Here is a 72,089-nt window from a genome sequence, read left to right as displayed (position 1 = left end):
TATTGCAAATATGGAAAATTATAATAATAATAAAGTATTGAAAATCTGTGCATGCCCTTGAATAGGTTTACCCACTCCCATTCTATAAAAGCACAAAAGCCATATAAAGGAAATAACGAGAGTTGACAAATTAAAAAACTACATTTTTAAAATTTATTATTAAAATAAAATTATAATCCACACTGGAAATGTGGGTGCCTGTGTGTTTTGAGGGCGCCTAGAAAATACTGAGCATAACTAAAACTGCCTGCTGACGCACACAGTTAATGTTGAATAATAAAATAAAGATAAATAATAAAAGCAATGTATCAGAGACCCTTAAAAAACATGTTTAACTCAACAATAAAACATGAAACGTAGCTAACAGCTTTTACATTGTCAATCAAATGAACTTAAACAATTAAAAAATGCAACAAATATTTGTTTGGGCAGAGCTACAAAAATAAATGTAAAAAAAAGTTGCTTAAGTTGCACACTAGTTTGATCATGTATAAATATCATTATATAAAACATATTGTATAAATATTAGTCACTATAAGCCTAAATCATGCTGACGATCAAAAACACTGTCATGATATCTCATGCGATTGTCTTCTGACCGAGTGCATCTTATACATGAATGACATTCCTCAGAAATTGAGAAGCAGACATTCTTTATAATTTGTAAAATAAAGACTTGCAGGTTCAGGAAACAGCAGGAGGAAGTTGCCGCGGCCGTGGTGCAGATTAAAAGTAAAAAAAAAAGTATATGTATAAGGACAGATAGGTAACTAGATAGAATAGACAGGAATATATTGATCTGTGCCCCGCTGATAATCTCCCGCGGGGCAGGGCGGACCCGCGCGTGACAAACAGGCGTGACTCTTGCATATTTTGACGAATACACACCTAAGTTACACAGAGCCCAATATGGAAGATTGTGATTGGGTCAGCCCAATGTCAATAAAGAAAAGAACCAATGGGCTGCAGATTATATCACACAGGCGCTCTGTCCGGAAAAGAAACATCCTACTTTCAGAGTGTGACAGCTCGCAGAACCGTCAATCATTGAGGCAGAAAGATATGACAGTCTGCTGAGTGTTTTATGGGCCGATCAGATCATAAGAAGATGATCAGCCCGGCCCAAAAAGTACGTCGAAACAGCGGGAAACTTGCGGGCGTCTGCCCTGGCCACAACAGAAAAAAAAAAAAACTGCGTTAATTACGTAAATTTTTTTAACGCGTTAATTATTTCAAGTTAATCGCATGCGTTAACGCGTTAATTTTGACAATGCTAATATATATACATACACACACATATACATATATATACATACACATATACATATATACATACATACTATATATATATATATATATATATATATATATATATATATATATATATATATATATATATATACACACACACTCATACACATACATATATATGTATGTATATATTTCAATGTTTAGGTAAAAAAAAAAAAAAAACATAAACATTGAAATGTTTTTACATCAGCTGCATTTACAAATATAGCCTATGAATAGCCTAATAATAAACTATGCTTATTAAGGAATAATAAAAAAACAACTTAATTTTACATTGAAAGATGATCTTAAAGTGTATAGGAAAAACATGGTTAACTCCCAAAACACTGTTAACTCATGTGAAAGTGTTAATAAAAAATCATAAACATTCCCATTAACTATTTAAAAGTTTTGGTTTCAGTTTGCATCAATTTAAATGTTCAGTCTGAGCTGATTTTCATTTTTCTGTTTTTGTGTAAAAGCAGGCGAGTCAGCCGACCCAATTTATGAGCAGGTTGAACAGAATTCTTGCGATGACCACCAGCGCAATTATGAGCCGCAGTTTCAGTGTAAACTTAGTAAAGGCGAGCTTCTTTGGCGATGATATGTACAGTATTAATTTAACGTTTAGCGGACCATTGCGCTGAACATGCAGTGAATGCAAGGCATCGAGATTCGGGTGCCTTCTCCAAAAAGCACGTACTCGATTGATCTCAGCTGGCAGATCAATATTTACCACGTGTCATGATTGCTCTCATCTGTGCCTCAACTTTAGGTGGGGTTTGCAAACCTGTGTGCTTTCAGTTATCACTCTTCAGCCGTTTGCATTTCCCATGGTCATAAAAGCTCCTTCCCTGTCATCTGACAGCAGAATACTTTGAGTGATTGACAGCTAATATGAACCAATATAGCGGCAGGGAAGAGCGATTCAGCACGTTTTTAGAAAAAATCAAAACAGGTCGCACTACAACCATTATCTGCAGTCGCACTATTGCTCCAAAATATATTACGAGGTCGCATAAGCTAATTTTCGGCCGCATAAGCAACCAAAATGGTCATAATTTCAAGCCCTGTTTACATTTACATTTAGTCATGTAGCAGACGCTTTTAACCAAAGCGACTTGAAAATGAGGACAAAGAAGCAAGTTACACAACTATAAGAGCAACAATGAATAAGTGCTGTAGGCAAGATTCAGTTGTGTAAAGTCTAAGAAGCAAAGCATTAGTAATGAAAGTTTTTTCTTTCTTTTGAGAACAGTTAGTGGTATAGCCAGAGAGGCAATTGCAGATCAGGAAGGAAAGTGGAGACTAAATAGTTGAGTTTTTAGTTGTTTCTTGAAGACAGCGAGTGACTGCTGTTCTGATGCAGTTAGGGAGTTCATTCCAACTGGGTAGATTGAATGCGAGAGTTCGGGAAAGTGATTTCTTCATTCTTTGGGGTTGGAACCACGAGGCGACGATTATTCACTGAACGCAAGTTTCTGGAGGGCACATACATTTGCAGAAAGGAGAGCAGATAAGGATCAAAGCCAGAGGTTGCATTATAAGCAAACAGAGCTTTGAATTTGATGCGAGCAGCAACAGGCAGCCAGTGCAAACGGATGAGTAGCGAAGCGACATGTGCTCTTTTAGGTTAATTTAAGACCACTCATGCTGCTGCATTCTGAAGCAGCTGAGGAGGTTTGATAGAGTTAGCTGGGAGCCCGGCTAGTAGAGAGTTGCAATAGTCCAGTCTGGAGAGAACAAGAGCTTGAACAAGGAGTTGAGCTGCATGTTCAGATAGGAAGGGTCGGATCTTTCTGATGTTGTAGAGTGCGAATCTGCACGATCGAGCAGTTCTAGAAATGTGCTCAGAGAAGTTTAGTTGGTCATCAATCATTACTCCAAGGCTTTTCACCATTTTGGATGCAGTAATGGTTTCCCAATCCATCTGGATTGAAAAATTATGGTGTAGAGTCGGGTTGGCAGAAACTTCAAGCACTTCTTTTTTCATGAGGTTAAGCTGAAAATGATGATCTTTCATCCAGCGTGAAAAGTCCAACAGGCAGGCTGAGATGCAAGCGGGAACTGCGGGATCATCAGGGTGAAAAGAGAGGTATAGCTGGGTATCATCAGCATAGCAGTGGTAGGAGAATCCATGTTTCTGGATGACTGATCCTAAAGATGTTGTGTTGATGGAGAAGAGAAGTGGCCCAAGAACAGAGCCCTAAGGTACCCCAGTGTTTAGATGCTGTAGGTTGGACACCTCTCCCCTCTAAGACACCATGAATGACCTGTCAGAGAGGTAAGATCTAAACCATTGAATAACAGTGCCTGCAACGCCCAGTGACTCAAGCATAGATAGCAGGATCTGGTGGTTTATAGTGTCAAAAGCAGCTGATAAATCCAGCAAGATGAGGACTAATGATTTAGAGTCTGCTTTAGCCAGTCTGAGATCCTCCACCACAGAGAGCAGGGCAGTCTCAATTGAGTGGCCTTTCTTAAAGCCAGATTGCTTGTTGTCCATGAGGTTGTTTTAAGTAAAGCCTGGGTCAAGTAATCGTGCCATTCGCACGGCTTTTGGTCCCGCCCAGACTCGTCAGCGCTACCAAGCCGACCAATCACAAAGCTTTCACTACGCGGTTGCGACGTGTAGTTACATTTTTTTGAGAAAGCACGTCAGTGACACCGACAGCCACGGCGAAGGGCTATGTGTCAATGCCGTAGCATACGCGTGCGATTGACACAGAAGTATAAATCAGCCTTTAGAAAGTCCAGGACTTGATTGAACACTACTTTCTCCAATGTCTTGGCCCTAAATGGAAGCAGGAATACCAGTCTGTGGTTTTCAAGTAGCGTTTGATCCAGGTTGGGTTTCTTTAGCAGTGGGGTTACCCTTGCCTGCTTAAATGAAGTGGGGAATAAACCAGAGTCAAGAGATGTGTAGATTATGCCAGTCAGTGTTGGTATGACTGCAAGGGAGATGGCTTGCAATAGATGAGTGGGATTGGGATCAAGCGGACAGGTGGTTGCATGGCTAGATAGCACGAGTTTGGTCACCTCCGACTAAGAGAGCTGAGAAAAAAAGGTTAGTGTGTGTAGTGATAGTGGTATATCTTGCCTTTTTGTTACTGATTTTTACCGTTTTGGTGCAAAAGAATGTAGCAAAGTCATCAGTAGTAAGTGTGGAGGATTCGGGTGGAGGAGGAGGATAGAGGAGGGAGGAAAATGTTTTAAAAAGTAAGCGAGAATTGGTGGCATTGTTGATTTTCTGACGGAAGTATGTCTGTTTTGCAAAAGTAACATCAGCTGAGAAAGAGGACAGAAGAGTTTTGTATGTTTTGAGCTGTGCAGGATGTTTAGTTTTCCGCCAAATTCTCTCTGCAGCGCTAAGTTTTGAGCGAAGCTCATGGAGAACAGAAAGCCAGGGTGCAGGAGGACTGGAACGGGCTGGCCTGGATGTAACAGGACATAGTCTGTCTAGACATGATGCTAGTGTGGAGCAGTGTGTATCAGTGGCACTGTTCGTATCAAGTGTAGAGTTTGCAAGATGGAGGAAGAGAGTCTGAAACAATGGTGAATAGTCTATTGGGTGAGAGAGAGCATAGGTTTCTGCGAAGGGCAACTAGTGTTGGAGTGTGTGGCGGCTCAGGAGTAATGTGGATGTTGAGAGACAATAGGAAATGATCTGTAGGGATAGTTTACAGTTTAACCCAAAAAATGACCAGTCTGGTAGATGAAGAAGAGCCGGAGTCAGAGATTTTAAAAAAATTAATCAAGTTTACTGAAGATAGTTTGCAGTTTCATTCGCAGAAGCCAGCTTCAACACTCGCAATGAGTTCCTAGGCCGCTCTGCTTACAGTTTCAACAATCGAACAATTAAACTCTTTACATAAGTCCAGAAAGGGTGGGATCCAGGTAAACAGTTCTCATTGGTTACAACAGAAATAGACAATTCTAAATACATGCGTCAAAGAAACATAGTATCTACTTCCAGATATGGATGGCCTTAATGCATGCGTCAAAGAAAGCATTGTATCTGTCTCCAGATATGGATGGCGACCTGTTGCCTAGAGGTGAGGTCGCCCTAAGTTATTAGGAGCTGATCTCCGACCTGTAAAAAGCTAAACCAGGAACACAATAGACACAAAAGACCATCTGTGTTAAAGACTCAAGGATGTTTCTTGTACGTTCAGCTGTGTTATCAGGCTGGTTCAAGACTGTTTCCATCAACAGTCTGCTGCAATATCTTTACTACACACAGTCTATCTCCACACAAAAAGGAGTTACATTAAAATTAATTATACTCAAAAACAGATCAATCAAACAGCTATAATATTATAGGCAATATCAGGACAACTAGAACAGGTGTCTTCTTCCCTGTATTGGGAGAGAGAGAGAGAGAGATCTCCATGACCTATGACCTGGTTTGTGTGTCTCCTGAAAACAAAGTTAAAATAGACAGGCAAAAAGAGAAACAAGGACATAGAACATTCTTGCAGTAAGCAGTTTTAACTTATTCATTAGTTAAAATCAATTCACAGTTAAATACTGAGAAACAGAATGATGAAAAGGATAAACGTTGGTCCATGATGAGACGGATTGGAAAGCAGAAATCCGAATCCTTCAGATCTGATGTGTATAGAGGAGTTACTAGTGTTTGATCAGCGATGCTGATTTGTGAGTAGCAGAAGTGCTCTTTTGAGGTCAAGAGGCAAGCAGAGTCCTGAAGTCAGCAGCTTCAGGTCTTTTAATGTGAATGTTCAAATCACCTAGCACCAACAAGGGAGTGTCATAATCAGAAAAAGATGAGAGAAGAACATCCAGTTCATCTAAGAAGGACCCTACTGTACCCGGTGGGCGGTAGATGACAACCACATTTATGTAGAAGGGGTGGATAATGGATACTGCATGGAATTCAAAGGAGCTGATTGTTGGCAGGGACGGTCTCAATGAATTTCCATTGGAAATCAGTAGTCCAGTCCCACCCCCTCTCCCTGTCTGACAAGGAGTATGGGAAAAAGAGAAATTAGCAAAAGGAGCTGCATGTGTAGCAGTGTCCTCCGGTCTCAAACCAGGTCTCAGAGCCAAGAAATTATAGTCAGAATGCGAAGCTATGGAGGTAATAAAATCTGCTTTGTTAGAAGCAGATTGACAATTCCAGAGGCCCACGGAGAGAGAGTTCTGAAATAGCAAATACATGTATTGAACGAAGGTTGTGAGGATTACACTTGCAGCGTACCTCCTGTGCTTTGCAAATGTTAGTAACAACAGGAATTAGTAAACATAATAAAAGTGCAATGAAAACAATAATAAGTGCAAAAATAACGCAAAATAAGTAAGTACTCAGGTGCTTTGTCGGTGTCTTTGCTTGGTGGAGTCGCGCAGGTAGCGTCGATGGCGAAGGTAGAGTCGATGGTCTTTACACTCAGTCTTCACACAAGCCTGCCGCAACTGCTGCCGCGGTGAGACTAGCTGCTTATACACTCCTGAGCGCTTTGATGATTGGATTCAGCGTGACACACACCGAGAGTAAAAACACCTGAAACTGCGGTGGGGGGCGCGAAACAGTCCGCACTCGACACACAAGCTCTTACAGTAACCAAGGAAACAGTGGGAAAACTTTACTAATACCATACACAGAGCTGAAAACAATTTTAAATGTCCTACAACCTTACACAAACTGCTGAAAACAACTCTAAGTGTCCTCAAACCATACACAACAACTGAAAACAAGTATAAATGTACTTACACGATGTTGGTCTCGTTGCTAATGTGCTTCTCCAATTCATTACAATTTATTTTAAAAATTTCTTTTTATTTTAAAAATTGTATGCAAAGAATGTCCACAGAAAAAAGACACTTATACAGGTTTTAAAAACTTGGTGTCAATAATCTTCACTTTAGGGTAAACTTGCCTTTAAAAATCGCTGATTAAACTCCAACTCATTTTGCCATCATGTGAAAACAGTTGGGCCTCCTACAGTAGCTTGAGTCTTCTCCTTTGTTATTTAAAGCATACACATTACATGATGGTTGCTGTGAAGAGTCAGTTACAACAATAAAAATATTGTAAGCTATTGAAAAAAAAAAAAAAAAAAAAATATATATATATATATATATATATATATATATATATATATATATATATACACATACATATATATATATATATATATATATATATATATATATATATATATATATATATATATATATATACGCACAAATATAAATATATATCTTTTTATATTTTCTTCGATTATTTGTCGGTTAGCGCAAATTTAAGATTTGCATTATGAGATAACATTAGCTTACTAGTAACCTGTTGGGGGCGGGCAGGGGCTGCATACTTTTAGAAGCACATTTTAACATATACATGTCAAAATACTTAAACAATTGTTCGATGTCATTTGTTTTCTTGCATCAGTCTGCTGTCTTCATAAACAAGATAATTAAATAACTTAAACTCAAAATAATCTTCCATGTTCGTTTATTGGACAAGTTGTACTGGTGTAGGAGAACACATTTCTAACATTCACGTACATCAAGGCACATTGTTGCACCTGTTCACTTTAACAGACAGGCCTACTGCTGTGGTCAATTTATTTTGCCCTCCCATTGCTTTACAATCATGTTTCTGAAAATTTTTACAGTGTTTCCTAAAAAAACAATGATTCTGGAGTCATAATAAGTTCTATTTATTGTTTATTTCATGAATAAAAGCTGCTTTTAATTTAAATAAAAATAAGGTCAGTATTATTAGCCTCCTTAAGAACATTTACTGTATATTTTTGATTTCCACAACAAATCTGTTACAAAATCAATTGACTATTTATTTCAACTTCCGTAGTTAACTGATTAAGTCTAAACTTTAACCTGACTAAAAGACTATAAAATACTTGAAGGGGCTTTGTCTGAATACAACGGTCATGCAAAATAACTAGTAAAATGTTCTGCACTGACTGTCAGCATGGGGAAGACAAAACAGTAGATAGTAGAAACGAGTTGGTTAAACTATTATGTTTAAAAATGTGTTGTAAATAAATCATGTGTTGTAGACGCCAATCAGAAATGAATGAAGGCGAAACTAAACCAGTTGAATATGACTGACATGAGCTGACTGAAAACTACATTTGATCAATGTCTTACATCTGTTCATTGGTACTTGCTGACTATTTGTAAATTCAAGACTTCATTTCCTAACGTAAAACTATGTGCACTAGATTTCTGATTAAAAATGGTCTCTGCATAGTTGAGCGCTAACTATATATAAAAAGTGTTAAAACCGCTATTTGAAAACGGAAGTCTAATATCATCAACAGTGGACATTTTGATAGTGTTTCACAACATGAACATGACTGAAGTTTAATCTTTTATTTACGTGTCAATTTGGGTGTCAAATTCTGACGAATGTGGGGAACTGATGCGTGCAGCACTGTCAGAAAGAAAAGTGCCACGAAAGCAGAGGAAGTGCCCGAGGGAGCGATTGCTCGTGACACCTAGAGCACGAGAGAGAGGCATTCCTCTGCCTTTGAGCCGTCAAATGTGTCACTCTTCATTCAGGTCAACACGCTTGATCGCGTTTATCCAATTTGCTTAAACTAAGCATTCTAAAGTGTATTTTACAAGCAAGGATTCTTACACAGCAACTGTCTTTACAAAAGTTGCATGTAATGCCGAGTTCAGACTGCATGATTTTCGTCGCTGCTTTGTTCACACTGCAAGATGGATCGGCGACAGGGACATTCACATTTCATGACTACTATAGGAAGAATCACCGATAACTTCGTCCAACTACGTCTCACAGCCAAAAACACGTAGTATGTCTTTTTTTATTAACAACATAACGAGAAAGAAGCCTTTATTGGGGTAGAACATGTACATGTTTGCTCACCTGGGTTTAAAGGGAATTAGCCATTTCTCCTCAACGTTGATAATAAACTAATTTCTTTCTGTATGAAACGTCAAACAGACACGGTTGCTCCTGAGTCCTGTCAAACCTCCACTAGTTTTTCCTCCGTTTCGTGGGTCCAAATAAACCGAAAAAGAGCGCTTTACCTTCTCCCCCAGCCTCCCGCTGGCCTGCAGCAGGTATACTCACACGCAAGTGAATGCTGCTCTCCTATTGGCTGTAGGAGATCGCTGATGTTATTTTCAGTCATAACTCAATTCACACGGCATGATTTGAATCGCTGACAGCTCTAGATATTTAGCATGCCAAATATCTCGCGGGCATCGGCGACTCATCTGCGATTCTCTCAGATCGCGCCTTTGATTGTTCAAACTGTGTGATTGTCACTCACGTGCACGAGCAGCGATTTGCCTGTGATTTCAGGCATTTGTCAGCGATTTCTCAAAACCTGTCGGCGAGCCAAAATCGGGGCTAAAATCACGCAGTCTAAACTCGGCATAAGGGGGAAACATGTCAAACTTAATGACACATTTGACGGCTCGGTTAGGAAATGAAGTCTTGAATTTACAAATAGTCAGCAAGTACCAATGAACAGATGTAAGACATTGATCAAATGTAGTTTTCAGTCAGCTCATGTCAGTCATATTCAACTGGTTTAGTTTCGCCTTCATTCATTTCTGATTGGCGTCTACAACACATGATTTATTTACAACACATTTTTAAACATAATAGTTTAACCAACTCGTTTCTACTATCTACTGTTTTGTCTTCCCCATGCTGACAGTCAGTGCAGAACATTTTACTAGTTATTTTGCATGACCGTTGTATTCAGACAAAGCCCCTTCAAGTATTTTATAGTCTTTTAGTCAGGTTAAAGTTTAGACTTAATCAGTTAACTACGGAAGTTGAAATAAATAGTCAATTGATTTTGTAACAGATTTGTTGTGGAAATCAAAAATATACAGTAAATGTTCTTAAGGAGGCTAATAATACTGACCTTATTTTTATTTAAATTAAAAGCAGCTTTTATTCATGAAATAAACAATAAATAGAACTTATTATGACTCCAGAATCATTGTTTTTTTAGGAAACACTGTAAAAATTTTCAGAAACATGATTGTAAAGCAATGGGAGGGCAAAATAAATTGACCACAGCAGTAGGCCTGTCTGTTAAAGTGAACAGGTGCAACAATGTGCCTTGATGTACGTGAATGTTAGAAATGTGTTCTCCTACACCAGTACAACTTGTCCAATAAACGAACATGGAAGATTATTTTGAGTGTTTTGTCACCGGTATCGTTTTAAAAGAATCGATTTAGCACTGGTATAAAAAAAAAAAAAAACACAAATGATACCCAACCCTACTTTGCAGTTACCGTGTCACTAACAGCTAGAGCAAGAAACAGCGCACTGGAAATACCAGCGGATGATTAGAATGCTGACAACGGTAAACAAACATTAATAGAAAAATTAGACTGTGTTTTTAAAAGAAGAAAAAGATCGACAGTACGAAGCGCGCACAGAGTTTGACCGGATTACAAAAGAAAGCAGCGTTTCCAAGGTGGACTACATTGTTGGGCTCGAACGTCGATACAACAGGCTACTAAAGTTCAAAATTGAGCTCCTAGATGCTGTACTAGATTTGAAATTACTCGATACTGCCAGTCTTATTGTTAAAGAGAAACAATTGGCGCTAACAGCTTGACCCACTATTTCTTTCACCAACATAAAATCAACCTTAAAAAGATTTAATGGAAATAGCATTAATTCACCACAAGAGGGCACCAGTACTTTGCAGAACGCAGATGATGCTTACTACATAAGATAGTCAGGCAAACGGGGAACTAAGCTCAATACTACACACCAATTCTAAACTGTGGCTCAAGGTACAAATCCCCTTAATAAATATGACAGAAGAACAAAATATGCTACTGTTGAAAATACACAGGAAATTTAGACATGCTTCAGCCGATAGACTAAAAACATTACTGGCCTGCTCAGCTGATCATGCTGATGAAAGCAACACTATTCTCAAGAACATTGTAAAGAACTGTGATACATGCAGTAGATACAGTAAGCCAAAACATAAACCTGTTGCAGGTTTGCCTATGGCATCAACATATGAGACTGGCAGTGGACTTGCATCAGCTTGGGCCTGGAATATGGTATTTGCATTCTATTGACCACTTCACACGCTTCAGTGCAGGGAGTATCGTCACCTCAAAAAACCCAAGAGAGATAGAGAAGCACTTGATTCACTGTTGGATAAGTGTTCATGGTCCTTGATGCAGACTGTTTAGTGACAACGGAGGTGAATAATGAAGAAATCAGGTATTTGGCTGAGCATTTTAACATTGAAGTAAAAAAAAACTGCAGCCTACATGCCCATGGAGCAATGGCTTTTTAGAAAAGCATAATCAGACCCTCAATGAAATTTTGCTGAAGGTGAAAAAGGACAACTGTTACTGGAAAACAGCCCCTGACTGGGCATTGATGGCTAAGAACGCTATGCATAATGTGCACTGTTTCAGCCCTAACAAGCTAGTGCTTGGACAAAACCTGAATTTACCTTCAGTGCTCATTAGTAAGCCACCAACTCTGGAAACAAGTACAAGTAGCATTAACAGAAGCCAAATGCTCAGAAAGATTCAGAAGAGCACTTCGTAAGCAACTGCGACCTGTTCATGACATAGAGGAGACGGGGGACAAAGTATATTACAAGAGAATAGACTGCTGTGAGCGGAAAGGTCCAGGTGTGGTGTTAGGCCAAGATGGTGTGGTTGTATTTGTCAGGCATGGTGGAATCTATGTGCAGGTGCATCATAATAGACTAAGAAAGGTGGATGAACAACTAGCAGAACTGGAGGAGACAGAAATGCAAACAAAAGAAACTTCCAGAGGAAGACCAGCAGCAGATCTCAATAGCCGTGTTTCCACTATCGCGCCTAAAGAGAGCGAGCCAAGGCCAGACACGTTTCCACTGTCACTTCCGGGGCTTTCTTGGGGTCAGCGGCCGGCCTTTTTCAACCCGCCAAATACCTTGGGCTAAAGAGTGCCAGCTGGGGCTTGGGAGCAGAGTAAAAGGAGAGGCGGGCACAGTTTTCTGATCGCACACAAGTACATGCGCCAAACAAATAAATAAATAAATAAGGGAAAGAAAACATCTAGCCTTATGGGGTATTTTTGCGTATGATCACCCTTATGTTTCCCTTTTAAATGCAAGGGTGTTGCATAAAATAAAGTATTTTTAATTTATAGTGACATTTCTGCGTCCTCATTGATGTTTCAATAACGCATAACAATCTTTACACCGTATTAAAAACACAGCAGACACTAAAGGTTTTCGAGACCTTTTGTCAAGTTTAGAAGGTGTATTTGTGCACGTTTGAATGCCTGTATGTGTGTGTGAGACCGAGAAAAAGAGCGCTCCCTTTACAGCTGTGTTGATGCTGCGCGGCTTTTTACATTTCTTTTATTTTGGAGATAATACTACACAACATGAATACAACAGAAAGACATAAAACTGAACAAATTACGTGCCCACTTTCGTAGCCTTTAAACAATATAGTGTCATACCTTGATAAAATAGCCTAAACTGTTTTGAAATAAAATTTAAAGAATTACAAATATCGTATATAGTAATATTGCATTAAATAAATAAACCAATAGAAAATAAACAAAAGCTAGCTAGAACAATGTAGGTAGCCTATATACAATACATAAATCAAACCGTTAGTTTTAAAGCCACAAAACTTTCATTTTACAAAGGCTTTAGACATTTTTCCTATTTAGGGATTTTAGATATTTTCTAACAACAATAAACACCGGAGAGGTTTGAAATATTATTTATTAAGTATTTGGATACGATGATATTAATCAAATCGTGCAAACAGAGCATTTTTGGGGTGAGTGAAAGCAGAATCTAGCCTACTTTTTTTTCTGTCACCCAGTCCTGCGCAACGCGGCTTTAAACGCATCGGGGAAAACTGCAAGTACAAAATGAGTTCCATATCCTCACACAAGTGTTTATGTTTTTATATGATATGGGCTAATTAATAAATGAAACTTTAAATGTTGAGCTTTAGTGAATACCTGCTGAGCGCAACAAATATGGCTATATTTTTTTAGGCTACTTGCTCTTATGTGCTGAAACACTTAACACGACGTCTATCAAAACAAGGATGTCATAAAATACATTTCATACCTAGTTAAAACTGAGAATTTCTGTGGCTTTATATTATGGAAGGTGCGCTCACTGTGCTGGGTCCCTCCGTTAGTGGCGAGAGCACTCGATGCACAATGCCAACAGTCAGTCGGTGAGTAAAACAAATGTAATGAATGGAAATACACAGGTCTGTGCGTATAGACAATGTACTGCTGTACAGTAACGGGTCATTTGTTTGTTTCGGTTGTCTTCATTTTAATGGTTTCGTTTCGTGATGATTCCATGGTGTGCTTTATCTGGCTGATTCCCGCTAAAGTGGGCGGGTTGTGTGACGTTTTATTCGGGGGTCATTCTGGGGGCGATGTTTGCGTGACGCGCTGCGAGCTACTAGCCCGACAGTGGAAACTCAACATAATTTTGGCCTCATTACTCATCTTCCGGGCGATTGGCACGGCCCGATAAAAGCCCTGGCTCGCACTGGCCCGATAGTGGAAATGCGGCTTATGACACAAAGTGAAGATGAGCAAACATCAAACAGTGCTGAAGATGGCAGTGTATCTCCTGCATCAGAGCTGCCCAGAGGGGATAATCTTGCTCAGGCACAGATGCCAAAGTATGCTCTCAGTCTGAGAGACTCAGAGAGAGACTGTATGGATATATACATTAAAAGCAACCAGAGACTCAGAGAGAGACTTTTTGGATATATACATTTAAAGCAACCAGATTTCCAGGTTTGAATGGTGAATTAGATTTCTCTTCTTTTTTGCAAAACAGTTTTTCTATAGTTTCCCAGAGATGGGTTGCAGCTGGAGGGGCATCCGCTGCGTGGGAAGTTGCTGGATGGGTTGGCGGTTCATTCCGCTGTGGTGACCCCGGATTAATAAAGGGACTAAGCCGATAAGAAAATGAATGAATAAATGAGTTTTTCTATAGATGCTTTACAGATTGTCATTATACATTGATGTATGTGTTTGTGTGTATATATATATATATATATATATATATATATATATATATATATATATATATATATATATATATATATATATATAATGTATTTACCATATATATATTAATTTTCTCTCTCTTTTCCCATATATGCAAGTGGGTGTTTGTGTATCTATGCCGAATTTATGATGGTAGTAGAGTTTGTTTGTTAAATTATTTGAATGCCATTGTAGATGTTTAAATGAGTCATGTGACCGTAGTACTCAAAAGAGACTCTAGACGCATTTGATCACTGTTACCCTGATGAAGGCAGACTTCTGCCGAAACGCGTAGGTTTTTAGAGATTTAGCCATGTGAATAAAGGCTTTTTAATTTTTTCACTTTATTCGAGTGCCTTGGACTGATTCTTGTTGCTAATATGACGTATTGTTGATATTTTATTTAATTATTTTATATAAATATCTTTTTTTATTTTTTTTTTCTACAATTATTTTCTGTGTACTGCTTTTTTATATTATATGTATGTTACTTTGTTAACTTTATAACTGCTTTGGCAATACATTTGTAACAATTGTCATGCCAATAAAGCAATTATTGAATTGAATTGAGAGAGAGAGAGACGTGCACCAACTGACCAGCAGTTTGCCAGTATTTCCGGTTTTGACCGGACGAGAAGGGAGACGTGGGAAATACAATCTAGAGGTCTACATTCTTGCTGCCGTATTGCGAGAGCCGACCAGATTTCTTGCGGTGCATGAATGAATTTCCGAAAAAAACGCAGCAGCGGTCGGTAACTGGTGCAATTTGAAAGGGATCGGGCTCACAGTCAAACAATATCACTCCCGAGCCAACAAGCATGCGCACATCCACATGGATGCTGCTTTTGTGTGTTTTAATAAGAAAGAGAGCATAGTGCTGTGCGTCTCTCTCTGTGTGTGTGTGTGTGTAAGAATAAGAGAGAAAGAGAGAGAGCTTAAGTGCTGTCTCTCTCTGTGTGTGTGTGTGTGTGTGTGTGTGTGTGTGTGTGTGTGTGTGTGAAAGAGAGAGTGTAAGTGCTGTGTCTCTCTCTGTGTGTGTGTGTGTGTGAAAGAGAAAGCGAGAGTGTAAGTGCTGTGTGTCTCTCTGTCTGTGTGTGTGTGTGTGAATCTGAACATATCAGGGCTCGAAAGTGTGTGTGAATCTGAACATATCAGGGCTCGAAATTGCGACCATAAAATTGCGACCAGTTTTTACTGTAAAATGTTCACCACATGCCCAGATTTGGGAGACATTTACGCAGAATGCATCTCTGCACTTGAAACGTGAAACGCAGCGCTCAGGAATGGGTTAAAACAGTTGTCGTGTCAACTTACTGAAGTAAACAAAGCCAAGTTCACAATGCTTGCCCCACCTACACGCTCTTCTTATTGGCCCACTGCTCTAGCACTGAAATATCAGCTGTCAATCACTCAGTCAATGCCTTCTGGCTTGGGATGACAGAAAGCTACTACCGCGAAACATTGTAAAGCGCTGAAGATGAGAATGAAGATAACACTGACAGATTTTGTTTTAGAAACCATGACATCTACAGTTACAAATAATGACACATCTTACTAGTGATCATGTGCTGAATGTTAATCCACCATCTACACTTTTCCAGGAGTGGATAAAAGACTTCCGTTGGCTTCAACTCTGCTATGAAAAGTCTGTGGGATGGAGTTTTCAGGTAACTGTTTGCCACATCTAACACGAGAGCTTCTGTTTAATCCTTCATATAATCGCCAGATGCTGTCCGCCGTGCAACTGGCAGCTATATGTCAAATGTAACACCACGTACACCATCGCAAACGGCCTTACACTGACTAAACTAACATCGCTACTCATGAAAACTATTGCTATTAACATATATGCATATAATAAGGTACAGTACATGTCAAAAACATCAGTGCAATATCAGACAGCACCCGTGAGAACAGCACAGTTATATCCTTAACAGATTTAGTCATGTCCAGCAGTGTGTGCAGGGCCGGTGAGCGCTCTGTGTACCTTTTGGTCACTCAGTTATGTTAAAAAAAATCATTTTCTTATGATAAAGGGATTTCGTTGAGACATATTTTCTTCACGCTTGCATAAATATTTTTTGGCTTGTTAGTTTGATTACTGCTGATTTCAAACGCAATACATGTTTGTATAACACTTGTAGTAAACGGTGCTTATAAGAGCAACTAAATTTTGGCTGATGCGCCTAAATTTTTAAAGTAAACCACATAACCAAGCAAAAAGGTTAATTTCAAGCCCTGCATATATTATGAAGGAATAATGTTTGACATTGACACAGGAGCAGATGTTACGGTGGTAAATCAGCAGAAACTGCGTTTGATGTTAAAGGCTTCAGAGGTAATGTGGAAAGACATACAGTTTATGATTTAATAATTTGTAAATTTAATCAAGATTCTAATAACTTAATCACAACAAAATATGCAGGCACAAGGCACAATATTGTAAAGCTGAGAAATAGACTGGTTAAAACGAGTAAGCTTTGAGCAGGAAATAAAGAGACTGAAACCAGTAGAGCAGAGCCTATTAAAGTCACTAAGATATGAGCAAAATATCAAATGAATGCTGCTAGAAGTAAAAATGATTGAAAATAAACAGATAAATGGCAGTGTGAAATCAAAGGTGGTAATCCAGCACAGCAGAGACAATACCCTATTAATAAAAGAGTTCTGTCAGAAATATTATTTCAATAGAGGAATTACAGCAAAAAGGTATAATAGAAGTTGTTAATGCACAAAAATATTCCCCTACACAAGCGGTTTACAAAACCAGATGGAGGGTGGAGGTTAGAAACACATTATAAGGCATTAAACAAACAATTACAGAGAAGATATCTCTTAAATGCACGAGATGCTACAGGAGCAGCCCCGGAGTAAAAATGTTAAAAAAAGATGTTGCAAATGAATTTTGGTCTGTGCCGTTAGGGCCTGAGAGCAGAGCTCTCACAGCATTTACCTTTGATAATGAACTGTGTACATCAGGGTTCAACGCTAGGAATATTTACTACTGGCCCAATCGGGCCAGTGGTTCAGATTTTTGCTTGCTCTGACAAAATTTTCTCTAGCCCCACCAAAAAAAGTTATCCATTTAGTTATTCAGCATAACTTTTCTTTGACAATTTAAAAATGATTTAATTTAAACACAATACTGATTAAGTCAAGTGAATGGTTTAGTTGAAAACTACAACAATTTTATGTTTTTGGTTTGTTTAACCCACCAAAATGCCTAATTTTAGAAAACGGCTCATTACATCAGTCTATAATACTGTCTACATTTTTATTTTTCATTTTCTTGTAAACCTAGATTTAAAATGCTTTTCACTTCTTGTTCTTGCTTGATCAGTCATCATAATAATCATATTAGCCTATGTTTTAATCAATTATGGTCTGAGTTTTTTTTTTTTTTTAAATGTAGACTAAGAATGCTAAAGAAAGGGGGTCCGTGCAGGGGTGCATTTCTCGTCACAACACCGGGGCCGCAGTCGAAATGAACAAAACAAATGAACAAAACAATTGGCCTAATACAAAATATATGACTAAAATACAAACATTATCAGATGGTAATTGAGCAATTATTTTCAGTCAACAGATAAACAGCACGTGGTAATATTTCAGCATGCTTTCACTTTCAATTAAACATGAATTGCACATTTGATGAAAGAAATGACATGCTGCCCAACCGATCATTCTGTCTTCATTTAGCCGTATATAGGGCCATTACACAACCATAATCCACTGTGATATAGCCTGCTTCCTTTGATTGTTTTATTTCACTACAATCGATCTGCTTAATCGAGAAAAGACCAGCTCATTCTGGCGATCTCAGACCCATTGATTTGACACGGACTTAAGCACGATGGCGGGATTCACATATGCCATGAACTGCTCTTACTGGGAAAACTAGACCTGTTACAAAATAAATGTATGGGCATAAATTATTAAGACCCCCTTTTATTTCTTTTTTAAATATTTGCAAATGATGTTTGGCAGAGCAAGGAAATGTTCACAGCATGTCTGATAATATTTTTTCTTCTGGGGAAAGTCTTATTTGTTTTAATTTGGCTAGAATAAAAGCAGTTTTTAATTTTAAAAAAACATTAAGGTAAAAATTATTAGCCCCTTTAAGCTGAATTTTTTTCTCGATAATCTACAGAACAAATTGTTATACAAGAACTTGAAATAACCCTCACCTGCCTAATTACCCTAGTGAAGCCTTTAAATGTCATTTTAAGCTGCATAGAAGTGTCTTGAAAAATATCTAGTAAATTATTATTAACTGTCATCAAGGCAAAGACAAATTAAATCAGTTATTAGAGACGAGTTATCTATTATGATTAGAGATGTGTTGAAAAATCTTCTCTCCGTTAAACAGAAATTGGGGAAAAAAATAAATGGGGGCTAATAATTCAGGGGGGCTAATAATTCTGACTTCAACTGTTTATACACTATATAAAACTGTTAAACAAGTCCGTGAGAGCGTTACAGTGGTAGAGTTAAACGTAAATCTGTTTCTCTGATTAACATTGAGTATCACTAAAGATTGATGAAACTCCACCACGACCAGTCTGAGAAACCTGAGGCACATATAAGAATCCTGGAGGAGTAGCTTCATTTAAACTAATATAGTCATTCTGTTAAAGCCAGGTTTTAGTGGGACAGAGTGCATTAAGGTTATTGGGTTCTTATTTTATTTACAAAAGAGCTTTAGGTGCGAGTGGCCTGATGTTTAGGAGATCAAGCTTTAAAAACGTTTTTTCTGATTTGATTCTTAATAGATTTTTTTCCAGAGCACATAGTGAATTTACTTCTTGATCTAATAATACGAGGAACAGACACAGTCTCTAGAAAAGCTTCTGTTCTTTAAATCATGTTATTAGCCATTTATTCAGAGCAAAAAGTCTACTGAACCTTTCATTTCTTCGGCAGCAAGTAGGAAGCGGTCCACAAACACTGATCTGCGTGTCGGTTGAGGTGCATCGAACAGTCTCAATCAGGCTCTTGGTATCTCTTTTCAGGATCTCCGCCTGCCACAGCCCGGTGTCTTTTGCCCCCGTGTGGAGGACGACAGTTTCGATGCTCTTGCTAGCGCTCAGGATAGAGAGTCCCTTAAAACAAATCAATGGAAAAAGCAGTGAGTGCATACATTGTTAGCTTTTAGCTATTTTAGCTATGTCGATTTGAAATACTCACTGTGTGCCGTCACCTCTGCATAAAACAGGCTGTTGCGTTGGTATCACAACGCAAATGCAGTAAGTGCTTTTTTTCGTCGTGCATGTTCACAGCTGGGATTCACAACAGGAGAAGAACAGCGCATCAGGGTCTAGCAGGAGGGGTGTGTGAGGAGTACGGCTATGGTTTTTTGCGCACATACAGAGATGCGTCAGTTTGCTTTTTAATTAAACATTGCTTTCATCAGCGTTGGTTTGGTTGCAGATAAAGAATAACGTCTTTATTCTGGGATTACCACTGTTGAATAATACACTTGCATAAAGTAAATCATCTCAAAGCATTTACTGGGGCACTGGCGATTTTTACTGCTGCTCGTGCCCCAGTAAATTGGGTCTAGCGACACCCCTGGGCATGACGAATGACAGAATCAGCAATGATTGCAACTTCGCGTTCCATCTGGCAGAGGGGTAAAAACGGTTCTCCACGTGTAGGAAAACCACCAGTTTAACCCAAAGACACCAGTCTGCCAGATGAACAAGAGCCGGAGTCAGAAACTCAAGAGAAAGTTTACTGAAGAGTTTGTGGTTTTTCAGCACTCACTCTGCTCTGCTTACCATCTCAAAACAACAATACTACTGTCACATAGCATTAACTGAGTCATACAGAGTGTTTTAACCGGAGTGGCTAAAAAAATTATACAATTTGTAAGTGTGTGTGTGTGTGTGTGCTCATTTCAATTGACCTATTTTTGTATAGCACTTTTACAATATAGATTGCATCAAAGCAGATTCACATAGAAGATTTAAGTAAATTGAAAGTGTCAGATCAGTTTACTGTGATTTAGGGTGCTTTCACACTTGGTTCATTTGCCTGGACCGTACCCCAGACCACCTCCTTCAGGTAGACTCTGGTACGGTTCACGGGTGCGCACCAGAGTTCAGAAGATAAGTTCACACTAGCTAAACGTACCATACAGTGACATCAAGCGAACCCGGATGCGGACCAAAAGTACTAGTGTGAAAGCACCTTTTATAATCACTACTGAGAGTCCAAACATTTTTAAAAACCTTGAGAGAAGCCAGGCTCAGTTGGGCACAACCATTTCTCCTCTGGCCAAACATCTTGTGCAAACCTGCTGTCTAGGCGTCGAAGGCTGGAGAATGCTGGATGTCAGCCAAGACTTATCTGTCCCTGGAGTCTCATAGGAATCAGTCACATGCTCTCCACTCCTCCAAGAACACCACAGCAGGTGCTCAGTATACGGCCTGGTCCAGGATTATGGAAACCTTAGGATCATCTCTTCGCTGGTGTTGGATTGAATCAGTGGCGGTGCATAGTCTAAGGGCCTGGGGATGAGTATACCCAGGTGGAAATAGAGAATAAAGAGAATAATTAGCGTAGCTGCAGTTCATAGTGTATATAAATGAGATGCAGAAACCTGTGTGGAGCACATTCCTGTATCATACCGCAAAGTGATGCACTAAGTGTATGCTTTATAAAAACAGATAGGTCTTTACTTCAGTTTTAAATTGAGTGTGTCTGAGCCTCAGACATTAACAGGAAGGTTATTCTAGAGTTTAGAAGCCCTGAGTAATGAGATCTTAACGGACACGGGCTGCTGTTTTGAAAGCGCGAGTATGACTATTATACCTTGGTGTAGTTTTATTCGCTCTAGCCTTTTTTAATTTGATGGGTGCCACAGAATTTAGTGTGCTAGGAAAGATGGCATCCATACTGCTGGTTACTACATCAAGATCATTTGCATTTGCAGATGCATTTCGAAATAAAGTTCATAACTTCATTTTGCACAAACCTAACAGGCATACAGTAACGTCAGCCAATCACAGGGTGAACACTGGAGTCGCGCTGCTACCGGAGCTCATAATTATTATTTCAAGTTAGTAATCCTGCTATATATCCATTACAAAGCATGCATAACACTTCCTTCAAGCATATTTCTTACCTGTTGTCCAGTTGTGTTTGTGTTGAAGGCCGCAGAGGCCAAATTGCCTATTGTGGTCATTTTATGTACAAACGTGCACTGCACATGTGCAGAAGGGTCGGCCAGCAGGAGATCCTATTTGTTGTATGTGAGGGGTGAAAAGTGAGATTTCTAACCTGATCGACTTATTTTTTAAATGTTTGTCTATGCTTACCTTCGCCACGATTTAAGCCATAGTGGGCGGAGTCACTTACTATAAATAGTGACTAGTGATCCGTTCAGTGTGGGAGTTTGAAGTGTGAGTAGTGGCGTAAAGGTTAGTTGAGGTATTAAGTCTGAATAGTGAATATTTTGTATATATGCATTTTGTAACCTAATTGTCCTTATTTTTTTTATTCGATGCACAAATATATATATATATATATATATATATATATATATATATATATATATATAGAGAGAGAGAGAGAGAGAGAGAGAGAGAGAGGGAGAGAGAGAGAGAGAGAGAGAGAGAGAGAGAGAGAGTCTATATTTTTGGGATTTTGGGATTTAACACTGTAAATAAACGCACTTTTGCACCATGGTGCTACAACGGCTGGGGCGTCTAAATAGTACATAGGCCCTAAGGGAATTAGTCAATTTACTCTTTTTCTCCAGAATGATTCACGATTTTGTGTCTAGACATGGCCAAAAACTTACAAAACTTTGCACATGACCAGAAATGGCTAAAGTTTACGTTTGTTATGCGTTTATGAAGCGAGTTTGGCAAAATGACTCGACAGCACCACCTATGCACATTTGACAGACTGGCCCCCAAGCTACGATTTATGCACACATCAAACATGCCAAAACCTACAAAAAAAAGTTTTTTGAAGCATATTTTCAAACCCAACAGAAAGTCCGATATTTTGAACTTGTGCTGAAAAAGTGCCATTTTTTTTTTCGCCATTTCCAGGCATTTTATTTTAACAAACTCCTCCTAGGGATTTTAGCCAATCAATGCCAAACTTGGGTTTTGTCAATTAAAGACTTTGTTAAATTGCTAAGATCTAGAGATTTTGTTAAAAGGTGTGTCCATGGCGGCCTCTCCAACTTTGACAATTCGCCACGAAACAGGAAGTTGTTAAAACTCAGGCATGCCATTGTCTGATTTCCCTCAATTCACATTTGATCAAAGCCCTGACCTGAACACGTTTACTTGCCAATATCCAGTTAGTTATAGTGCCACCTGCTGGCAAAAGGAAATTACATTTTACAGTATAACCAACTTTTCCCAGAAATTTTATGTGTAAGAATTGAAATATTACCAATATTTTTGATGTCTTTGACAATTCAAAACATGAGCTGAAAACAGGGCCAATGGACTCCACAACCCACCAGGGGGGTATGCGGGAAAAACCAGTTCCTGCTGCATTTGCATCTGAGTATGCTGAAACTCAGCTTCATCCCCCCAACTCACGCATATGGTCATTTCAATGTTTGAACGTTCTAGATTAACCAAACTGACTTTAACTATCATGTTTGATATCATTTGAAATGTCTCAGTGCGATTGGTACAATGGTCTCATTCTCTCAGAAACAGACATAATCAACACAATAAATATATAACTTCAGGCATCTTTTGAACCACTGTGAAGGGTGTGACTTTTTCCTTTTGTTATACATTCACACCCCCTTCCTTGAAGGAATTCTTGGATTATTTAAGGTAAGGGTTGAGAAAAACTTTCAGGCTCCCAGTTATGTAAAATTTACACGTTATGTAAAAGTCAGGAATGCATCTTTTAATCTTGGATTTATCTTTGATAATTTGATGTTTTGTATTGATCGTTTATGAATTGACTGATTGAATTTGGCATAATACATTTACCTGACTAATAAATTATGTTTTGAATTATTCAAACCTCGTGTTATTATCACTGATAAATGTTGTTGTCCATAGCACTACAAGCCACTGTACAGGTTAGTAACGGACTAAAACATGTTAGACGGAGCAGCGTGGTACGCTATACAATGTTGGTAGAGATCCGACTAACAAATTGGCATTTATTCATGTATACTTGGACTGTAAAAGGCCAACTATTTAGAACAACAAAATATTGTTGAAACTACTTTTAATGTGGATATTTAGGCCTTCATCTACAATAGTATAATCCTGCGCGATTATTATTAAAATACTTTGTCTTGATTAAGTAGATAACAGATCCATGGGGACCACATAAAAATCTCCTAAATTGAGTAAGTAGGGTTCTGCCTTTTTAGGAGAGTGGTTAATCGCCTCTGTTTAATGACCAAGACTGACAAGCTTGTATTAAGAGATTGTATACCCGGCCGGTGCAAGACTCGAGATGCTATCGGAATCTGAGTAAATGAGAATAAGGTATAATAACAAATCAAAAGAATATTCAATCATAATCTAAAATAATGTGAAAGGAAACAAAATAATCTTATCAATGTTTTATAATTGGAGTCAGATAAAACGAGGATAAATATATTAATATTCTAAACCCCCTCATACTAAAATTGGAGTCAGATATGAGTTAAGTTTAATATAAATCAACATTGTGCACTGGAAAGACCGAACATGCAGTGAACCTTCATCCACCATTGGATACCGTCATTGGACCAACTGGCTGGACCCTACATATGCTATAAACACAAAATTTGGGTGGCGTTATCTGAAAGCTCTAGCGATGATGTATTGTGAACATCTTAAATTTTTGCCTTAGGGCATGTCCGTGGCGGCATGACAAACCTCAGTGATTTGCCATGAAACGTGGAGCACTTATAACTCACCTACACAATGTATGATCTGCCTGAAACTTCACATGGTTGATAAAATTCCTCTCCTGAAGAAATCTACATGCCAATAGAGTCAGTCATAGCGCCACCTGCTAACAGAGGGAATTTTGGCTTATAACTCAGCCACACAATGTCTGACCTGCCTAAAAGTTCACGCGCGATAAGATTAATCTTCTGAAAAATCTACACGCCAACATTGAGTCACAGTCATAGTGCCACCTGCTGGCAGAAGGATATATATTTATATATCTGTGTAAATTATTATTGTCATTGTAAGGCCACCAGGCGGCGGTGAGCCTGGTTGTTAGGTCCCTTTCGTTGCTGCTGGCAGCCTTAATTTTTATTTTATACTTCTACCCATTAACAACGCCTAAGTGTTATAAGTGGTGTCAGAAGTGGGATGGCCTTTTGTAGAAAGGTGACTTACGGAAAACAGATGTGTTTGCGGTCACAAAAACCTGTGCGGGAGGAGATGGAATGGGACACTATGGATGAAGAGGAGTCAGCCAGTGCAGAGGAAACTAGATCCCCTCGAGTCAAACCTGCATCGTAGGGTATGGAGAGCGATGTGTTGGCATTGGACTTTTCTGACAGCTCAGTCGAAAAGGGAGGAAGGCCTCATCTATGAGCTGCTGGGGTTGCGAGGATCACTGTAACGTTCAGCTACACCAGACACTTCACCAAGCCAAAGCCTATGCCTCAATCTACCCACACATGCAGCTTCACCAATTTAGGGAGTGTCAGCCACGCAAAACCAGACACTGTCGACATTGAGGGTGGCAGACCTACCACCAACGCGACCAGTCACGGATGCCAGCATTTGAAGAAAGAGGGGACGTGGAGAGCTACATACGTCACTTTGAGCATCTGGCAAAGACTTAGGGTTCTGCTGGAGGAGAAATGGGAGTGTCGACTGGTCCCCCTTCTCACTGGAATAGTGCTGGAGGAGTACCTCGCGATGGACAAAGATTAGGCGGAAGTCGATGAAAATCTTCGAGATGCGCTGATGGCGAAGTTCAACTTCTTACCAGAAACCTACCGAAAAAGATTCCGGCAGATGCAAATACCTGCTGGAGAGACACAGACAGAGACATACAAATGACTCAAGGGGCTCTACAAACACTGGGTATGACCAGAGTAGTGCACTAAAGTGCAGACAGGAGAGGCTATCGTACTGGAGCAACTACTACGAGTGCTTCCGCATGAGGTGCGGACCTGGGTGAGAGAGAGCATGAGCCAACTGACAGACTGAACACAGCAAGACCGGCAACGCAGTACATAAATGCATAGAGGAGGTCAGATGCATGCACGGGCTACACCAAAAAATACTATCCTACCACTGAGGTGACTTGTGATCAATTATCAACCATACTTGATGTCAGTGGGGATGGTGGATGCATTACCTGTGGGTATGGTTTTGGGATGGGACCTACCCGTGTTGAAGGAACTGTCAAACCATACTGTTGAATGTACCAATATGAATGCTGTTATGTCATGTCCTGTGCTAACACACAATCCAGAGTGGGTTTAGAACCCTTACCTACCATGGATGATAGTCTGATCCAAGGTGAGGTAGTAAACCTAGAAAGTCAAGATGACAGGGCTGCCTAGAGAAACAATTAGGTTCAGCCATTGTAAGTGTCAACTGAGGGGTTGATGGTAACTAAATGGGACATTAATGAAAATTTAGCACAATTACAGGCTGAAGATGAAACACTGCAACCTTTGTTTGCCAAAGTGTGTGAAGGGAATAAGCAAATTGACACATATGCTCCGCATATGCGGTTTTGCAGAAAACCAGTTCTGTTCACAGGTCATCATGAGCTCCATTTTAACCATTACCTGTCATCGCTACTCAATTCAAGCAAATTGCAATAGACATTGTTGGGCTGCTGGAGCAAAGCAGCACAGGCAACAAATAAATCCTAGTCATCTGCAACTATGCAACACGCTACCCTAAAGCCTTCCTTCTACACAGCACCACAACTGTTAAAGAAATCACTGCATTGCTTTAACTGTTTTCTAGAGTTAGATTTGAAGAGGAGATCATCACTGATCAGGGGACCAAATTCACATCTGGATTGATGCCTTTACTACACCAGCAGCTGGGTATCTGTTCAATCTGCACAAGACCTTACCATACACAGACTGATGGATTGGTGGAAAGATTAAATCAAACCTCCAAAAGTATGTTGAAGTTCGTGAGTGAAAACAGCAAGGATTGGGAAAAATGGCATACAGAGAGGTGCCACAAGCATCAACAGGCTTCCCACCATTTGAAGTTCACTAGGGATGGCAGGTGCAAGGTCCCCTGGACCTAGTGAAAAGGAGTTGTAAAGCACCAAGCACTGCAGCGGAAGAGACTAATATCGTAAGGTTTGTCTTACAGATGAAAGACCTCCTTGACAAGTATCATGAACAGGCTCAGAGAATCTGGAGAATGCCCAGAAGAACCAAAAGCTGTGGTAGGACCAGTGGTCCCAGTGCAGAGAACATCAACCAGGACAGAAGGTGTTACAATTAACATTTTACAACAAGCTCTTTGCAAATTGGCAGGGTCTATTTGAGATCATCAAGAAGGGTCTTGTTACCCATAAGGTATGTCACTCCGACAAAGGGAAGTCAAACATACCATGTCAACCTCTTGAAAGAATGGCAGGAACGGTAACCTAAATTGAAGAAGGTTCTGTTGGAGACACAGGGTGGAAACACCAGAAGAGAAGGATGAAGACAAAGTTGATGTTGAGACTGTGGAACATTCCCAGTCAATGAACCTGGATCATCTTGAAGGAAAACAAACAGCTGTACAGGTACAGAGATGAAATGGTGTAAAACAGGTACCCTGAGTTGCTAAGGGAACAACCTGAGGACAAACATTGTAGAGCACAAAATTTGACTGACCCAACACCAATTCGTCAGACCATATCTTGTGCCTAAGAGGCTGGTAACACCATTGACAAAGGAGATTGAGGTGATGTTGGACATGGGCGTGATTGAAGCATCAACTAGTGCCTGGAGTAGCCCAATAGTCCTTGTGCCCTAGAAGGTTGGTACATTGAGGTTATGCTTGGACTTTAGGAAGCTGAATGCAGTGTACAAATTCAACGCCAACCCGATGCCACGCATTGATGAGTTGGTCGAGAGGATAAGGCGGGTTAAGTATGTAACCACCTTGGACCTCTGTAGAGGCTATCGTCAGGTGCCACTGGAGAAGATGTACCAAGGAGGAGGTACAATCTTTTCTCGTAATGTATGGATGGTATCGCAGTTTTATTCTCTCTGAAAAAGCTGTACCTTTGACAAATCTAACTGCTAAGGCAGTGAGAAATCTAGTGCCTTGGACAGAGTATTGTTAAAAAGCTTTTACACTTAAAGGAACTAATGTGCACCTTTCCCAATTTGCGAAGCTCAGACTTCACCAGGATATACCTTGTGCAGGTGGATGCTTCAGCTAGAGGGATTGGAGCAGTATTGTTGCAGGAGGATAGAGGACAGGAACACCCCATTCTATATCTGAATCGGAAGCTTTTGCCATGAGAAACACGATATTTCACCATCGAAAAGGGTTGGCTATCAAGTGAGCACTAGAAAGGCTTCACTACTACCTGATGGGTAGAGAATTTATCCTGTAAATGGATCACAGGGCACCAACCTGGATCAACACTATGAAGGATCAGAATTACGTGGGTGACCAGATGGTACTTGTCACTACAGCCCTTCAAGTTCCACATTCGCTTTAAGGCTGGATAGCATCACGTCACCTCAGATTACCGGTCACGATTGACAGATGTTAACAATCCAGGAGAGGTGGGAGGAAATGTGACAAAGAAGATTGTCACTGGCCTGCGGCAGAACTGCTCATAACGATTTCATATCGCACAAACACGACATGCATACAGTTAAGTCAGCCAATCACAGGGTGCACACTGGAGTTATTTCAAGTTACTAATCCTGCTATATCTCCATTATTACAAAGCATGCATAACACTTAGATCAAGCATATTCCTTACCTGTTGTCCAGTTGTGTTTGTGTCGTCTTGCGGATCTTCCAGGCTGCGCCATGATGACTACTGAAGGCCAAAGGGGCCAAAAAGTCTATTGAGGTCATTTTATGCACAAGAGTGCACTGCGCATGTGCAGAAGTGTCGGCCAACCGGAGATCCTATTTGTTTTATGTGAGGGGTTGAAAAGACTGGGGAAAATGGAAAAATGAGTTTTGGTGAAGAATGCAAATTAATTATTTGTTTAAAGTGTCTAGTAATACAAATGTGTAAAAAAGGTGAGATGCTTACCTGAACGATTTATGTTTTAAATGTTTATGTCCATACTTGCCTTAAACTTGCATTTCACAGGGCTTAGGCCAGTGGTTTCCAACCTTTTATTTTTTTTTTGCCTGAGACCCCCTTTTCCCCTGAAAATATTGCAAGGACCCCCTCCACATTTAATGATAAGATCGCTCATATAGGTTTGCAGTAATGATGACAAAAGTTACTGCTTACAAACAAACGGTATGGTTATTACTAAATCTAAATATGTTTATGCACAAGTAATAGCCTGTTTCCCTGAGATGGGTTTGGGAATAATAGCCTAACGTATAAATATAAAAGCAAAACATCAGTAGGCCATTTGTAACTGAAAAACATAAGCCTTTGGCCTTTCAATTGGCCCTATTTGAAAATCAATAACAAAAATACTATTACATACAAAGACTATTACATTTACTACTTGCATGGTATTTGTTATACTTTATCAATTAGTGTGAGGATTGCTGCGAGGCGAATCAGTGAGACTGTCTTTTTTGTGGAGGACGGATTACAAATTTGTCAAATTTTGGTCAGCTAGGGCAGTGGGTGTTTTGTAGGTTGCTATGCAACCATCAGATGTTTTCTCAGAGGATGACAAACTGACAAAACATTGCTGTCGCTCTGATAAAAGTTTTATTTATGGGAAAAAATATAAAACACTGCAGTGTTGGTTGTGTTCTGTGTTTGTCCAAGAAAATTAGTCTTACCGAAATTTGAATATTCCATACAAGCTGAAGCTGATAGGCCAATTCTTGCCACGTGACTCGCAGTGCTCAAGTGACTAAAGCGCAGGGGCGTATCAAACAGAAGGGATACGTCCCCCTCACTTTTAGAGACAGACCATTTAGAAACAGGTGATTAAGAATGTAAACCTTTGGATTTTATACAGCTGCCCCCCCCCCCTTTACAGCTGTCCCCCACTTTTAAAATGTCCACTACGCCCCTACAGACGCAAGCGAGAGAACACGGTCATTTTTCAAAATAAAAGACTTTATAATAAATAATAAATAAAATTGAAATAATTAATGATTATTAATCACTGGTACTGGTACTAAATTATCCACGGACTGGTGGCTGAGGACCACTAAGCTAGAGGATAAAATGAACTAAGGCAACTTGACCGTTCTTCTAATTGTTCACTGCTAAATTTTTTTTTTTTAAATATGACGCGACCCCCCACAAAGCTCGCTGAGGCCCCCTGCTGCTTTATTTTATATAAATATTTTCTCTACTTTATTTTTGGTATTTTTAGATTGGACAATTTTGCACTATGAATATACGCACCTTTGCACTATAGTGCTCCGTTGGCTGAGCAATCATTTTTCCCTGTTTCACACATCTACCCATCAACAACGCCTCTGTGTGACAGCCTAATTCCAAACAATATCTTCCAATGATTACTCAGGCGTCACATACAAAATCACACAGCCAACTGTGGTATTCAGGGCAGACCCCAGACCTGTAATACAGATCCACAAATGAATAAAAGAGACAGACACACAGGTTTATATGCTTTATGAGGACCAACTTTACAGTCATCACCTGTGGGGACCACCCTTTCTAAAGGTTTCAGAGGTGTGAAAGAAATCAGGAAGATTAATTTAAGCTTGTTTAGCCTATACATGACTTCAAATAGCTGAATTTATGAAGTAGTGATTTGATAATCGTTTATAGGGACTTAGAAAAAAAACGGATGAATGTCACTTACAGGGACCTCAGATGCATATTATCTGCATAATACACATTACGCTTCTTTATGATTTGTGGGGATTCTGGGAACATGCATTCCTATTTGACATGTGGGGGACTCTGCAAATCAATGTATTTTGCCAATAATAGGCATGTACATCAATGAATGTCAGATTGCATGTCAATTTGCCCTTAAAAAGCATTTCATAACGACCAAAGCAGATTTAAAATGTTTATCAGTAGCACAACAGTGCAAATCTGAATTTATTTTAGATTAGTTTATGTAAAGAGAATGCACTGAGATCTGCAAACAGTGGCAGAGAAGCAAAGCTTCACTCTTACACCAAGGCATGGTTTTACAGACAGGGCTTAGCTTGAGCTAGGTCAATGCCTTAGTTGGAGTATTTAAACAACTAGTGAAATGCCTTTGAATAAATAAATAAAAAGACAAAAACTTCTGCTCAACATGTAGAATTTCGGTTGTATTGACTAATGGATAGTTCTTACATTTCAGTGACAGAAGTGATCTGGTGTTGCATGACCTTAATTCACATAAACTGTATGCGAGTAGTAAAAATGAGCACTAAATCACTGGCCTGTAATCAAACTTCAAGATATTACAGGGTTTCTGCAGATATAATGTAAAATTTAAGACTTTAAGACCTTTTTAAGACCATTGACCATTAAGTATTATATTTAAGACCTATATCAGATTATCAAAAGCATGCATACACAAAGAGAAAATGCTAAAATCACAAAAATAGTGGTTAAATAAATGTATAAAAATTGAACTACTAAAGACAGGTTAGATGGACTATTGAGCTACAGAAAAAAAACATCTTAATGCTGATTTACACTTTCGCTTGGCACCACATCGCTTACCTCACGAAATGGACAAGGCTTTCATACTTGATGCGTTCACCATTGAGATACTTTAAGACGGAGGGCAGTCAAAAGAAACACAGTAAAATCAGACAAATAAAAAGAGAAAAAAGTTTCCGGAACTAGGTCATATCATTAATATCACTGAAGATGTTTTTGGGGCCTCTTTTTTTTGTTTTAACAAACTTATCTCTCAGGTTTTTCTAAACTTTTACAAAAACTTTCCTCCTTTCCCACTGCTGTTGCAATTTCTAACCAGGAATTATAGGTTATCTGGTTCTCCCTATGATCATGCATGGACCGATCATTAAGATGTTTGTACAGACGTTCTTGTTTCAGACAAAATCTTTTCAAACCGTTTCATATTCAACTTAACTCAAATGCGGAGCCGCGCAAACTGTTCACCTGAGCGTTTTTTCACTGAAAAATGTCATGAGTGCAGTATTACAAGTCAAGAGCGCATTCATGTAATACAAGCGAGCCAATCTGTTTGCTCGTGCACCGATTTCCTGTTTGTGGACAAAACTGAAAATTTTCTCACTCTCAAATATGCACTGCATATAAGTAAACTGTACGCTGCTTGCTCAGTGAGATATGCAGACTCACAATGTGCGTCTTGTTACTTCTTTCTCTTGTGCTTTTTGATGATTTATATTAGTACACTATTTATTAACAATAACCAAAATACTAAAATAGACCTACATATTACATTTTTAATCTAATACACCATCACATTTTTGCTTGTATGTTATATGACGAAATATTTCTATTTTTAACACTTAATGACACAGAGAATAGTTTTAATTTAAAAACATTTATTAAACATACAAAAGGTGCACCATACTAATAAAATAAGAACATTTAAATATAACTCATGCAAGCAGAAATGGAACTGATAGAAAATAGGGAAACACTTGATGAGGTATTACAGTCTACTGTACTATTCACTCTTCAAATAAATCTCACTAATCACTCTCATTTCATCATGGCAACTAAAATAAAGTGAACTAGTGCAGGGATTCCCAAACTTTTTTAATCCGGGACCCACCTAGGCAAGTAATTCAATCTTAAGACCCTCCATAATACTTTAATATGGAAAAATGGGTAAAAAAAATGTCTCCATTCAAAGCAGTCAAAAATATATGGTGTGCAGCTTTTTGGATTTTGCGATTTGATATGCACAAAATGAGGCTCGAAGTGCTTTTTGTGGGATGCTGGCTGTAACTCTTTTTTTTCAGAAGAGAATATGATCAACCTTTGATCAAGCCCCGACACATCTCAGTAAACTCCACTGCTAGTGTATAGTCATAAGAAACTAAATCGCTTTATGATCGACTACTACAAGCTGGGAAAAAGTCAGATAAACATGCCAATGCAATTAACATTATTGCTAAATAGATCTAATATTTACACATTTGCTTGAGGAAGGAATGATGGGGGTAGTTACATTACTATTACTATTTTACATAACATCTATGCCCTTCCATAACACTTAGTGACATTAAAACTAACAGATAGCACTATAGCGATTTATTAATTAGCAATCTGTCAACGTTGGGATGTAAAAAATATGGGACAACAAATAGCTTCAAATGATAGAACACATAGCAAACATTATTGACAAAAAATATTGACAATAAAATAAAAGGTTCAGCCTATTAAAATCATGGCCTATCCAGAAATTAAATAAAGCTATAAAATCTATTTCACTTTTTATTGTTTTTGCATATTGATTAAAGTTACTATTGTTATTTAGTGAAGAGCAGCAAATTAATCTCTCATTGTGTTTTGTTTGATAACAGATGAGTTAATGTAAGAATGCACAGATCTATAATAATGCATTCGACTACTTTAGTAACTGTGCTCATTTAAGAGAAAATTTGTTGTGTTTCAAATAAAACAGGACGGAGAAAAAAAAAAAAAAAAACGGGAAAAAAAATAAGCACTTTTCTGACGGTCCCTTACTGAGAGCTCCACTCAGCGCGAGCTCTACCGGCTAAACGCAGATTGCGAGGGCTCAAACTGAGCAGTGCTCGTAATGTCGAGCGAAAAGAAAAAGACAGCTGTGAAACATAACCAGCTTTGTCTTTTTGTAGGAAACACACTTTACATATTTTTAGGGTAAGAGGTTTTTGAGTTATTGCCGTCAATCGTACTCGTTTTGATTCACCGCAATGTAAATATAGCTGCAGCTATGTGACGTTACGCGAACCACCTTTGTTCACTGTGCAACCCACTAGTGGGTCGCGACCCACAGTTTGAAAACCCCTGAACTAGTGTCTGCTGTCTTTAACATTGATGATGAGATTGTGGAGTAAATTTTCCCCATCATCCTCTTCATTTTAAGTAAAAGCTGTTCCACTGGGCCACTGAACACATATATTGGCATGTACAGTGTTTTGAACAGTACTATAGTAAAGTACTTTAATTACTCGTAGGCAATTACTTGTAGGGCTGCACGATAACGGAAATAAAAAGCAAAATATTTTGCCCAAAATGTTAATCATGACTAATAATAGCGCCGTGCAGGATTTAAATATATATATATATATATATATATATATATATATATATATATATATATATATACATACATACACAAACATACACATATATGTATGTGTGTATATATATATATATATATATATATATATATGTGTGTGTGTGTGTATGTATATATATATATATATATATATATATATATATGTATATGTGTGTGTCTGTATATATATATATATATATATATATATATATATATATATATATATATATATATATATATCTTATTAAACTTCACAGCCACAAATATAAAGAACACACTTGTAATAAAACTGGGCGGGTAGTACTGAGGTATTAGGTACTAAGAATCCGAAACTTGTTTTATAATTAAATTTTTGATTTCTCGTCCAATTCCTGCATGCACATTTTTCCACTTGCTACTCTGCCAGGAACTTAATAATCTAAACATTTGTTTAGAGATGGACCGCAAGATGTGCTCAAAAGAGTGGCTACATGTGGTGAAGAACAATGGCAAAGCTAAGTGTAATTATTGTAATAAACTAAAAAGTTATAAAGAAGAGTGTTGCGACCAACATGACAAAGCATCTGCGGTTGGCTCGTTCTTCACAAATATTGAATTAAAAGAATGGCGTGTTAGGTTCACTATGCATCCCGTGGGTTCAACCAACAAGAGGTGTGAATTTTAGCTTAACTTTGAGTGTGATGAGCAGTTTGGTAATAGTTTTTATTTAAATATATTGAGCTGAAACTAAACAGCGCATTCTCTCCGCCTCCTCATTGACAAACAGCGGCACGCGCTGCTGAAGCACACAGGCTTCACACTCAGTCATTCATAATCTTTTGTATTGGGGTCTAATAAATATATTAAAGTAGAATGTTCTTTACACAGCGCCAATATGTTTAATCTTTTTCTTTTTTCTTGTCATTTCTCTTCAGCAAATTAAGATTTTTTTAAAGCTCCTTGATTCTTTCAAAACCAGAAGAAGAGCTCGTCAATTGGTGTTTTTCCATAAGGTACACCTTTATGAATGCTTTTTTTTATGAGTAAAGTCTTTAATGTGATTTTTAATTATTTTATTATTGTCAAAGCAGCACTTAGATGCAAATTTATCCTTGAAAACGTGGCGTGAGAGCGCTGTGTGTTGGATGATTGCCTTTTTTCCTGTGTGTGATCAATTCCTGATACTTTTGCATAAAGGTTTTAATTAAAAGACAGGTAATTTAATTACTTACGATGTGCTAAAATATTTGTTAAATGAATGGTATTTTAAATATAAAGTATTTAAAATATAAAATATAAACAAAAGTAAAATTTAAAACAGACAAGTGTACGGTCTATTTGGAAATAAAGGAAATTAGTTGTCTATTTCATTATTTAATGCATAAAGTAGGCTAGCCTTTTTAAATTAAGTTTTAATTGATCTGAAACATTTAATTGCAGTTTTATTTCCTGTAAATAATAGTTGCATCAGATTGATAAAATTGACCCTAAATACCTGCGTGAACAGGGCCACACTTTTTTTTTTACATTAAAACAATGATACAGTGTCGTCTGTCTACAACTGTCAAACACGTCAGAAAAAAATTGCTAATCTCTGCAAATGTTTGGTTAGCTTATAAAACAAACGTTGCCAGGTTTAGTGATGTTAGTAATGCATAGAAAAATGCAAAGTTAGCCATAAAAATCGTTATCGTGATTATAATCCTTTCAATAATGATCCTTATTCAACCTTGCAGCCCTACTCTGTTGTGGTAATACTATAGTTTCTATGGTAACAACAAGTGCAATATAAACAAACTTTATTTATATAGCGTTGTATTCATTTATTTTACAACATAGGGTATATCATCCTACAATTCAACTCACTTTACTGTAGTAAAACTACATTTCATTTTATCAGTTTACTACTCTTAATACTACAGTATGCTGAAGCATTCATAAACAAATTAAATAATAATAGCCTAAAACATAGGCAGTGTACCCAACACTTAAAAACACTAGAATTTATTATAGGATTTACCTTAACATTCTAGTTTTTTATGGATTGTTAATAAACAGCGTAGCAATATATAAACCACATCAACATTCTTGGAATAACCTAATCACTAGAACGATCTCTGGAGAGCAAAAGCATGAAGAGGAGGAAACACAAGGCACAAATTGAGTCTGACGGAGCGAGAGCAGATCAAGTGCATGTGATCAGCTAGTTTTGGGAGCTTGCAACCAGTTTTGAGGAAACCGGTGTGCGAGCAACGAAATTCCATCTCTTGTATTACATGATTGCGCTCTCGACTTGTAATACTATGATTACGACATTTGTCACCGAAACAAGGTCATGTCGCACGCACCCACAGCGAACCTCCGCAAACAGAGCGATGTCACATTCACCGCACGCACAGAGTTCAATAACAGAGAGCTGATTGGCTATTGCATGTTGACCTCATTTGTAGTTGTAATACCGCAAATTACAATTGGACTAGTGAAATAAAGAACTACAACACCACGAAACATGTAAAATGAGCATTAGATGTAGCGTTACATGGACATCAGAAAAATAAGACCTGTGCAAAATATTTAAGACCTAGAACAGCCAATTTACAGGGTATCTGCACATTTTTTAACAGAAAATTTAAGACCTTTTAAGACCTTTTTAAGTCCTCTAAAATGAAAATGTAAGACTTTACCTAAAAAAAATAAAAATAAAAAAAAACAAAAAAAAAAACAGGAAAATGTTCAGTGTGAACACAGAATGATGTGGTGAAGTATGGCGGCAAATCTATGGCAGCAAATCAATAGCAATATAAATCGAGCGCAGCGGTGATGTTTGCGCGCGAGGAGAAGTGAACCGTGAGCAGATTACTTGGTTGACTTGGTTTACTTGTTATCTCTAACGCTATTGGCTACTCTGCCTTTCCGGAAGTTAGCCGGGATTGGACGCAAGTTAAAAGATCACGCCGTTAAATATATATACAATTTGCAAGTCATAATCATAAGAAACTTTCTGAGAACTTTATGAACTTTATGAGGATTCAATCTCGAGAAACAGTCAAATAATATCCAAAATAATGACTTGCATTCTTGTAACATGACTTTCTGAACCCATTTGATTTGTCCGTGCAGCACTTGTCTGGTTTGTTGTATTTTACTTCATTATTAACCACAACAGCAGTGCTCATTATTACACTTGGGGATGATCTTTCTAGGAAATATTGTCTTCAGAAGAGTTTATTTGCGTTTTAGATCTTTCCATACAATGCATACTATATGTGCAGTGCAGCTTTGTATATTATTATAATTGTTAACATTGTTTGTAATATAGATCAGTGTAAAATATATATATCTATATATTATATATATTTTTCAATCTCATTTTTAGTTAATGACTGAATAACCTGCATATAAAGACTTCAATCAAAAATGATTAGCCCAATTAAACATAAAAAATACAGTGACAGACATTCAGATGGGTTTTTATCGCCACCTATTGAGCAACAATTTAATTTCTACAATCTTCGTTTGGCTTTACTCACTATCCATTACATCATTCCATTTCAGAGGCATACAAATACTACTTTCTATACGACAGGCCCACATCTTAAAGGTCACATATGCAGTTGAAGTCAAAATTAGTAGCCCACTTTTTTCTTGTTTTATTTCGGCAAGAATAAAAGCTGTTTTAATTTTTTAAAACCCATTTTAAGGTCCATATTATTACCCTCTTTAACCTATTTATTTTTTTCGAAAGTCTACAGAACAAACCATCGTTATACAATAACTTGCCCAATTACCCTGCCTAGTTAACCAAGTGAAGCTTTTAAATGTGACTTTAAGCTGTATAGAAGTGTCTTGAAGAATATCTAGTCAAATATTATTTACTGTCATCATGGCAAAGATAAAATAAATCAGTTATTAGAAATGAGTTATAAAAACTATAATGTTTAGAAATGTGTTGAAAAAAATCTTCTCTCCGTTAAATAAAAATTAGGATAAAAATAAATAGGGGGCTATTAATTCAGGCGGGCTAATAATTCTGACTTTAACTGTATAGTGGAATAACAGACTAATGGCAATATATTTACTATAAACCTTTGTACTTTATGCACTGCATGCATGTATAGCCTATTTTGTATACTATTGTCCATCCAATTTATTCTGACTTGTTCTTCACAGAAAATGAGTCAAGGACAATGAATCTTAGAAAAAAAAAAAGATTTTTATAAATTTGAACACGTTTGGCTTGAGTTCAGTTTAAATGTAGGTGCTAAACTTCATCAAATGGTTCAAAACACATTTAAAGTCTGAATTATTCGTCCTGATTTAATATATGTATATTTTCCCCAATTTCTGTTTAATGGAGAGATCTTTTGCCACATGGTATAACTCTCTCTTTCTCTCCCAAGTAATAAAGTTTGTTACAAGAATATACAGGGCTGATAGTGGAAAAAATTCCTGAGCCTGAACTTTTTTCCTTGCACCTGAGGTGAGTAGGGGTGGGGGTACTATGTATGCAACGCACTTTTAACACATAACTTGTGGGCCCATGGGCCCAAATATATTAACAGCCTATGTGTAACCCTGATCATCATTATTGTCAAGTGGCTTTTTTGTAGACACATGCCAGTAATGTCAGTGACACATGCCAGTGTTCGTGTGACATGTGCCAGTAGGTGTCAGTATAAGCACTTTATAAGCACATTAATCTTATAAGTCTCTTTGCTTTAATATTTAAAAATCATTAGGCAAATGACACCTGTTATCTTACATGCATATATGTTATGAGTTTTAAACATGCATTTTATTATAACTTTTTAAAGGATATTATTTAAAATACCTTAAAATGAAAATAAGTTAAATAATAAAATAAATGAATTAATTAAAAACATAGAAAAGTCCATATTGTAGGGAACAAAGGAACTGCCAGGATGCAATAATATAGAGTACAACAGATAAGTGTAACCCCTCCCATACATAAGCATGCCACAATAAATTTGACTGACATGTACTGTCAAATGACTCTATTACGTACGGAAGTATGACTACGAATACATAAAATAAATGCGTTTAAATTAAAACATCGTGGAGTAGCTCAGCAAATAAACTAACTTGCGACGCGATAAATTAAGTTAAAAGTCGCGTAATGATTAAATATGGTTTTGCTTGTGTTAATTAATGTCATAAGCTGCGCCGGGTGTCGATGTCACTGCAGTGACATGCAGCGCGACACTCTGAGTGACACAGGTCACTACACATGCCACTAGCGAGTGACACATGACAGTGGAAAACTGCACGTGCCACCGGAAGTGTCACTACACTCAGTGGCATGTGCCAGTGTCATCTGTACGTCAGATGTCGTGTCACTCCATGTTAAAACTGCTACTGTGAATCCGCGTTCAAGCGCACACAATAAGCTAAAACTCGCCCCAAGCACCGGCAAAAACAAATAACAATGAATGTGTCGAAAGAGTAAGGACATATCTTAATTATTTATTAATAAACGTATTCTGAGTCAGTGTGGCAAAGATCCTGACTGGCAATCTCCTCTTGGACTTGATCGCCTTTAGAGAGAAATTCATCTTTACGGATTACATGAAGGAGTTTTTTTGTTTCGATTTGTTTTATTTCGTTAAGTAATAATTTAAAGCTTTCTATAAATATATTTATTATGTATGTGAGGCATATACATTTTGCTTCATTTTGTTAAGCGCTCCTGTTCAAAAACCAGACGACAGAAAGCGCATGATTTTGGTTTTCTTTATTTTATAAAAACGCTGTAATGTTTTTTGATGTATTACTCGTACTTTGTGAGCAAAAATGACGGATAACTTTAAATTGCTCCCACTGAAAAAATGCAAGTGATTGCTCTGGCGCCTCGATGTCCTGCAAGCTTATAAGTTGCTTATAAGCAAACTATGCGCCTAATAGCACACATTCTTTAACGTTTAAGCTACCATTGTTTTATACTTGAACTGTTTTATATTTTTTATTTTAGGCAAGTCGTGATGATCCGAGAAGGCAAACTGATCAAACAGACAATGATGGTCTTCCGCTGGGCGCTGTTCGTTAAAAAAAAAACAAACAAACTTATTTTTAACGAATAAAAAAAATGCTCCAAACGTTTTTCTAAATAAGCTGAATAAAAAACGAAACTAAATATAAACACTTTGCCATTAGGCTACATACAAAACTGAACTATTTCATAGCTGAAACACTAAGTTGTTTAAGGAGAAGGGGGAAATATATTTTTGTCCCGTCTATTGCTTCACCGTTATTTCGAGAATAAACCCAGCGTAAATATGCAGATGTCATTCCCAAAACATATCAGCGTATATGTGCCGAACACGAAAGTTTCATACAAATTCTGAATGGATTATAGCCTGGAAAGTGCAAAGCACGCTCCTCTTATTATCACTAAAAAGCGTCACTAATCTTAGTTCATAGAGATCTCACAAAGATCCGTTATAATTTATAAAGCTCTCTAAATTACACAATTAATCTTTTATTTACATGGCGTCTACACTCAAAAGATGATTCACGAGCACACAAAATGGCACTTAATAAAAACCAATCCGGCGCTTTCAGCAGTGAGTGAATTCTGTGAATCTAGAGAAATGACAGATCAATATCCGTGAACCTGATTTTTTTTTTCCCCGCAGCCACAGTACGCAGGAAATCCGGCGTGGTGCCGGAACGCTATCACCCCTGAATATATCTCATTATTTTGATATGTCATTATATGACTTGGTCATGATGGTAAGAATAGGCATTATTATGAGATTAATTATTACAAGAAATATCTCATTATTGAAAGTAAGTCGTCACCTATTATTACTGAGAAAGTAAGTCTATGTTTCACACTGTGACATTATGATAAGATTTCCTATATATTTTTATTTAACGGGGAAACTAGCTTACCTGCGTCCAATCCCGGCTAACTTCTGGAAAGGTAGAGTAGCCAATAGCGTTAGAGATAACAAGAAAACCAAGTCCCGCCCTAGGACTCACAAAAATCCAAAATGTTTCGCGCGAGCAGAGAGAAGAACCAGCGAGCGAGCGGAGAGAACTGATCGCGCGCGCGCTGTAGGCATGACCTTGCTCGCGAGAGCGTACATCATGCGCACAGATGATAATGTGCGCGCGCGGGACTTGTTTTCTCGCGCTGGATCAGTTGAGCGCGCGCGTGAAGATCCCCTGTGCGCTCGCGAGCTGTAATTTTCTCGCGTGTAGACCTGTAATCTGCTCACGGTTCACTTCTCCTCACGCGCAAACATCACCGCTGCGCTCGATTTATATTGGCATTGATTTGCCACCATAAGACGAGTCGGACATGATATTTAAGATCCCACATGAAATTTAAGACCTCCTTATGGAAAATTACAGAATTTAAGACATTTTCAGACCTTAAAAATCGAAAATTTTATTTAAGACATTTTAAGACTTTAAGGACCCGCGGGGACCCTGATTTAAGACTTTGAGGCCTTTTTAGACAAAGACCCCGTGGAAACCCTGGAGGAACTCCAGGATCAACTGCAAACCTTTCACAAATGGAGAATAAGTACAACAAATTAACTGTTTGTGGCACAGCTTAATCTGAGCCTGATCTTGCTCCGGTAAATGTCAGATATTTGTGTTTTGCATTCCGATATTTATTAATTGATCCGGCATTAACTTGTGCGTGGTAAATACCTGCATGTATGTGAGAGAGAGACTGTGAATGAGCTAGCAAAGCTGTGTACAGTGTTGCCAGATGTTGCTGACTGATTCCAGCCCAAAAACTATCCAAAACCTAAATGCAAAAACAACCGCCCAATCAAATTCAAAACAGCCTGAGCGCATTGTGTACACGCGCACACGCATAAAGGTAGTCACTTTTGTCTAATCAGTTTTCCTACGATTACAATCACTCTCATTGGTTGGTGATTATCGTTTAGTGCGCAGTGAAAACAAATAATGACATAGTGGCCTACTAAATAACATTTCAAAAATGCCAGAGACAGTCAACCATATATACACATATATTAAACCATGAGCAAATCAGATAATGAGCCTGATCAAGAGAAGATTAAACTGCGCCCTGGATCTGGATATTTTGAGACGGCAGCAAAGCTCAGTCAAGTCAGCCAGAAAAAGGTAGAGGTACATGAGGCTTATCTTAAAGTTTACACAGAGTGAGCTATTTTTGCTTGGTATATAATAGTAACTAACATTACCCATCAGATTATGCTACCAACACTGTGTGTGTGTGTGTGTGTGTGTGTGTGTGTGTGTGTATATATATTTGTCACGTGGCTCTTTAAAAAACTGCATTTGCTAAAAATCCCCAAAAATGGCTCTTTGATGAAAAAAGGTTCCCGACCCCTGTGACAGAACATACTGACAGTCAGAAGATGAGGCATCATAAAAGTTTAGGCAAACCTTCCGACACTAAAACTAGCGGTGTCAGAAGAGAAGGCAATAAAGCAAAACAGATGGCTATAAGGCGCCGTGTAGGATTTAAATCAAACTTCGCTTATCAACATGTGCATATACACCTATAAATTACTCGCATATAAACCTATACTATGTTCAAAACATGTATGAAACTTGCGCATATACATACAAACTTGATGCATGCATATACCCACATACATATAAAATCGGTCCTCACATATACTTACACATTAACATATGCACATACATATATACTCATATATACTCGATCCTCGCATAAACACCCAAATTAACACTCACTGCATGCTGGTATAGCACTCGAGCAAACTTACAAAATAAAATTCAAACATATTCATCAGGAATCTGGTTATAGCAAAGCGAACGAAATAGAAAGAATTTGATAAATAGTTATTAAATCTGTTAAATAGTGAAAATGTGTTATATAAAATATTAGTCTACATAAATGGAATATATAACATATATAAGAACTATTTCATGTTAAACCTTAATTTAATTAGGCAATTACATACACAAATATAAACAGACAGATAGAACCCTTAAAGGATGTTCAAGGGGAAAAGTAACAAGAACTATGAATATACTCATCTGTTTGTAAAGACTAAATACAAATAAAAAAGTGAACATTGTTTTTTTACTTAATAAAAATAAAAAAGTTATAAGAGCCTGGAGTTATAGGGTTCTCTACGCGTTCTGAATGATTTTCAGATATTGAGCTTCAAGGTTTGTGCAATCCATATAGCAAATAGCGTGTGCAACATTTGCTTTTTAAAAAAAAGTTTTAATGTAAACAATAAGCTGTCTTTTATTAATGTCAATAACTCAATTTTGACAAAATATGTGAGATAGAACCTTATAATTCTAAAGTGAAAATATAGTAAAACAACAATAACATCAGGCCTATGTGTAGCTCTACTGTTGCTTAAAATGCTCAATCTTGTACAGTCATTATGGTGGACTTTAACAGACTTTCAATATGTCCTGTTTGTTAATTCACAGTAAAATGAAGACATCAGAATATAAATATTCATAACTATAGAGTTGATTTATTATGTTTAAGACATGTGCTTGTCATCTGTAATTGACAACATTATTAGACCGTTTGTTTTCACTGGTACAATTTAAAATTTCGTCATTATCAGATTCCTTCTTGTATTATATTTAACATTACATAAGCTAGAATAGTTATACTGACACTGTTAAACATTTATTCTCATGCACAACACTTTTTGTTCGCTATGAAAGAAAAAAACATGTTTACTAATGCTTGTTGTAATCATTTAAATGATCATATCGCATTTCACAGTTTTGATGTGCGCACAGGTTTGACTTTCACTTCCGAGTGCTGTCACTGTGAGAAAACACACACACATGCAAATCAAACCTCCCGCACGGCCCTCAAACGATCGCTCTGCAACAAACTGAACATTATGTGCAACTTTATTACCTGTTATTCACAGCCTATGCAGGTTCTGTTCACTAAAGTAGCTGTCATTGGCGTGCTGTGTGCACTCATGTGCGTGCGTTCTCGGCAGTAAACAAACAGCCTCGCAGTCAGCAGAATCTGATAATGTGGAAACTTTATATTGTACCAGTGAAAACAAATGGTCTACTAATGTTGTCAATGACAGATGACAAGCACATGTCTTAAACATAATAAATCAACTTAATAATTATGAATACTTATATTCTGATTTCTTCATTTTACTGTGAATTAACAAACAGGACATACTGACAATGACAAATGTCTTATTTTACCAGTGGAAAGAAATGGTCTAATAATGTCAATGGCAAATGACAAGCACATGTCTCAAACACAACTTCAGAATAATGAACAGTTATATTTTAATGTCATCACTTTACTGTGAATTAATAACTAAGACATTTTTAAAGTCTATTAAAATCCACCATGGCAAGTCTACACAAAATTTAGCATTTTAACCAACAGTACACATACGCCTAATATTATTGTTGTTGTTTTACCATGTTTGAGAAATAACAATAGTAATAACTCACTTATATTTACCTGTATTTGACTGACAGAATCCAGAGAAAATCCTGATTTTGATTAAGCAAAAATAAATTGTGATTCTCATTTTAGCCAGAATCGTGCAGCCGTACCGCCACAGCTACAATACAGCTTTTCATTCAAAACATTCCGTCTCTGTTGTTTTTTATAAGCGGGTTATATTTGCAGCAAAACCTATTAAAAGATAAGTGAATAATAACAGAGCAAACTTTCCTGTAACCGTAGTAGTGCTGCGAGTTATTTGTTTAACCCTGCAAGGCGACATGATGACTGACTGACAGGTGCGCGATGCCAGCAAACACAACGTAGCTTATAGTCAAGTTGAACAGTCTCCATAATTATACTTTATAGATAAAAGTCTATTGTTCTGCATACAAGGACTTTATCTTGCTGGAGTTTATAGCCGTTTCACTTTACTTTAGGGTGCATTAATGCCGTATTGAAGGTCTGTTGGAGACATTCATAAACATTTCTATCAAATCTAATAACTGTTGGAGACATCCTCGTTGGGTAAACGACCACGCTAAAGTTAGTTTGATGTTTGATATTCATTAGACATTCGGTTTCAAACCAATTAAATTCTTTGCTCCTGTTCACAAGCTCGTATTACATAAATGCAATCTCAACTTGTAATTCTGTGCTAACGACATTTGTCATTGAAATAACACCATCAGTAGTTGGAGGATCTGTGTAAAAGGCCTGCCGTCACAGCTGGAAAAATATCTTGGAGGAAACACTGAAATAACAATACTAATGCAATAAAATGTAGTAAATCTGAGGCTTTAGTCGATGTAAAGTAGAACTGCACGATTCTGGCTAAAATGAGAATCACGATTGTTTTGCTTAAAATAAAAATCAGGATTTTCTCACGATTTTGTATATGTGAAATAAAAGTATGGTAAAAACAAACATATGGCACAACATCGATAATAATATTGTGTGGTCTACTGGTTTTAATTTTATTCTACTTATAATAATTATGATGTTGAATTATTATGTTTGAGACATGCTTGCAATCTGTCATAAAAAAATCAGACATTTGCCATTATCGGATTATATTCAACAACAATATATAGGCTAGAGTAGTTAAACTGACATTGTAAACATTTATTTTCATGCACAACTGTGAGTTCACTATGAAAGAAAAAAACATCAAATGCTTGACGCAATCGTAATTCTAAAATGCGACATGATCATTTAAATGAAGTGCACACTTTCGGTTTTATTTTGACTGCTAAGTGCTTGTTCATACTTCGCGCGGCTCCCAAATGATCACTCTGTGCCACAAACAGAACATTATTTACAACTGTATTACCTGTTACTCGCAACATATGCAGGTTCTGTTCACTAAAGTAGATGCGCGCGCGTCTATCATTAAATAGAGCGCGCGCGCCCTCTCTGTGAAAACAGCTCACAGCCAGCAGCTCACTTCACGTCACAAAAATGACATTTTTAGGTGAATTATAACTTATAAATACATTATGCGACTCATTCAACATCATTTGGAGGTGTCAATGTCACTGAGCAACGTATGTGAAACAATAAACAGACTCGCGCAGCCGCCTTTTCTTCTCTCCTGAACTTGAAAATATGGTTGACAGAATTGTAGAAATGCTGGATTAAGATCGTCTAGGGGGTCGAATCGAGATCGCAATCTTTTAAGCATTAATTGTGCAGCTCTAATGTAAAGTAGTTACATCTGCATAAAGTGCAGGATTTGAAGATCAGAATCATATCTGTTTAACAGAGATTCATGCATGTGGTCAATGTAAAGTTTTCTGAAATCAGAGAGCTACATGATCAGAAAAAACTAATGAAGTGAGCAGGTGTAAACATGTCCATAAAAACACATTAAACATGAGGAAGACATCAACGCTACCTTAGAGAATGGAGCGACAGGTGTTGGGTAGCTCACAGGGTTTTCACCATCAGTGGTTGTGGCACAAGACAGCAAAGGCAGAACACTAAAGAGAGAAAATAAAACTGTCACAATCTGTACATCTTGCACTGTCATACCAATCTGCATGGAGTCAAGGTCTGTGCACAAATCATCTCTTTCCCCATCTATTTTCTTACAGTAGGTAGTATGTAGCACTGTGCAATTAATCGAAAATTAGATTTCAGCTTCTATCGATTATGAAAATCATTAATGGTGATAATCGATTATTCCATCGCCCTCTTTCCAGTTGTACACATCTGCTGCTCTACAAATCTCAGATTCACATGAAAATGGCTGAAAGCATGTGCTGTAATGTAACGTCTGCAGAGTGGGATGCGCATCTCTGACGCAGAAACCCAGACACACACACACACACACATTCACAAACACACGCACACAAACATGCTGGTCGATTGAAGTCACACTGCAGAAGGATATTATCGAGTCTCTACCCAAAGATGAAACCTCAGCATTATAACCAAGCAGTTGGAAACTACTGGAAACTTCTGGAAGCTACATGCTACAAAGAATACTTCATCAGCGTTTGTTAAAAGAAGGATCAGTAAAGTGAAACTTACTGATGGACGTCAGGATGGGTTTCTTCCTCCATTTCTCAAGTGTAAGTACGCGATTAAAGTTGTTGCCTCGTTGATTCGAGCTTGCAAATGTATTTAGTTGTGATTTGTTACTTGTAACCGCGTGTACTGTATCAGGTTAACTGGCTATATTCTCTTATCGCGTGCAAAGTCACGTTAAAAACGTGACGCGTGCTTCTTTGTTTATGGAGCTCCGTGGTAGAGGTCTGCATTCCCGCGGCTGTCCCCACGCCAGATTTCTGCGGTGCGTGAATAAATTTGCGAATAAATCGCGGGAGCGGTCGGTAGCGGGTTTAATTTGGGACGGGAGCGAGCTGGCTAGCAATATCACGAATATTGCTATGCTAATGAGAAATAGAGAGCTTTGCCTGTGTGTCTGCTTGGTGCTTGTGTGTGTGTGTGTTAGTGAAAACCTGGCGGGTGCGGGCGGAAGCGTTGTCGTCCGGAGGTGTGTGTGTGTTTTTGTGTGTGTGTGTGGCAGCTAAAATCCACGCCTACACTATCGAGCGTGTATGAACTGTGATTACTTTCTATATTGCTGATTAGCTGTTGGGCATTTCATTCTCTGACTGAAGGCAGTCAACCAATCGCGACAGACTGTCATTGGTCCAATCAGCGCAGATTAGCTTCGCGCTAAGGAGGGGTTTGGGAACAAATGAATCACTGGACGATTCAAACAGGAGTCGCTGGGATAATTAGGTAAAAATAAATGCAGATTATAAGACCACGAAAGAGTTTTTTGACCTTGCATCCATAATAGACTGTTGTTGGAGACCTTTACAACCAAGATATGACCCTATTTCATGTATAATATGGGCTCTTTAATGTTCAAATAGGTGTCAAAACGCGGTGTTTATTGATTATTCATATTAACCCTCATTTGTGTAATAAACGAGTTGAGATCAAAAGACACGCGAAAGAGAAAAAATTAAAGTGACAGTGCGCAATATTCCTGCTGCCGCCTGTTTTCATCATTACTAATCAAACAAAAGGAGAAAACCCCTCACTGCTCAACTGAAGGACTTTTGTAGATAGCTTTATTCTTACAGTGAAGATGCTTAAAGCAGTTTGTTTCATATTTTTATTTTATTGTGTTTATTTCCCTTTCCTTATTTACAGGGAGGAAAATAACTGCATATATGCAGGTGAAGTCAGAATTAGTAGCCCTCATCAATTATTAGCAACTCTTTCCCCCAATTTCTGTTTAATGGAAAGAAGATTTTTTTCACATTTCTAAACATAATAGTTTTGATAACTCATTTCTAATAACTGATTTCTTTTATCTTTGCCTTGATGACAGCACATGATATTTTACAAAAGATTTTTTCAAAATACAAGCATTCAGATTCAAAGTGTAATTCAAAGGCGTAATTAGGCAAATCATTAAGAAAATATTATTAAAAAAAAACATTTCACAAGAGCGCTAATAATTTTGACTTCAACTGATAATAGTTTTGAATAATCGTGATTACAATCAAGATCAAAATAATCATGATTAAGATTTTACCATAATCGAGGAACCCTAGTAGTATGGTTAACATATTTGAAGACATTTGACATGAGGAGGATGTAAATTCACCCAGCACTTCAGGTATAACAATCAGTACATGTGTGTGCCCATGCACAGAAAATATTAACACACAAACAATAAAGATCTCACATTAACGTTAGTTAATCCTCTGAAATTAACAGTGAAAAATAGACCATTTTAAATTACTGATAAGAGTTTAAATACAACTGAATTTTATAACAAACTATTTAATAAAAGTTGTTTTTCTAGGTCAATTTAGTTTAATTGAATAAAGCTAACAAACTTGGCCTGATCGTACAGTGTTAAACATAAACATGGCCAATAAACAACATTATAAGTCTACATCTCGCGCATGTAGCAGGCCAGATTAACCTGAAAACATCAATGCTTGAAAATAAACCGGAATTTAAGCATTTGATACTCTAATGGACATCACTACAGTAATTCGAAAGACTCTTTAAAAGTCTACATGATAAGTGTGGTTAATCTACAGTGCATTTCTCGTAATTTCGATTATATGATTTATCAGGCGATGACGGCCATTATGCTAAATGTACGTGAAGGACTGAGCTTACCTTACTGTGTCCGTCAGTCGTCACTTCACTTCAATGCTGTGGCAAAACAGACGCGGTTAGTTGACATCGAGTAAAATAATTAAGACAATATGACCTTTTTATTTCGTAACGAAGCTCAAAACACGCCGCGTCTGTAAAGTCTCCCGCTTAGCACTACAGGCACCGTCCGTTCAGTTCTAACGTTAGCTTAAAATGGCGCGCAAACACTCGGCTAACCACAAACAGCCTGACAAATGCACCACAGACAGAGTTATGTGGTGAACACTTTCAAATGACATACAGTGATCATAAATATATGAACATGATCATATAACTGGCGTATTTTGACATCAACACTAACCGAATCCGTTTGATGACCGATAAAACTCGCGCGCGGCCTCGTGACGGTGTCGTTTGAAAACGAGTCTGCTCGGCTCTGTGAATCGGTTCGTGAATCGGCTCTTGAACAGCGAGTCTCGGATCAGGCCAGAAAATATTTCATTTTTTATATAATGATGTAAAACACAATGTATTAGCATTTCTTTATTCTACTCGACCACACGCTCTTTCATAAAGTTGATGATTTGTTTATCCTGAGTGTTAAAAGCGAGTAAATATTTCGTAAAAAAGTAAAAATTAAAGCGCTAAGGGCTGAAACCAGCTCAAATGTTCTTAAATAACGTGTTACATTGATGTAAACCTGTACAACGAAACAATACAACGAAAACCCGTTTTAGGAGATGTTTTGACAGATCACAGCCACAGTAACTACAGCTAACAGCTAAATACAGTTAACGCTAGCATTACTTCAGAAAATGAGGCATAAATTCATCATATTTGGCCTTTTAGACTCTGTGGAACAAATGTAGCTGCTGCCTGTCGATCAGACAACGCTTCTGTGGTCATTCTTGCTGTCAAATGCGAGGAGATGATCGATGAAATGTTTAAGATGAACCGCGGAGTTTCAAACTGTACCTGCAGCGGCTGAGTAACACGTCACGCGCGTGCACACGAAGCGGAGCCAGGTTTGCCCCCGGAGTCCGATTGAGAAACAAAAAACTGACTCCAGGACAGACACAGAGCACAATATAAAGACAGACTGTGGCGGTGAGTGGATAATCCCTATGCTGGATTCAGTGACTGAGCACCTCTCCCCTGTGCTGCCGCTGTGTGTGTGTGTGTGTGTGTGTGTGTGTGTGTGTGTGTGTGTGTGTGTGTGTGGTGATAGCCCTCACGCGCGCTCGTTATTAATCGATATGAAACTTCCGATCAAACTGAACACAATCTCACATCAACAGCACACGGCAGCGACGCGTTGATAAAACAAATGATCATATTAGAGGACAATCAGCCCGGCGAGTAGTTCAGCGCGCGTGCGACTCTGCTGTGATGTTTGCGCATGTCATATTTGTCCTGAGGCGATTTAAAGCAAGACACAATGATACTATCAAACACATCTACGATGATAAGGAACTTGGCTACTTACTGAGTGATTGACGCACAGCAACTCCACATGAAGACAGGAGGAATGTTGAAGGAATAGACAGTGTGAGGAGAGCTCCGTTACAGCGCGCTCGACAAGTCTGAACATGTTCCCCCCACGGCACGCATGCGCGAGGCAGGCGGGTCTATTTCATAAAATGGCGATCGAGACCGGAAGTAGGGAAAGCTTTGTTCCGGTCGCGCATCTCATTCATTCTTTAGGTGCGTCTCAAATCGTACACTTATGCACTATTCTATGCCATTTTGTAGTATAAATAGTGTAAGTATTGCGTTTACACTGGAAACTCTAAGTAATAATAATTAGTGCACTTTAATTAGCCGGATGATGCACTCATTCAGCCGGTAAACAGAAGTGTGTATTGCTGGACACTTCACACACTCAACGACCGCAGCTTTGCCCACGTAGCGGAAGGGGCGGAGCTATCGGCCGCACATGCTGCATAACTTTATTTACATTGGATTATGAAAGGAAAATTCTCCTACACTTACAGTAGAAGTGCAGTTAAAGCAGTAATAAAGAAACAGATAATGAGGAAATGGCAGTACATTTGGGAAGCAGGAGGAAATGTAAGGCATATGTAGAATATTCAGCCACTGGGTAAAGGGAGGCACTCGAGTGGGAAAAGGACAGAGGAGAATATATTATCCAGACTAAGAGCTGGCCACACTGGACTCAACAGTACAGTTAATGGCAGAGCACAGAGCAGGTGAGTGCGAGTGTGGGGAAAATGGATCTGTTGCAGGCCCGTAGTCAGCCTGGGGAAAGGGCTGGTTCTTTTTTCCTCCAAAATTGGAGCTTTTGCAGTTATACGCCTCAGTTTCTGTTAAACTTTTAGCTTAAATGCTGCATTTTAGTGACATTTTTCTGCTGCATTAGCTAGTCAGATGTCATCATAACCACACATTTTATATCATTAGGAAAAATAGCAACCTGTTAAGGGTTTAAAGTAAAAAACTGTAGCCTACTGTCATTTATCAGACAAAAAACAAACTGGCCAATTTGGCCATTTCAATAAAAATTAATAATTAAAACATAATAATAAGAATAATAATAATAAATACAATAATAACAACTATTTCTTCAGAATTTTTCTAACCTTTGGTTAAAAAAGTACATTTTAAAATTCCTGGATATAAACAATATTTATTAAATATAATATATAAATATATTCAAATTAATTTAATATGGTCGCTTCCAGGGCATCATACCTTTTTATTGCTCATTTTTATTTCAGAAATAAGAATGAAGTTACCTGAAATACATTTTCTGTTTAAAAACAATCCAGTAGTGACAGAAGACTTCTCTCACATCAGATTATAAAGTCCCACTAAAGCAACAGCAGACAGAAGATTCGGTTTGGCTCTTTTGGTCTTTTTCGATGGATTATTTTCATTATTTATGATGGCATATCAGTCAAAATAGGACAAATGAGCTCCTGTATGGGACAAATTCTTCCGAAGGCCCCTGGCTACAGGCCTGAATAGTTAGAACACAAGCTGTATGCTTATAGTAAACATGTTTTAATAGGATTTTGGCTGTAAAAGCGCACCTACAGCTGTTTCAGGGGCAGAGCACATTTTCTGCAGCTCATTATTTATTTTGTTTTTATTAATTTTGACTAAAAATGATTAGACCTATCCAGTTTCATCTGGAATTTTTTTAACTATGTAATGTTTTTACATGCAGGCAGCTTTGATCTTTTGCAAGATGTGATATTATGATAATAATTGTACTACTAATAATAAGAAGAATAAATGTTAAGTATTTGGCCCAGTCGGCGACGGCTGGCTGGTTTCGAGTTGGGCCAACTCAATCAGTGGTTACCCAGACGTCCGGCAAGATTGTCAAACCAACAGGAAGTGCCACACAAGATAATTGTCAGAGATGGACCGTATAACAAGCAAAGGTGGTGCCGAAAGTGTCAGAGAAAGCAAAGAAAGTAACAGCAGACACTGCCAAATGCATACAGTTAACTCAATTATTGCCGAACGGTTTAAATTCAGCTGCTGCATCAGACGACAGCAGACCCATGGAGGAGATGAGAAGAAAACAGAAAATATATTTCAGTAAATCATTATACTGAAACATGCTACAGGGTTCCCGCGGGTCCTTAAAAAGTCTTAAATTAAAACCCGGGAAATTAAGGTCTTAAATTGTCTTAAATTTTACCGTAAAGTGGCTGTAGGTATTAAATATTTAGCCGGTCTGCTTAATGACGATAGGGAAGCACAGTGGTCCACCGTAAAACATCTAATAGTTGATTAATTCAGTATGTGAAACAGGAGAGAAATGACAGTCTGCGTGATGTATTAGCTTATTACGGTAGGTCGGGTACAGAGTACAGACGCTGACGCCGGTCTGCACCTGCGTGCGGTCATTACGCGGTTGTTGATGTGAGGTTCAAAATGCAAAGATGGGAGAATGTAAATTTAAAGACGTGGCAAAGAGGCAATGTGTAAATTCTGCAAAAAGACCTTTTCGTTAGGGACCATGGGCCTCAAAGTCATCGAGTATCACATGAAAGGAGGAAAGCAGCCGCGGGACGTGGCAGCAGCTCATAGATATATACACAGCAGCTAGTCATAGCGGGTCCAGGTTAATCCCTGCATTGTTTGCAGCTCGACCTAACAATGTTACTAGTTCAGACTAGAGCTGAAGATCTTTGCTGGTTTGGACTTTATTTCTATCATTTTAGACGGGGTCGTGCCGGGCTTGCGCAGTGAATGAACAGTCATGTGATGCATTTCGATTAGCGCGAGGAAGTAATCAAATTGTTTGTTACAACATTGAATCCATCCCTGCAAAGGTGAAACAAATGATGACGTAGATGTCAAAAAGAGCGAGTTATATCAGCGGTCAGGCCAGCCGCCTGTTTTAATCAAACAGTCATTCTAGCCGCTGGTATATCAAAGTATTCCGGCAGTCGCTCATACACTGTGTATTACGGTAGAGCACCTATGAGCAGTGTCCAGCGAGCTGACAGGACATGACGAGGACACTCGCTGCACTGAAACCGCTGTCATGGAAAATGAAATGAATGTTCCTGACTGGTGGAAGATGAACAAACAATCCTACCCAAAACATGCTAAATTAGCCGGATCAGTAGTGCATCCCGGCCAGCAGCAGCAGAGAAAGGGTGTTCAGTGCTGCTCAGTGAGCGCAGGACTGCACTAAAGCCATTTACTGTGGATTCAATAATGTTCCACCACAAAAACACAAAACCTAATCTTGATGAGGAAAGAATTTCAAATTATAACTAAATATTAATAAAATCACAGTGTAGTCAGAGTATACAGGCTAATGCTGGCATTATTCTTTCATTATTCAGCTTCACCATCGCCCTATTGTGAATAGAAGTGGCAAAACAAATCCCAGAGCCTTTATCTTAATTTCGTTATTGCCAAATATCCGTCATCATTTATCATTTATTTTAATTCATTTGCTAAGAAAGACTTATTTTTATTGTTGTGTTGGCCAATTTAAAGGTTAAGTGTATGTACCCAGGCCTATTTAGAGTGTTGAGATGTTAAGATGGTACAGAGGGCTTATTTTATTATTTTATTTTTATGTTCCAACTTGGCCTGTAGTCTATGTTATTAATAAGTACTGTTAACACATATAAACAACTCATTCATGAAAAAAGACAAAAGAGCTGTGTGCATGTGCACATTAGGATAATGTCGGGCTATGAACGGGTTCGGGCTTTTATAAAGCTGTCAATCAAAATGTTCTTGTCGGGTTCGGGCTCTATCGGGCCTACCTATCATAGCCTGATTACAGCTCTAGTTCAGACGCCCCCTCACAGTCAGCTATAACAGTTTCATTTCACCACCAGACACCCAAAAGGCAGGTACTGCGGGTTATCCATACTGTGACGAGGCACAATTTATTTTAATCTAATAAAAACATTAAAATGAGTAGCTTGTATTCGTTGAAGGGCAAAAAGGTTTGAAGAAGGGGAGAGAAACTCAGCTTATTTTTATAGATTGGAAAAAAGCAGACAAGATAAAAATACATTAGAGAGAAAAACTCAAATTTTTGATGATACTGAATCTTCCAATGCTAATGCCACTTTTATAGAAATTTATAGAATTTGACATTTTCTAAAATTAACGCTACTGATTTCTATGACAGCATTAAATCACACATACCACTAATCAGTTCAGAGTTTCAAGAAAGCTGTGATGCGAAGATTTTATTAAAAGAACTAGAAAATGCTTTACGATCTTTAGGGTTGTGCGATTTATTTTATTAGTTTTTTTTATTTTTACAAGTAATTTGAATTTACATTTTAAGACGATTTAATTTTATATTTAATCAAGGCATCGCGATTATTTTATAAAAGTATTAGCTATGCACCATTGGGCTTTGGTTCACTCTCTGTATGAAGCAGGTCGCACAGCAGAAGCACACTGCACCATGCATTTTACAATTCTAAACACAGGTTTCTCTCAGGGTACACACACCGGCGCTGCAGGTCGGCGGTGCCCAGCCACGACTCAGGACGCTGTTCATATTTCAGCCGCGCCACAGAGCGCCATCTGATTAGTTTCATGTTAAAGGTTCAGGACACCCTGGAGAACTTGTTTTTTTTTTTACATTAACAGATGTGTGTGTGTTGAGCATCAGTGAAGACGATGTTAGTACCTGTCAGCTGTAATTGTGGGGAAAACTGGATAATGTTGAGCTTTTGTCTGCTGATTTCAGCTTCCGGGTTTAAAATGATTTTTGGGGCGGATCAAAATCGGCGACGTATCGCAGTACTGCAAGTGCAATGATGATGCGTCGGTTTCTCATTATTATTCATAGCGGAGTTCTCTTATCCTATGAGAAGAGCCGGCTGCCTAATTATTCATGAGAGCATGTGCATTCCGAAGGCAAGACAGACCTACCAGTTTCAAGCAAGCTGTGAGACTCAGACCAACGGCACGTAGCCGTTCATGAAGGCTCGTATGTGTTTGTTTCCATGATCTACGGGGTTTGTCGCATGTTTTTTCCCCGGGATCCTGTCAGGGCCGATCATACAGCAAAGCATTTTTGTCGGGAGAGCAGCGCGAGAATTGAAGAATGGCGAACATTGACTTTTATCAGGAGTTTGTTCACATTCAGACACATCACTGTGCTGCTGTGTTCGCCTAAATCCTCTATATTACCAGCAGGACTAATGGTTAAAATAGACCGGTCAGGAGACCTGCTGCACTGAGTCTGCATTCAGATCTATAATAGACCCGGGGATCGAGGGAGAATCCTCATTTATAGTGTTTACATCAACAAACATATCTTTATAATGATATAAATTGTGGTTGTGTGTAAGAAATTACAAATAACAAATGTAGCAGGTAGGGCTGCACGATTTGAGAAAAATATCACATTGCGATTATTAAGGTAAAAATTGCGATTTGTGATTGCGATACGATAAACAAGTGGTATGATTCAACTTGCTTGTTATTAAGAAAAATGCACACACAGATTACTAATAATGCTGAAATTTTTATTTTTCAACTGAGAGACAGTATACAGTGCAATCTAGCAACAACTAGAATTGAAAAATGTTTTCAAATTAAAAAAGTTGTACAAAATGAAATAAATAACATATTTACATTACTGAAATAAATTAAATTAATTTTAAAATAAAACTAAAAAGTCAAATGTACAGATAAATAAAACAAATACCCATTTAAAAAATATTTTACATTACTACTCTTGGCTTTTATTGCCATGCGTTCATCATACTTTTCTCTGTGCTGCTTCAGCTGCTGATATAAATTTGTCGTGTTGCCACGTGATGAAGCAGTATTAGTTTGTCAAATTTTGCACTGTACCTCTTTCTGCTCAGCGTCCGATATCCTGAAGCCAAAATATCACCAAATAACAGAGGTAGCATTTTTTCTGGGCACAAGTTCAGTGTTGGTCTGTTCTGTATCCATTTTCTCCCGTCTCCACACTGCGCTGCGTGAAGTCACGTGACCACAAGCACAGCGTGAGCAGCGCGTGTTTTTCGGCGTCCAAGTTCATACCGCACACAGCAGCAGCGCGTCACTGAAGCAGCCGTTTTGGCGTTCTGTCTATTTTTTCTGCGCTGCTCACGCTCAATTAAAGTGACAGTGCATTAATAATGGCCAAAACACATTGAATGGCAGAAAAAAGTGACAATTTTACCCAATAAATGTATTAATGATATCAACTGACTTGTATATAGTCAATCAAATAAACTTAAATGATTAAAACTGCAAGAAACATTCATTTAGGCCCGAACTACAAAACCAAATGTAAAACAATTTGTGTCAGTTTTGCTTAAGTTGCACACTAGTGTTGCAGGAGAGGGGGAATAGAATATCTACGGGAGTTGTAGTCCATAGCGAAGTGTATTGTGGGTAGTGTAGTTCGACACGCATGCTGGATGATGTGAGCTCGCTGTGCAGCTGAAGCAGAGGAAGAAAGGTTTATTCGGATTTGTTTTATGTTTACTCAAGTTAATAAGTATATAAATAAGAAATAAGTAAAATAAGTGCATGCATTAATTACTTTTGTCCGTCTCATCCTTTGCACGAGCTGTTACTCTGCTGCTGGATGTTACTGAAGCGGAGAAAGTAACAGTAGTTTGATCATGTATAAATATCATTATAACTTTATTGTATAAATATTATTATAACTAGGCCTAAAACATCCTGACAATCAAAAACCAAATGACATGATAGCACAGGCAGGCCTGGCCCTAACCAATTTCTAGACAAGATTTCAGGTGGCACCCCGTCACATCTCAGTAAACTCCACTGCTAGTGTATAGTCATAAGAAACTAAATCGACTTTTGATCGACTACTACAACCTGGAAAAACATCTGATAAACATGCCAATGCAATTCACATTATTGCTAAATAGATCTAATATTTACACATTTGCTTGAGGAAGGAATGATGGGGTAGTTACATTACTATTACTATTTTACATAACATCTATGCCCTTCCATAACACTTAGTGACATTAAAACTAACAGATAGCACTATAGCGATTTATTAATTAGCAATCTGTCAACGTTGGGATGTAAAAAATATGGGACAACAAATAGCTTCAAATGATAGAACACATAGCAAACATTAGAAAATATTGACAATAAAATAAAAGGTTTAGCCTATTAAAATCAATGGCCTATCCAGAAATTAAATAAAGCTATAAAATCTTCGATTGTATTTGCATATTGATTAAAGTTGCTATAGTTATTTAGTGAAGAGCAGCAGATGAATCTCATTATTTTGTTTGATAACAGATGAGTTAATGTAAGAATGCACAGATCTATAATGAAGCATTCCACTACTTTAGTAACTGTTTGTGCTCATTTAAGAAAAAATTTGTTGTGTTTAAAATAAAACACGCAGGACGGACATGTTTGCATATTTTTAAGTGTATTGTCTGTTTAAACACACACCCGAATCTAAGCGGAGAGAGAGAAAAAAAAAGAAGAAGCACTTTTCCGACGGTCCCTTACTGAGAACTCCGCTCAGCGCGAGCTCTCCTGGCTACACAGATAATGCGACTGCTTAACCAGAGCAGTGCTTTACCAGCTTTGTCTTTGTGTAGGAAACACACTTTAGATCTTCTTAGGGTAAGAGGTTTTTGAGTTATTGCCGTCTAACACTGAATGTGTCATGAATATTGAAAACAAAACCAACTGAACTGCGCTCATTTCTGGCGATCCCCTGAATGAACAGCGCCCTTAGCATTTGCCTATACTGCCTATGCAGCGGGCCTTAGTGCAGATAAAACGTTTTTTTTAAGGTGTATTTGTATAAATAGAGAGATATATGTAACTACATAGAATAGACAGATAGATTGATCTCTGCAGCAGCTGCCGAATAGCTTCTGCTCTCCATACGCGCTGCTCACGCACTGCTTTCGCTTTTGTTTATTCAATATAATCGCAAGATTTGCTGTAATGTAATCGCATAGGCTGACATCGCGATTGCGATATGATTAATCGTGCAGCACGAGTAGCAGGGCATTAAATTACTGTTTATTTCTTTGCATTTTAACTTTGTGAACTATAAACTCAAGCGTCTCCTCACGGTTTGTGTCTCATTTTGTGAGCTAACTGACAACAACAGTTGTTCTCTCCCCTGCTGGCCACGCCCACTCCTGGCCTATGCTCGCAGAGCTCCACGCCCATTAATCATGCATCTTTTGAAAAAATTCTGAAGTAGACTTTAACTGAAAGTGGGGGGTGTCATGGCCCTTTAAATATCATTCAAATGTGCGCGTCTGGTGTGTGATACTTTAAACTGTCATGTGCGCTCTGGTGTGCGACCTGCTTGACTGCGTTGCTTTAATCATGGTAATGACGAATTGAACACAGAGACCGGACAGCCTAATTTAACCCAATGCATGAAGTTATTGGCATGCATCGCAGAGCTGGTGCAAATACAACAAATACAGGCGTCTAAGTGTCTTCAGGTGTGTATTTTTCTTTTGTTAATACCCTTGCATCAAACGCGCTTTGGTCCACTCTAGGGTTGTAACGGTATGAATTTTTCACGGTATGATAATCGTCTAAAACAATACCACGGTTTGACGGTTTCGCGGTATACGGTATGTTACAAATGTTACAAAATAATAGAACAGTGAAGCAAATTTGACTTTTTCCAAATAATATATTTTCAGTTAATATAAACAACACCACTTACAATGAACAAATAAAAATAAGAAAATAATAAATAATGTGTCAAAGTCCAAATAAACATGGTGCAAATCCTCAGTAAAAATAGATATAAATATTTACTATACTATAAATAGTTACATAACGAAACTAGATTCAATATGGAACATCCTTAGGTTTTATGTGCCAGCATGGATATGGTTGTCTGTGGATATGGATTTGGATATGGTTGTCTGCAATGCAGACAAACAGCTGCACCTTCATTTGCGTCTTTTGAAAACAGCAAGAGCAGCAGTTCGTCTTTGCTGTGTCACTGTTTTGTCATGTTTCTGTGCTGCTGTGCATGCAAAAGTACTTAGTATGAGAATTATTTCATGCAAAACTTTTTTTTTTTGCGTTTTATTTAGCCGCGCATAAATGTATGCCTATCTCTCATTCCGTGTTGTTCAAAAAGCTCACTGTTGGTCCACAAACAAAAGCGAAACCTATGCTTATTGGTTGTGATATAGCGAGTTTGAACCAATCTGGGCATGGAGGAGGGACAATGCATCAATGTATCGTGTCTGGTTTGTCCGGAGACACAGTGACGAGCGTTTCTTTGTCAAATCAGCGTTGTCAAATGTTGATGACGTAACCGCACTGATTCCGGAGCCTCTGAAAGTCCGCGAATGTTATGTGATACAGCACTGGAAAGCTGAGATTCTCTTCTTTATGCCAATCTTTGAATTGTATGAATCGGATCAGCGGATCAAAAGTTATTAAACATTTAAGAGCAATACTTATTTTTAGCCGCGGGTGGCTGTCTCGGTCTTTAAGGGTTAAAACCGTTGATATGCAATTGTTCATGGTATGATAATCGTGCACGTTCAAATCGTGGTAAACCGTCATACCGGTATATTGTTACAACCCTAGTCCACTCTCACACTACTCCAGCACTGCCTGACGAGGGGATTTACATTCAGACTAATGCAACAAGTGAAATCCTACATGACTTCACGCATTACTGAGTCATGTCTGTGTGGATTATCAATACATATTCCCTCATCAAGTCGATAAACTCAATCTCTCAACATGGATGAAGGACGTAAAAACCTGCCATGTGAAAAACCGCGCCGATCTTAGTTTGGTTTGAACATGAGCAGCTGTAGCAGTGAAAATGAAAGTAGCCGCGTCCATGACGTCATTTAGCGGACCTAGTTGAAACCTAGACATGCAGGCAGGCAGCATAATACAGAGAGAGCTGTAAAGTGCATCAAATGATCAGTATTCAAAAGAGGAAAAAGAAAAATAGATTAAATATTTTATATTAGACACACATCTGGTGCTTGTATTTGCTCCTGCTATACGTCCACAGCTTCACACATTGGGTTAAATTAGGCTTTACAGTTTCCATGTTCAGTGCTTTTCTTCCACTGTATATTTTTAAGAAAAAGGCAGCAGCTTTACAACCTGACATTCAATCAGAAGACAAAGTCAAAGCCGAGCTGACAGCCAATCTGTCCTAGACTCAGCAAAACTTGCAAAAATACCTCTGTATTCCTGCAACTGCAATATTTACACAAATATTTCTTGTTCAAATCTTCCGCACCGATATTTAACTTGTGAATTTGTTTTACATTTATTTACACCTTGCTGACTAATTTATGTATGGCATGGCCATTAAAATACAATGTTCCTTTACCAGATGGTTTTTCGAGTTACTTATAAAGAGAATGTTACTTCAGTCATGTTGTTGTAATGTTTTAAGTTGACTAGTTTCACAATTAAAAAAAATCAAAATGGTGAATCGCTCAAACTTTCTGAAAAACATAGATTTATTTATTTGCCATATCGCCCAGTCCTAGCGATCTTTATGTTCTGACAAATCCCCCGGCTCCGACTGTTACGGCCAACTTTTAACATTTTAAGGCATTAAATAAAGACTTTGTTATTTAAGGCCTTTACTGAAATTAGTGAAGGATTTTCTCTCTCCAATAACATGAAGCAAAGAGTTATAATCCTCATTCCAAAACCCAGCAAAGATCCTAAAAATGTAGATAATCTGCAACCCATTACACTTTTAAACAATGATTATAAACTGTTAGCACATGTATTGTCCAATCATTTGAAGGATGGTTCATCACAGATTATTTGCAATACACAGTCAGGTTTTATGAGGGGTTGTTCGATTCATAATAACTTGCGTTTAGTTTAAGATTTGATTGATTATAGCCAGGGCTTTACATTAACTTTTTTGATCCCCAGCCACAGTGGCTAGTAGTTTTCCAACGTTACCAGCCACTCTGCATTTTCACTAGCCACAATTTTGTTGTTGGGAAAATATTGTTATATGCATAAATATGACTGTGACATGCTAAAATGACTTGATTTAGTGTTTGTGTTCTGTCCACATGCATTTTTACATTTTTTGTGTCGTGTATGAGCGAATGGGTCATGGTTTCATAGTGTGCAATCAGTTTTTATTTCACATCACTTCTCAGAACTCAAAATTAAGGATTTACCTAATCTTTGACCACTCCAAACAATTATTATTTCTTTGCCACTAATTTTAAATGTGTCAAACAAGCTAAATATAGCCGTATACTATACTTTTTATTTAACAAAACATTTCTTTTAAAAAACCAAAGAAAAACAATTGACTTTGAAAAATAAATATTGTCATGTATTAAACATTTGCACAGTAATCTGTCCTCGCTAAAGGTCTCTCAGATCACCAGAAGACTACACATAAATGGAGTTAATCTCATATTAAAGCAAATGTTGTAAAAAAAAAAAAAAATCAAACCATATAAGCAAAAATAGCCGTAAGCAAAAGAAAGCAGGTGAAAAACAAACTGTGTGATAATGGAAGGATGATCACACGGTTAAGGCCAATTAATAATCTGTTCAGAGCGAAAGCAACCGGTGCTGCTTACAAAGACACATTTGGAGCTCTTGAAAGCAGCAAGACTGTGGGTGCATTAGCATTACTTTTTTGCTTGACTATTTGAAAGAGATGCGATCACAGTTGCGTTCCAGGCACGCGTGCTTCAAGGAAGGAGACAGGAGCGCGCACACGCTTTAAACAGTCGCGCGCATCACATCAGCTGTTAGCGCAAGTGATTATCCTCTCATTCGCTATTCATCTGCTTTCTTCTGCTCATGTGAATGCAATTTTTTTGTTAGTCGTGCTGTTTCTCCTGTTGTAAAATAGGAATCATTTTTATTATTTTTGTCTCTTTTTCTTTTAATCAAACAATTATTTGTATTGGTCATGTAAGGGTCATATATTAACTGAACTTCTAATGTTGTGGGTGAGTGCTGTGCATACTAATTAGCATTTTTGCAGAAGTAGATAGATGCAGGTCCAAAATTAAATTCACCTCTGCAGAAACTTCCTGTCTGAAGAGAGGTGTTACAACTGAACACAGAACACAGAAAGATGTATGCTTTGTTGTTGTGCAGAGAATTCGTAGAAAAAGAGGAAGTATGTCGAAGGTGTGGCCAATGGAGGACTGAACAATGACTGACAAATGACGTTACACCAAAACTCCACCTGTTAATATAAGTTGTGTATATATGCTGGAGTCAGGAAATGTATGATAGTTGCGAAACTCTTGAATGTAATTCTTGTATTGCATTGGGGTAATGTAACCCAGAGCTCTGTCATCAAATTGTTCATTTGTATCTAATAAATTACTAATATTTTTGGCATTGAAGAAAAAACTCTCCAGACCTTTTCTTATTGAACACGCATGGAATTGGCTTGATATTCCAACACTCCATTCTGAGATCACATCTGTACGCATATTGGGTCATGCTTATTGTCGAACCCTGCTTTAAGAAAACGAAAATTGAAAATTATTTTCAACCAGCCAAAGTGGCTAGTGGGAGTGACTGTCTAACCCGGCAAAGCTGAAATCTACGCGCATTAGGGGGGTGTTAATGTAAATCCCTGATTATAGCTATAAATATAATGATCCTGGAATCATGCTTTTCCTACATTTTTATAAGGTGTCCGATACGCTCGAGCACCCAAAACCGAAGTTTATGGTTTGGGGTAAATAAAAAAAAAAAAAATAAGTAGCTTATATCAGCACACAAATTGCTCTGTATCATTACCTGAAGGGACCACCCCACGATTTAATATAAGCCGAGGCATTAATAAGGCTGTCCAATTTCGCCTTTACTTTTTATTTTAGCTGCTGAAATGCTTGCTCTTGCAATTAAAATTTCTGATGTTGAACAGCTTAACATTGCTGATGATTCTATAATAATCAGTCAGGTGGCTGATGATACAGCTTTGTTTTTAAAGAATTCTGATCGGGTACCAAATGTTCTCCAAATAATCAGTAGTTTTTCCAAGGCCTCTGCTTTAAACCTAAATATAAGTAAATGTGAAATAATGACATTAAAAGATTCCGATTTCACTCAAATTTGCAAGATCCCAGTTAAATCTAGTATTAAATATCTTGGCATTGTACTCATTGTAATATCTTATAAAGATAAGAACTTAGTGATACTCTTTATATTTCTAAATGTATTTCCGAATGTAAAAGTAGATTGGATAGATGATAGATGCAAAGGGACATCTCTATTTTTGGTAGAGTTTTATTAAGGGGAATCTCTTTCTAGATGTATTTACCCTGCAGGTTCACTTCCCATTTTTTACAAAAAATAAATTAATTAATGAGTTGAATGTTAACTTTGTTTGGAAGAGGAAAGTTTATGTTAAAAAGGGACAATAGTGAAGGATTATAAGGATGGGGGTCTGCAGGCCATAGATTCTGATTGTATGAATCTCATGTTTAAGAGTAATTGGCTAATAACCTTTTGCTAAGTGATAATAGTTCATGGTTTTATGTCCCAAAGAATATTTTCAAGAGGGTAGGTGGAACAGATCTCTTATTACGTTGTGATTTTTCAATACAAAAACTCCCTCTTAAATGATCAGAATTTGATAAACAGGTTCTTTTATATTGGCAATTCATTTACAAACATAATTTCCCCCATATAATTCACCAATTTGGTACAATAGGTACATTTTATTTACAAACAAATCTTATATATATATATATATATATATATATATATATATATATATATATAAAGATTGTTGGGAGAGAGGTCGTTTGTCCATCTATTAGAAAAAGAAGGTGAGGTTCTCAGTCATAGAAAGTTTTGTGAAAAATATCATGAGTGTGATCATAAGCAATGCACAAGGGTGTTGAACTCTATCCTGAAGGCATTTCTAACTATGGTTAGTGAAGCTGCGGTCAAACTGGGCTTTTCCTCCCATAGACTTCCATTTATGCGAATGCGTCAGACCGGAAACGCAGGGTCATGCGTTAAGTTTTGCAGGTTGCTGTGGTGCAAAGTTTAAGCTTGGTGAACTCTGACCTGCGAAATTGCATCACTTGACTGGGTGAGACCAATCGAGGGTCAAAACATGACCTCTCCGGACAGAAATGTAAAATATGGAGCAATCGCTTGCTTTATTATTGTCTAATAAACTTGTTTAATCCCGCCCCTTTCACAGTGCTGTACGACAGAATATCACATGCTCAAACTCTAATGTGACCGCAGCTTAATCTGGTAACTAATATAAATTACACACTTCATCTGCCTAACTTGTTGATAAATGGACGAGATTTTATTCAGAGTGAAATACTTAATAAAATAATAAGATCAATATTAACCCAAGATAAATTTCCAATACAAGCTAACAGAAATAATGTGTCTTGTTTTCAATAAGCTGTATTATCAAATTAAGAACAGGGTTTCTGTCCTTCCCAAAACCTCCAATATCTAAACATTCCTACATTTTTATTAATATTTACCCATCTTCAGAGTCTCTTAGACATAGATTTCATTTTGATCACAACAATTGTAAAAAGTCGAATTTTGGGGACTACAAAAAATACTTCCGCCCCGTCTGAGACCACAAACGTTCATTTACCACGCACACGCACACACTGCGCAGCTAAGGGCCGTGGCCAGAGGCGCTGTAACGTTACAGCAGAGATGAAGCTAAAAGTTTAAACATGGCTGTTTCCACAGAGCTTCGTCTGTTTCTGTATTTAAGTTTCCAAAGGACACGACACAAAGACAGAAGTGCTCACAGTTCAATAATAATCATGTTCCAGAGAATTATAAAATACACAGCAAGCATGATCTGACAAAACAGCTCCAGAATCTCTCCCAGTTCAGTGCTGGATTCGGCTAAAATCTCCTCAAAGCAGAAGCTGTGAGCTCGACCTGTAAGTGTTTTATTTGTTAAAATTGTATAATAAAAATAGTTTTGGCAATATTGTAAATGTGTAAAGTTGATACGATCATGTGGAAGAAGACTGTTTAGTTTACTGAAAACAATTGAATGAACAGAAGAGCCGGTTTAAATGTTCAGCTGTGTTCGTGTGTCTGTACTGTGATTTGAGTCTATCTTTTTGTATTACTATTTTGTTGACTTTATTATTGTGCTCTGTTCTATAAATGCAGATGATAGTTGTTATTCGAATTTTGCCTTATTTTAATTGTTATATTGCAATAAAAAACAAGCAAAAAGGTTACTTTTATTTACATAGTTCAGGGTTTCCCTGTTGCATTATTCTTGTAATCTTATATTAAAAACATCTTTATTTTAAAAGGCTAAGTGCACTCTAACATTAAATGTCATTAAATAAAACCAGAGCTGGAGCATCATTTGGGGTGTGACGGTAGTTACCTGCCTAAATTTTGCCAAAAGACAGAGGTGGTATATTTGACAGAGGTAATCATTGCATATTTCTCTACGCACAATAAAACCTGCTTATAGAGTGGAGGAACTATGACGTCAATTTGTATGCAAAAACCCGGTAGCGAGTTAGCATTTTAGCAGTTCTGGTTCCCTCGTCCCAAAGTCAATGGGTTTTTTGAATGGGGTTTCAGTAAAATTGCTTAAATAAGGTCCGTGGCTAACACAAACTTAAGATACTTTCACGTTTTGTTCTACAACATAAAACACATTAGCTACATCACATTATTGAATTTTAAAATCGGTTATGCTTCTTTTATAAGACGGCTGCTATCAAGTTGCTAAATGGGACTACAGGCGGTGTCGGAGACATTATACGTCATCGAGCTGAACTGGTCTGGAGCGCAGCTCACTTGTGTTGGGCATTTGGGTTTATCTGTGATTTAGGTATTTTCATGAAGAGTATTTTATAGCTTGTAGTATTTTTCTAATTGGGAATTCAGATCGTGTGTTTATAATTCCTTCACTTGTAAAGACTGTCGAGACAGATTCATTTGTTGATCATTTTATTTAATAAACAATATTTTGAAGATACTGCTTACAAATGCTGTCTGTCTCTGTCCTGCTCTCAGTAATGCAAACGTGTGAATAAATGTGTAAAAATATGCATGTTAACTGTCATTTTCACGTGATCAAGTGATTTTTCGTCTTTTTTTCTTCATCTGAACACATTTAACTCTGTCATAACTGCAATATTTACACTCCATGAAATCTATAGCAGATGTGACTGTATGAGCTGCTTTTCGCTGTACATCATTGCAAAAAAGGAAAATTGAATATTTCTCTCTATCCATGAAGGAACTTGCAGGCATTTGATAGACTTGTTCCTCCTCACGCCTCATTTGTCGTCTGTTAAGGTAAGCAGGCTGTGTGCACGCGAGCGATACACTTATTTAAATATGTCTTATGATAATACTGTGTAGGCAGATTTATACACAGTTTTAAAACTTTTAGAACAACCGTAAAGCAAAGCAGATGAATTTCCCATGTAAAAATGATCCAAAAGGCATATAGGTCTATGTGTTTTTGCGTATTTATTTGTTTATAACGTAGAGCGTGGATTACAATATAATAAACAGAGAGATTAACTCTTTGTCATGGTCATTATTTCTAAAAATAAAAATAGAATCTGTCTGTTGCAGGGTGGGGCTGACGTCACAGGCGAGCACCCCGAGGGCAGTGTAGTCCGTTTATAGCCTAATGTTAGCTTTTCAATTGTTGCGTTTGCATTTAAGATCCAAAAGTGCTCTAAGATGTATTTTGGTGTGAGGATTATCCGGCTGGACTAAACGTGTAAGTGTAATGAACAGTGTTTGAACACAGAGCTTATTGTTTGTAATCTTCAAAAAGCCTATGGGAAAATCCTGTCGGGATTTTCACGAGGGAACCAGTTTCATGCTAGCAGCCGATTAGCCTACAAAGTAACGTCATAGTTCCTCCACTCTATTTACACCTGCAGAGTAAGTATCTAAAGTTATTCATATTTACATTAGTGCAGAGCAACTGCTCACTCTAATTGTTCAGTAATATATGTGTAAATGATTATGCTGAAAATTAATGTTTATTATATTGACAACTTTATATTCCTGCAGTGCAGGCAACAACATATGGATTATGCACAGTGTGTGTTTATAACGCTTTGAACATCAATAAATCTAGGCTCATCATCATCTCTTCTAATCTTTAGCTCAAGCTTTTACTAATGTGCAGTAGGTAAGCCATTGTGTAAGTCTGGTTGATGCTCGCTGTAATAGAAAGAGATGATGACTGTCCAGCTTGTGTTGCTTCACACTGCGGTTGAGATGCTCCGTGTGGACCCTCAGCCGTGCGATGGACCGGTGACTCCCTCACAATTGCTTTTACTCTGGACACTGTGTCTGGATGTTACAGGATGCAAGATGTGAATCTAAATCAGATTTAATGCATGTAGATGTGTAAATCAGAAAGAAATGTATTAGCTTTTGCATATAAATACTTGTGCCAAACACATTTGTTTTAGTTTATTTGCCTTTTACATGACATATGTTTAGTGTGTGTGTGTGTGTGTGTGCAAGTTCATGATAGTTTATACTGCAGGATGTTGCATTCCTTTACAGAAAGTAGTAAATACTACAATATATACTGTACAATACAATTTACTTTAGTATAGGGATGCACGATATATCGGCGGCCATATCTTTATCGGCAGATAAATGCTATTTTTAAGATTATCATTATTGATCCGATGTCTAAATTAGGCCGATATCTTTAAGCCGATAATTCAGTAATTGTACTGACCTGCCTGCCGCGCTGGCGTGGGCGGAACATGTTCAGACTTGCCCAGTGCACTATAATGATCTCTCCTCACACCGATTATTCCTTCAAAGTCTGTCATTTCTTCATGTAGCACTGCTGTGCGTTAATACCTCAGTAAGTAACCATTTTCTTCATCATTGTAGATGTGTTTGATTGAGTGTCATTGTGTATTTTGCTTCAAATCACCTCAGGAAAAATATTACATATGAAAGCCTTTCCTGCTCTGTCTTTGTTGTGTTAGAGATATCAGGGGAGATTCACTTATTACTCCAGGGCCGAATAATGTTAGTTTTGGGTTGAACTCCTTTCGTTGCAGCTGGTGAATGAAAGAGGACACATGTAAATTGGTCTAAAATATTTATTACTTTCCGTGTGGTACAACAAATTAGTCGGCAAGAACGAGCGCAGAGGCGTTGTCTGATTGACAATCAGCACCTAGATGTTACATGTCAAAACGCCAAATAGGAGGAATCTGTGCTGCATTTTCTAAACGTACTAAAACGCAGTGGCGCCTGCAGGCATACAGCTGTACGCACTGTGCGTACCTACCATGAGAGGCCGCGAATTAAAGCCGCTTTTTTATTTTTATTACATAATTTAAATTGATTATTAAACGGTATACGCTACGATATATTGATAAAAACAAGAAAGAATGACAAATAAAGTTGTGTGTTTTGAAGTGTGTATGTACTTGCATGGTGGGAGATGGGTAAAGAAATCTATTGGCTTTAGTTTTACTGGTGGATTTTCCACACCTAAAAATCACCATTGAGATAGGTTTTGTTTTAAAACAAGGTTAAAATGAGTAAACGCTCTTTAAAACAGCTGAACTTAATTGAGACATTTGCCAAACGGCCTAAAACTAATGAGACAAATACCGCAGTCTCATTGCAGCACCTGAGTCGGGTAACCTGTCTCGGTCATCAGACAGATCAGATCCAGCTGCTGCGCGGCCTCCCCGCATGGAACAGCTACCGTTCAAGGTGTTTTAACTATTTTATCTGACAGACTGGCATAAATAAGCAGACATCTCCATTCTCACGAGTTTCTGAAGTGTCTTACACTTCCAACCGAGTTTGTTCCACCGAGGTAAATGTTCAGTGCTGCTGCGAATATGCCAATATGTAAACGCCTGTCCTGCTCTTTCACATTATTTGATTAAACATGGGAAAACAGTTTCATTTAGGCCCTCTGAAACTGAACGTTTCACTTTAATTGAGCCTAGATTATTATTTTATTATAGTTCAGTTTGTGGTTCGGCATTGTTGAAGCATATTGCAGGTTTTGAAGCACTTCAAATGTTATTGGTTCTTCTATTTTGTCTAGAAGATAACTGACCAAGAAAAATATTTGAACAAAGAGACAAACAATATACGAAATTGGTTTTAAAAAGACATTTTTTTTAAAGAAAAATAAAGGCTACAAATTTTATTTTTGTTTGAGCCCGTCCACTACTCAACTGTGCAGGTGGATGATTTTCGGTCAGTGGAAAGTAGGGCTGGGCGATTTGGCAAAAAAAAATATATATATATATTTATAGTTTTTTTTTTATAAAGTTTGAGCGATTCACGATTTCGATTTTTTTTTAATTGTGAAACTAGTCAACTTAAAACATTACAACAACATGACTGAAGTAACATTCTCTTTATAAGTAACTCGAAAAACCATCTGTTAAAGGAACATTGTATTTTAATGGCCATGTCATGCATAAATTAGTCAGCAAGGTGTAAATAAATGTAAAACAAATTTACGAGTTAAATATCGGTGCGGAAGATTTGAATAAGAAATATTTGTGTAAATATTGCAGTTGCAGGAATACAGAGGTATTTTTGCAAGTTTTGCTGAGTCTAGGACAGATTGTCTGTCAGCTCGGCTTTGACTTGGTCTTCTGATTGAATGTCAGGTTGTAAAGCTGCTGCCTTTTTCTTAAAAATATACAGTGGAAGAAAAGCACTGAACATGGAAACTGTAAAGCCTGATTTAACCCAATGTGTGAAGCTGTGGACGTATAGCAGGAGCAAATACAAGCACCAGATGTGTGTCTAATATAAAATATTTAATCTATTTTTCTTTTTCCCCTTTTGAATACTGATCATTTGATGCACTTTACAGCTCTCTCTGTATTATGCTGCCTGATCTGTCTGGTTTTCAACTAGGTCCGCTAAATGACGTCATACTTTCATTTTCACTGCTACTGTCCTTCATCTCTACTCGTGTTCAAACCAAAACATCAGCGCGGTTCGAACTAAAATCGGCATTGTTTTTACCTTGGCATGTTTTTACGTCCTTCATACATGTTGAGATCGAGTTTATCGGCTTGATGAAGGAATATGTCTTGATAATCCACACAGACGTGACTCAGACTAATGCAAAAAGCAAAATCCTACATGACTTCACACTTTAACAGGCAGTCAAGCAGGTCGCACACCAGAAGCGCCGCGACACGGCGCGCACATGACAGTTTAAACTATCACACACCAGACGCGCACATTCGCATGATATTTAACATAAAACTTATCAGATGGCGCTCTGTGGCCTCTAAAAAGGCTTTATCGGACATGAAATATTAGTACATGTGTACATCACTGTAACACGTTTTATTCATGACCATTTGTGCTGGTTTCAGTCCTTAGCTTTCATTTTCATCTTATTTAAAATATATTTAACTTGCTTGTTGATTAAATACCATTTTGTTATTTAAACTTTTATTTTTAGGCAACAATCAACTTGCATGTTAATTTGCTATGAAGAAATGTATTTTGTGCATGCTGATTCATGTGAAATCGTGAATATAGGTCTGAATAATCACCTTGCAGTTTAGTTATAGCTGTTTTGCTTTGAGTATAGACTATTCAGTTCATCAGAGCAGTTCAATCTTTTATGAAGTTTACTGTATAAAAATAATGCAATTTGAAAGATTTATAATTATCGTCCTAAACATATCAGCCTCAAAGTCTGAAGAATTATCGGTTATCGGTATCAGCCAAAAATCCATATCGGTGCATCCCTACTTTAGTATGGTTAAAAATGTAATATTATTTAGTGTAACATGAGATTACAGCTTGTTACTTCTTTCATCTGGGTTAAATTCTAGTACATCATTTTTTAATCGTACCTGTAAAGCTGTATAACATCACCACCATCACTTTCAGTGTCTCCACCTCTCCAGTGAGACTGTCAGCCTGATCTGGTGCATTAATGATCTGCCGTGGGTTATGGAACTGAACAATAATGATGCTCCAGATGCTGGCCATCCACTGGCACAGGATCCTCATCAATTTAAATGTAAGAGTGCTTTCACACTTGGTGAAATTGCCTGTACTGTACTCAAGTTCGATTGTCCCACCTTCTGTTTGTGTTCACAGTGTCTTTTTTCCTTCTGATCCCCGGTCATAGATATATATATTAGATGTTGCATACCCTGTTGATGTCTATTTTTTAAGGCCGCCATTTTAGTACAGGGTAGCACTCCTTTGTAATGAATGCGGGACCAAGCTGCAGTGGAGGACTGTGGCCATCCAGAGAAATACACATATATCTATGATCGGGAGTTTTCCCGGAGGTCAGAATGCACATTTTATTTTTAAATTAAGAAACTTATCATTTCACATCACTTTTCTACATTGATGGATGAGTGACCGCACCGGCATTCCTGACAAAACGCTTGTGTTTGTGTGCATGGAAATGTACTATCCACCCTCCCTGTTGAACTTGATCTAATCTGTGTCCTGTGCACACAAAGTATTTGATTGTTTTAGTACTAAATGTACAAATCTTTATAGAAAAGCTCTATATTTTGCGACTGAATGACCAGAGGAAGTCTGTGCAGTAATGATCGGGAGAGGACAAAAGGCTTCAGCGTTTAAATAACATGTTTGTGTCTGTCTTGTTTACCTGTGATCTGAACGAGCAAAAGCTATTTTTTAAATGTAAAATAAAATAAAACCCCTGCTAAAAAAATACAGCTTAAACCAGCCTAGGCTGGTTGCCTGGTTTTAGCTGGTCAACCGGGCTGGTTTTTGAGGGGTTTTGGCCACTTCCAGGCTGGTTTCCAGCCATTTCCAGCCTGGTCCTAGCTGGTCAGGCTGGGAGATGACCAGCTAAAACTAGCTTGACCAGCCTAGCAGGCTGGGAGCCA

At 37.9% G+C, this 72,089-nt stretch overlaps 1 long non-coding RNA gene across 5 annotated transcripts; it reads right to left on the bottom strand.

Annotated features, from left to right (window-relative positions):
- Window positions 1-17,606: 17,606 nt before the first annotated feature.
- LOC137488714 (uncharacterized) lies at window positions 17,607-50,339 on the bottom strand. 5 transcript variants are annotated; one of them, XR_015519222.1, is made up of 6 exons: window positions 50,219-50,339; window positions 48,754-48,789; window positions 45,992-46,076; window positions 19,905-20,847; window positions 19,523-19,845; window positions 17,607-19,437 (listed from the first exon to the last, which is right to left on the bottom strand). It is a non-coding gene; the product is annotated as an uncharacterized LOC137488714 (long non-coding RNA). The 5 variants fall into 5 exon arrangements; XR_015519223.1 differs by having other exon boundaries at window positions 19,523-19,614; window positions 20,569-20,847; XR_015519225.1 differs by lacking the exon at window positions 48,754-48,789 and having other exon boundaries at window positions 19,523-19,614; window positions 20,569-20,847.
- Between the last annotated feature and the right edge of the window lie 21,750 nt (window positions 50,340-72,089).

This window comes from Danio rerio, chromosome 20 (assembly GCF_052040795.2).
Source record: "Danio rerio strain M-AB ecotype USA chromosome 20, GRCz13ab, whole genome shotgun sequence".
In the NCBI taxonomy this organism is placed as follows: domain Eukaryota; kingdom Metazoa; phylum Chordata; class Actinopteri; order Cypriniformes; family Danionidae; genus Danio; species Danio rerio.
Note: the sequence above shows the minus strand (reverse complement) of the source record. Positions and strands in the feature narration are given on the sequence as shown.